This window comes from Nicotiana tomentosiformis, chromosome 5, assembly GCF_000390325.3.
Source record: "Nicotiana tomentosiformis chromosome 5, ASM39032v3, whole genome shotgun sequence".
In the NCBI taxonomy this organism is placed as follows: Eukaryota; Viridiplantae; Streptophyta; class Magnoliopsida; order Solanales; family Solanaceae; genus Nicotiana; species Nicotiana tomentosiformis.
In genome coordinates, this window is record NC_090816.1 from 33,076,222 (window position 1) to 33,148,310 (window position 72,089).

The 72,089-nt window shown below is 39.3% G+C and overlaps 4 protein-coding genes and 1 non-coding gene across 7 annotated transcripts; 3 read left to right on the top strand and 2 right to left on the bottom strand.

The window, feature by feature from the left end:
- The first annotated feature begins 18,191 nt into the window (after positions 1-18,191).
- On the top strand, positions 18,192-20,406 carry LOC104103002 (protein VASCULATURE COMPLEXITY AND CONNECTIVITY-like). The gene is made up of 3 exons (XM_009610870.4): positions 18,192-18,567; positions 19,394-19,599; positions 19,669-20,406. The coding sequence occupies exons 1-3, from the start codon at positions 18,469-18,471 to the stop codon at positions 19,844-19,846; spliced, it is 483 nt and encodes a 160-aa protein (XP_009609165.1). The 5' UTR covers positions 18,192-18,468; the 3' UTR covers positions 19,847-20,406.
- A 4,935-nt stretch (positions 20,407-25,341) lies between these two features.
- Positions 25,342-26,139, top strand: LOC138892131 (uncharacterized). The gene is made up of 2 exons (XM_070175827.1): positions 25,342-25,612; positions 25,676-26,139. The coding sequence occupies exons 1-2, from the start codon at positions 25,342-25,344 to the stop codon at positions 26,137-26,139; spliced, it is 735 nt and encodes a 244-aa protein (XP_070031928.1).
- Positions 26,140-30,321: 4,182 nt separating this feature from the next.
- On the bottom strand, positions 30,322-37,407 carry LOC104103003 (formin-like protein 3). 3 transcript variants are annotated; one of them, XM_070174807.1, is made up of 7 exons: positions 36,833-37,407; positions 34,665-35,499; positions 34,124-34,577; positions 33,837-34,039; positions 32,542-32,777; positions 30,932-31,810; positions 30,322-30,816 (listed from the first exon to the last, which is right to left on the bottom strand). In XM_070174807.1, the coding sequence occupies exons 1-6, from the start codon at positions 36,941-36,943 to the stop codon at positions 30,944-30,946; spliced, it is 2,706 nt and encodes a 901-aa protein (XP_070030908.1). In that variant the 5' UTR covers positions 36,944-37,407; the 3' UTR covers positions 30,322-30,816; positions 30,932-30,943. The 3 variants fall into 3 exon arrangements, with proteins under 3 accessions (XP_070030908.1, XP_070030907.1, XP_070030909.1); XM_070174806.1 differs by having other exon boundaries at positions 30,322-31,810; XM_070174808.1 differs by having other exon boundaries at positions 30,322-31,810; positions 34,680-35,499; positions 36,833-37,403.
- Positions 37,408-41,492: 4,085 nt separating this feature from the next.
- Positions 41,493-43,205, bottom strand: LOC138892132 (uncharacterized). Its single transcript, XM_070175828.1, has 2 exons — positions 43,082-43,205; positions 41,493-41,827 (listed from the first exon to the last, which is right to left on the bottom strand). The coding sequence occupies exons 1-2, from the start codon at positions 43,203-43,205 to the stop codon at positions 41,493-41,495; spliced, it is 459 nt and encodes a 152-aa protein (XP_070031929.1).
- A 9,289-nt stretch (positions 43,206-52,494) lies between these two features.
- Positions 52,495-52,567, top strand: TRNAA-AGC (transfer RNA alanine (anticodon AGC)). The gene has a single exon. It is a non-coding gene; the product is annotated as a tRNA-Ala (tRNA).
- The last annotated feature ends 19,522 nt before the right edge of the window (positions 52,568-72,089 follow it).

Consider the following 72,089-nt stretch of genomic DNA (forward strand, 5'->3'; position numbering starts at 1 on the left):
AGGTCAATCGGACATGAATTGATAGGTTCCAGAGTCGTTTGTAGAAGCTAGAAATTTCAAAGTTCATTAGGCTTGAATTGGGGTGTAATTCTTGGTTTTAGCTTTGTTTGAGGTGATTTGAGGGTTCGACTAAGTCCGTATGATGTTTTAGAACTTGTTGGTATATTTGGTTGAGGTCCCGAGGGGCTCGGGGTGAGATTTGGATGGTTAACGGATCATTTTTGGCCTTGGTGAGATTGCTAATATTTGCTGCTATATTTTTCTTATTTTCTCTTTCGCGTTTGCGAGTGGACCCTCGCGTTCGCGAATAGGGTTTTCTGAGTTGGTTTTTTTCTTCGCGTCCGCGAAGGGGAGGACGCGAAGGTATGGTCTGTGTGTGCATCGCGAATGCGTGATAGGTGTCGCGTTCGCGAAAAGGAGTGGGCTATTAGGGACCTATGGAGTGTTATTTATACTAGTCCAGGAGCATGAGAATCTTATTTCATTATCATATACAAGTGTACTTGTTTAATTTCTCATGTATGATAAGCTGGGACTGGAGGCCTGTGACCATGCCGGGTGATTCATATTATTGGCACGTGAGTTGTTCGTGTCATGTGTGGGAATTTTATTTCTATGATAATTTATCTGATTAATTAATTTTCTTCCTCTACAATTGTGCACACGCGCCTACGGATATCCTCTTCACAAAATTTGAGGAGTTGGTTGTGCTTGTTGAACTTGTAATATGGTTATGTTCCTTAAGACATCTCCCATATTTGGGTACACAGATTGCGCAGTGGTGGCTGGAGTTATATTGATGTGGCATGTCTGTGGGATAGTTGTGTTTAATAATATAAGGTCATTGGTCCTAGAATGAGTACTATGAGGTTTGAAACGGTATTTTCGGGAGGATAATATTGAAATTCGGTTTAGAAAGTGATTATGGTTTTGGTTGGGGCAAGAGAGCTCCATTACTTGTTGATCTGATAAGGGGTCTTGATATTTCTGCGTGTTTCTTTCAATATCAGCATTGTGCGGAAGTGTTAGAACGAGGTTTTGTTTGATATGAGGTTTAATACTATTACCGGGTTACTTTGGAGTATTTAATGTGATAGAAAATGGTGCTGCGAGCATGTGAGTTATGTAGTATGTTAAGTGATTATATCTGGGTTATGGTTATGACTCAATACAGCTTGTTCAGACTCATACAACATGTTGATATGAGATTCAGGTCTTGAAAAGAAATTCTGAATGTTGGAAATTGAATTCCAAGGTTTATGGGCTAAGGTTGAAGTAATGATTTTTTTTTTAATTTATTTATGTTGTGTTGTCAGGCCTATACAATTTACACGGAATAGGGTGGCGTGAGATCACCCCGGGTATGTGCGTGGTAAGGTGGAATAGAGATTTGAAGGTTAAGAACAACTCTTGGCATATTCGAGGACGAACATATGATTAAGTGTGGGAGATTGTAACAACCCGACCGGTTGTTTTGAGCATTTATGCTCCTTTCAACTATTTGAAGTCTTGAATAACTTCCTACGAGGTATTATGACTTGTGTGAATTGTCAGTTTTGATTTTAAGGTATTTCAGAGTTAGCTTGAAAGAATGAATTATTTTTTGTTGGAGGCTTTAATTGAAATAGTTGACCGGATATTGACTTATGTGTAAACGAACTCGGAATTTAATTTTGATGACTCCAATAGCTCTGTATGATGATTTTGGGCTTAGGAGCATGTCCAGAATATTATTGGTGGTCCGTAGAGGAATAAGGCTTGAAATGCCGAAAGTTGAATTTTTGGGAAGTTTGACCGGGGGGTTGACTTTTTTATATCGGGGTCGGAATTCGATTCTGAAAATTTGAATACCTCAGTTATGTCATTTATGACTTGTGTGCAAAATTTGAGGTCAATCGATCGTGAATTGATAGGTTCCGGAGTCGGTTGTAGAAGCTAGAAATTTCAAAGTGCATTAGGCTTGAATTGGGGTGTAATTCATGGTTTTAGCATTGTTTGAGGTGATTTGAGGATTCGACTAACTTTGTATGATGTTTTAGGACTTGTTGGTATATTTGGTTGAGGTCCCGAGGGGCTCGGGTGAGTTTTGGATGGTTAACGGATCATTTTTGGCCTTGGTTAGATTGTTGATATTTGCTGCTGCATTTTTCTGATTTTCTCTTTCGCGTTCCCGAGTGGGCCCTCGCATTCGCGAAGAGTGTTTTCTGAGTGTGAGGTTTTGTTCTTCGTGTCCGCGAAGGGGAGGACGCGAATGCGAAGGTATGGTCTGTGTGTGCATCGTGAACGCGTGAGAGGTGTCGCGTGAGAGAAGAGGAGTGAGGCTATTGGGGACCCCCGGGTCCTTGTTCTATGCGTTCGCGAGGTGGCGGTCATGTTCGCGAAGGTCTAAGATGGTAAAGCTTCGCGTTCGTGAAGCCATGGTCGCATTCGCGAAGGGTTAAATTTGTGGGCAGTCGAGTTGTGCTTCGCGAAAGCGAGGGACCTATCGCGTTATGAAAATGGGACTTTGCGAAATCAGTTTTTGACGGATTTGAGCTCGGGAAGAGGCAATTTTCGGGAGTTTTTCATGAAAAATAACGGGGTAAGTGTTCTTAACTCAATATTGGTTAAATTACCTGAATCCATGGTTGTTTTTATTATTTAATTGGTGAATTAAGTTGGAAAAGTTTGAAAATCCTCTTAGTTTAAATTGAAGATTTGAGGGCCGAGTTGGGGTCGGATTTTGATAAAATTGGTATGGTTAGACTCGTGGTTGAATGGACTTTCGGATTTTATAACTTTTGTCGAGTTCTGAGACGTGGGCCCCACAGGCGATTTTTGAACTAAAATTCGGATTTTTATAGAAAATTAGCATTTTCTTATGGAGTTGCTTCCAATAAATTTTATTGACTGAAACGAATTATTTGTGACTAGATTCGAGGCATTCGGAGGCCGATTTGCGAGGCAAAGGCATAGCAGAGTAAAGAATTTCACGCTCTGAAGTAAGTAACAGTTTTAAATCTGGTCCTGAGGGTATGAAACCCCGGAATTTTATGTCATGTGATTATTTTGGAGGTGACGCACATGCTAGGTGACGGGCGTGTGGGCATGCAAATTGAACTGTATAAAAAATTAATTTGACTTAAACTGCCGGATTTGAAAGCATGTCTATTCTTTGCTGGAAATACTGAAAGTGAACTGTCACTGTGTAGCTCGTCATTATCTTCAGTTCCTTAGTTATTATTGTTACTTGCTGAGTTGATTGTACTCATAGTACATCCTGCACTTCGTGTGCAGATCCAGGTGTTCCCAGACATAGCGGGTGTCGATCACTTCTCACAGTTGATTTTCAGCAGATTCAGAGGTAGCTACCGTATTTCGCAGACCTTGTCTCTCTTTCCCTATCTCCTTATTTAATGTATTTTGGTCTTAGACTATTATAGACCTTATTTTCTAGATTTGTATCCATATTAGATGCTCATGTACTCAGTGACATAAGGTTTTGGGAGTGTTCGTGTCAGTATTTATGGGATTTTGTATTGTATTAAATTATTGTATTTTCAAACTTAAGAGAAATTGTGGTTTATCGAGATTATCGGCTTGCCTAGTATCGAGATAGGCGCCATCACGACAGGTTGGGATTTTGGGTCGTGACATTTTAGTTGTGTGCTTTCTTTCAAACAACTTTATTTCATTTAGATCCTTGTTTGTATTATTCTAGAGCTCATGCACTTGTGACTCCAGTTCTGGGATAGTATTTAGACATCGCTATTATTATGGATTATTCACTTTATTTCAGACTTTGTTTTCCGCATTTGTTCCTTTTTTATTAATTAACTTAAAATAGTTTTAAAATGGCTAATATTATTCTAACGTTGGCTTGCCTAGCAAGTGAAATATTAGGCGCCATCACGGTCCCGAAGGTGGGAATTGCGGGTCGTGACACATGTACAGAATATGAAGGTGGTTGAAATGAGGATGTTGAGATGAATGTGCGGGCATACCAGGTTGGATAGAATTAGAAATGAAGTTATTCGGGATAAAGTTTGTGTGGCCACTGTGGAGGATACGATACGAGAGGCGAGACTTAGATGGTTTGGGCATGTAAATAAGAGAGGCAATGATGCTTCGGTGAAGAGGTGTGAGAGGCTGGCATTGGAGGTCCAACAGAGAGGTAGAGGCAGGCCGAAGAAGTATTGGGGTGAGGTGATTATGTGAGATATGGCATTGCTCCAGTTGACTGAGGACATGACCATAGATAGGAAGGCGTGGAGGTTGAAAATAAAGGTAGAAGGTTAGGTAGACCAGTGTTGTCCTTGTTTGTCATAGTAGCTTTGATACATCTCTTAGTGTCCTTCGAGTACTTCCCCTAGATTGTTGTTATTACTTATTGTTGCATTGTTTCGGTTTCCCGTTTGCTTTACTTGCTTTGGTTGTCAAATTGATTTGCTTGTTATTGCCCCTTCCCTTTTTCCTCCCTGAGCTGAGGGTCTTTCAAAAACAGTCTCTCTGTATTTTTAAAGGCAGGGGCAAGGTGTGCGTACACTCTACCCTCCCCATACCCCACTTGTAGGACTACACTGGGTTTGTTGTTGTTGTTGTTGTTGTTGTTGTTGTTGTTATTATGTTTGTTTGTCAAAATGCAATTACAGTGTAATTACAAGTGTACTATTTGGTGGCACACGTGTTATTACACAGTTAGATTAAATTTTAAATTTAAAGTTAATTATCAAAAATTAAAAGTTAAGATTTAACAAATATATTAATATTGTAACTAATCGTATATTTGTAACTACTATTGTAAAAAGAATTAATATAATTTCAAATTAATAATATTTTACTCTAATCAAATATAAAAACTAAAAGTACATATTTTGTAAGAACACCATGGACTGCATGCTTGATAATATGATTAATATTTATAAATAAAATGTCATAACATTACTCAAATATTTTACGAAAAAATAATTACTAATTCTAACTGAAAAAATAAAAGGTATGCAATCTCAATTATTAAGTGAATACTACTAAAGTAAATAAAATAGAAGTGAAAACATAACATAAATTCAAAATTCAAAAAGAAATAATATAATACTCTTATGTAAAATTATAACACAACATAAAATAAGTTTCAACATGATTTAAGTAAATATAATTCAAAAACAAAAATGAAAACATAAGTCTATAACCTCATTCAACAACGAGATTCTACTTTAATGACATCACTCATGATATGCTAAATTTATGTCACGACCCGAAATTTTCCACCAACGGGACCGTGATGGCGCCTAACATTTCACTTGCCAGGCAAGCCAACGTTAGAGAATCATTAAACCAATTCCTTATTTCCATTCAGTAAATAACAATAATTAACAAAAATAAAATATAATAAGTACGGAATATCAAAAACTGTATTAATTACTACCACTCGGATCTGGAGTCACAATTCACGAGCATTCTAGAATTTTTACTACAAGTAATAGTCTGAAAGAAATATAACTGTCTGAATGAAAGAAAATAGTAGGACATAAAAAGATAGACGGGGACTTCAAGGTCTGTGAATGCCGACAGATCTACCTTGAGTCTCCGGACAGCGGACCAATAGCAAATCACGATAAACCTGAGCCGATATCAAAATCTGCACAGAAAGTGCAGAGTACAGCATCAGTACAACCGACCCCATGTACTGGTAAGTGTCGAGCCTAACCTCGACGAAGTAGTGAGGAGGCTAAAGCAAGGCACCTACAAATTAACCTGAACAATTTAACAGTGTATACGCAAATAATAGGAATGAAGAACTAAATAGGAAATGTCGGGAGGGGAAAACAAGATAAAGAACTACAACAGAATGATCACCGGAGAAGTCAATATACCATGAATCAACAAGAATAGTGAATACAGTAAGGAAAAATGCACGGTATCACCCTTCGTGCTTTTACTCTTAATCTCACCATAAAATTAATAGAAACGGCACGGCATCGCCCTTCGTGCTTTTACTCTCATATCATGGCACGACATCACTCTTCATGCATTAACACTCACATTATGGCACAGCATCACCTTTCGTGCATTAACACTCACATATGGCACGGCATCACCCTTCATGCACTAACACTCACAATATGGCACGACATCATCTTTCGTGCATTAACACTCTCCCTCACCACAATGCAATGCATAAATAATAACAAGGAGATAGAATAACAAGTACAAACCTTACTTCAACATTTGGTTCCATAATATCAATCTCAACTTTGAAATAAAAACTCAGTTATCACCAGAAAAATCCGTAAACATGATAAGAACGATAATTTGGACAACATTAGTATAACACGTAGCAATTTGGCATAGGAATGAGACAATATCAGAAAAAATAGAGAAAACATGAAAAAACAGGTAAATTGGCGGCGCATAGGTACTCGTCACCTCACATATACGCCGTTCACATGAATTTCACTTAGTAAATAATCTAAGGTTCCTAATTCCCTCAAGTCAGGGTTAGACACAACAATTACCTCACTCCGTAGGCCACTTAATTCTCAATCACAGTTTTTCCTTTGGAATTCACCTCCAAACCACTCGTATCTATTCACAAATGACTCAATAATATCAAATATTACTAAAGGAATCAATTATATTGCATAAATTAAAATTTCCAATTTTTCCTCCAAAAAGTCAAAAAATCGACCCCGGGCCCACTTGATCAAAACCCGAGGTTCGCACCAAAATCTTTTTACCCATTCACCCCCTAGCCCGAATATGTAGTTAGTTTTGGAATCCGACCTCAAATTGAGGTCTAAATTCCCAAATTCCCGAAATCCCTATTTTCTACCCTAACCCCTAATTCTACCATGAAAACTCTAGATTTTAGGTTGAAATTTCAAGAAATATAATGGGTAATTGAAAGAAAATGGTTTAGAATCACTTACTAACAATTTGGGGAAGGAATGACTCTTGAAAAATCGCCCCTCATCGTTTGGTTTTTGAGAAAAATGAGTATTTTGGCAAAAATCCCATTTTGGATTCTGTTAAGTGCTGGGCGACAGTGTTCTTCGCGTTCGCGAGAGCACTGTCGTGTTCGCGAAGTGTATGGGCTGCCAAGACTTCGCGTTCGCGAAGCAGTGCTCGCGTTCGCGTAGGCTACCCTTCCCTGGTCTTCGGGTTCGCGAGACATTGCTCGCGTTTGCGATGAATAAAAGGCCGACTCCCCTCCCCCTCCCCCCCAGTGCCTAACGCTATGCGTTCACGATGGGCTTGTCGCGTTCGCGAAGGATAACGCCCCCATCGCTTCGCATTCGCGAAGAAGAAATCCTTAGCTGCCCAGTTTACTCTTCGCGTTCGCGAGAGTACCTTCGCGAACGCGAAGAAGGAAATGCCAGAACACATATTCTGCAGAAAAACCAGATTTTCAAAGTCCAAAACATCCCGTGGCCTATCCGAAACTCACCCGAGCCCTCGGGTCTCCAAACCAAACATTCACACAAGTCTAAAAATATCATACGAACTTGCTCGAGCGATCAAATCACCAAAATAACACCTAGAACTCTAAATTTAGCACTAATTCAAATGAAATTCTCAAGAACACTTTAAAACTTCTAATTTCTCAACTGGACGTCTGAATCACATCAAATCAACTCCATTTCTCACCAAATTTTATAGATATGTCTTAAATATCATAATGAACCTGTACTGGGCTCCGGAACAAAAAATACGGACCTGATACTAACAATGCCAAATATCAATCAATTCTTAAAAATAAATAATTTCCAAACTTTTAATGTTCATCAAAAATTCATAACTCACGGTAGGGACCTCCAAATTCGATTTCGGGCATACGCCCAGATCCCATAATTCAATATGGACCTACTGGGACCGTCAAAGTACGGATCCGGGCCCGTTTACCAAAAATTTGACCGAAGTCAACTAAAATTAACTTTTAAGGAAAAAATTCTTATTTTCATTAGTTTTCAACATAAAAGCTTTCCGGAAACCTTCCGGGACTGCGCACGCAAATCGAGGAGAATAAAAATGAGATTTTTAAGGCTTAAGAGCGCAGATTCGAGTTCTAAAACATAAGATGACCTTTTGGGTCATCACATTCTCCACCTCTAAAACAACTATTCGTCCTCGAACGGACATAGAAAATACCTAGGATGGTGAAAAGGTGGGGATATTTACTTCGCATATCGGACTCGGACTCCCAAGTAGCTGCCTCAATAGGCTGACTTCTCCACTGCACTCGAACTGAAGGGTAACTCTTTGACCTCAACTGACGAACCTACCAGTCTAGAATGGCCACCGGCTCCTCCTCGTAAGTCAAATCCTTGTCTAACTGGACAGAGCTGAAATCTAACACGTGGGACGGGTCACCATGATATTTTCGGAGCATAGACACATGGAATACCGGATGAACTGAGGATAACCCTGGAGGCAACGCAAGTCTATTAGCTACCTCCCCCACTCTCTCGAGGATCTCAAATGGCCCGATATACCTAGGGCTCAACTTGCCCTTCTTCCCGAATCTCATAACACCCATCATGGGAGATACCCGAAGCAATATTCTTTCTCCAACCATGAATGCAATATCATGAACTCTACGGTCAGCATAACTCTTTTGCCTGGATTGAGCTGTGCGAAGTCGATCCTGTATAATCTTGACCTTGTCCAAGGCCTCCTGAATTAAATTTGTACCCAATAACCGAGCCTCCCCCGGCTCAAACCACCCAACTGGCAACCTATACCATGTACCATATAATGCCTCATAGGGAGCCATCTGAATGCTCTATTGGTAGCTGTTATTATAGGCAAACTCCGCTAACGGCAAAAACTGATCCCAAGAACCTCCAAAGTCAATAACACAGGCACAGAGCATATCCTCCAAGATCTGAATAGTACGCTCGGACTGCCCGACCCTCTGAGGATGAAATGTTGTGCTCAACTCAACCCGCGTACCCAACTCACGCTGAACTGCCCTCCAAAAGTGCAAGGTAAATTGCGTACCTCAATTAGAAATGATAGACACGGGCACACCGTGAAGACGGACGATCTCACGAATATAAATCTCTGCCAACCGCTCCGAGGAATAGGTAACTGCCACAAGAATGAAATGCGCTGACTTAGTCAGCCTGTCCACAATGACCCAAACTGCATCGAACTTCCTCTGAGTCCGTGGGAGTCCAACAACAAAGTCCATAGTGATACGGTCCCACTTCCACTCAAGAATATCTAACCTCTGAAGTAAACCACCAGGTCTCTGATGCTCACACTTTACCTAATGGCAATTTAGGCACTGAGCTACATAGGCAACTATGTCCTTCTTCATTCGCCTCTAGCGATAATGCTGCCTCAAGTCCTGGTACATCTTGGCGGCGCCCGGATGAATAGAATACCGGGAATTATGGGACTCCTCAAGGATCAACTCACGAAGTCCATCCACATTAGGCACACAAATACGACCCTGCATCCTCAAAACTCTGTCATCTCCAACAGTAACCTGCTTGGCACCACCGTGCCGCACTGTGTCTCTAAGGACAAGTAAATGAGGATCGTCATCCTGCCGATCTCTGATACGCTCAAATAAAGAAGACCGAGCAACTGTACAAGCTAGAACACAGCTGGGCTAAGAAATATCTAACCTCACGAACTGGTTGGCCAAGGCCTGAACATCCAATGCAAGCGGTCTCTCACCAACTGGAATATATGCAAGGCTACCCATACTGACTGACTTTCTACTCAAAGCATTGGCCACCACATTGGCCTTCCTGGGATGATACAATATGGTGATATCATAGTCTTTCAATAGCTCCAGTCACCTCCTCTGCCTCAAATTGAGTTCCTTCTACTTGAAAAAATACTACAAGCTCCGATGATCAGCAAATACCTCACATGGCACGCCGTAAAGATAGTGCCTCCAAATCTTTAGCGCGTGAACAATGGCTGCCAGCTCTAGATCATGAACATGATAATTCTTATCGTGAACCTTTATCTGTCGTGAAGCATATGCAATAACCTGGCCACCCTGCATCAATACCGCACCCAGACCAATACGAGATGCGTCACAATATACTGTATAAGATCCTAAACCTGTGGGTAACACCAATATTGGTGCCGTAGTCAAAGCTGTCTTGAGATTATGAAAGTTCGCTTCACACTCGTCTGACCACCTGAATGGAGCACCCTTCTGGGTTAATCTGGTCAACGGGGCTGCCATGGATGAAAACCCCTCCACAAATCGACGGTAATAGCCCGCCAAACCCAGGAAACTACGGAACTCTGTAGCTGATGTGGGTCTAGGCCAAGTTTGGACTGCCTTAATCTTCTTAGGATCCACCTGAATACCCTCTGCTGATATAACGTGACCCAAGAAAGCAACTGAACTCAACCAAAACTCGCATTTTGAGAACTTAGCATATAACTGGCTGTCTTTCAGAGTCTGAAGAACGATCTGAAGATATTGCTCATGCTTCTCTCGACTGTGGAGTAGATCAAGATATCATCAATAAACACAACCACAAAGGAATCCAAGTAGGGTTTGAACACCTAGTTCATCAAATCCATGAATGCTGCTGGGGAATTTGTCAGCCCAAATGACATCACTAGAAACTCATAATGCCCAAACCGAGTCTGAAAAGTTATCTTAGGAACATCGGATGCCCTAATCCTCATATGATGTTAGCCAGATCTCAAATCAATCTTTGAAAACACCTTGGCACCCTGAAGCTGATCAAATAAATCACCAATCCTCGGCAATGGATATTTATTCTTGATGGTGACTTTGTTCAAATGCCGATAATATATACACATCCTCATCGATCCATCTTTCTTCTTCACAAACAACACAGGTGCACCCCAGGGAGAGACACTAGGTCTAATGAAGCCCTTATCAAGCAAATCTTGCAACTTCTCCTTCAATTCTTTCAACTCTGGTGGGGCCATGCGATATGGCGTAATGGGAATAGGCTGAGTGCCCGGAGCCAAATCAATGCAGAAATCAATATCCCTGTCGGGTGGCATCCCCGGCAGGTCTGCAGGAAATACTTCTGGAAACTCACAAACAACTTGCACTGAATCCATGGAAGGAACCTCCGCACTAGAATCGCGAATATAAGCCAAATAAGCTAGACACCCCTTCTCGACCATATGCCGAGCCTTCACACAAGAGATAACCCTGCTGGCAGAATGGCCAAGATTCCCTCTCCACTCTAATCGAGGCAACCCATGCAAGGTTGAGGTCACCATCTTGGCGTGACAATCTAATATAGCATGATAAGGCAACAGCCAATCCATACCCAGTATGACATCAAAATCAACTATGTCGAGAAGTAGAAGATCTACACGAGTCTCAAGACTACCGATGGTGACCACACACGAACGATAAACATGATCTACAATAATAGCATCTCCCACTGGTGTGGACACATACACAGGAGCACTCAAAGAATCACGGGGCACAACCAAATAGGGAGCAAAATAGGATGACACATAGGAGTAAGTAGATCCCGGATCAAATTAAACTGAAGTATCTCTACTACAAACTGAAACAGTACCTGTGATAACAACGTCAGATGACTCAGCCTCAGTCCTGGCTGGGAAAGCATAACACCGGGGCTGGGCCCCACCACCCTGAACTACGTCCCTGGGACGACCTCTAGCTGGCTAGTCTCCACCTCTAACGGCCTGACATCCACCTCTAACTGTCTGGCCCCTACCTCTGGCTGCCTGACCCCTGCCTCTGGCTGGCTGAGCATGTGGTGCAGCAACTGGTGCCGGAACCATGGCACGAGAACTCTAATTTTGTGAGTTGCCTGTTGCCCGAGGGCAAAATCTGGCAAAGTGCCTCGGATCACCACAAGTATAATATAACCTCGACTACTGTGATTGATGACCCTGAAACTGACCCTGTCGACCTGAATAACCACCCTGATAACTCTGGAGTGGAGGTGCACTAATAGGAACTAGTGGTGCACTGTAGGCTAGCTGATCAAAATAATGCATCTGAGGGCCATGACCACCTGAGGCATCGTGGGATTCCTGGAGCGCTGAATGAAACGTCCTGGGAGGATGGCCTCTACCAAAAGAACTCCTGCCTCTAGATGAGGTACTGCTGAACTCACCGGAATGACGAGGCCTCTTGTCAGACCCCTGACCTCCCTGAGTAAGAACCATCTCGACTCGTCTGGCGACATTAGCAGCCGCCTGGAAAAAAATCTCACTCCTAGTCTTCTTAGCCATCTGCAATCTGATAGGCTGAGCAAGTCCAATAATAAACCTCCTCACCCTCTCTCTCTCTCTCTCTCTCTCTCGGTGGGAAGTAGAAGAATGTCATGATGGGCCAAATCCATAAAACGGGTCTCATACTGAGTAACAGTCATACTTCCCTACTAGAGACGCTCAAACTGACGGCGACGCTCCTCTCTCAATGTGATAGGCAGAAATTTCTCCATGAAGAGCTGAGAGAACTGGTCCCACGTAAGAGCAGGCGACCTAGCTGGTCTGGTCAACAAGTAATCTCTCCACCGTTTTTTGGCGGAACCAATCATCTGAAATACAGTAAAATCGACCCCATTGGTCTCTACTATACCCATGTTCCGTAGAACCTCGTGACAGCTATCAAGATACTCCTGGAGGGCCTCTGAAAGAGCACCACTGAAGTGAACAGGAAAGAGCTTGGTAAACCTGTCCAATCTCCATAATGCCTCAGAAGACATAGTTGTGCCATCTCCGACCTGTGCCGCAATAACCGGCTGAACTAATCCAATTGGCTAAGCTGCTGGAGCCTGATACTGAGGAACTATCTGCTCCGGAGCGGGAGTGGTAGGAGTCTGGGCTCCTCCTCCAGACTGAGAAACTGCTGGTGCCATGGGAAATGCGTCAGTCTGGGCCACACTCTCCATAAGGCCCACCAAACGGACCAAAGCGTCCTGAAGTACTAGGGTAGCAATGAACCCCTCCGGAACCCGAGCTGGTCCGACAGGAACAGTCTGGGCTGGAACCTCCTCGTCAATCTCTATCTGAGGCTCCACTGTTGGGGCTGCTGCTCGGGCCCTAGGCTAAGCCCTGCCCCTGCCTCGGCCTCTGGCACGGCCTCGGCCTCGACCTCTGCCTCGCATAGGAGCTGTCACTGGAGGCTCTGGCTGCTGCTCAGCTGAGGAAGCGGTACGTGTTCTCGCCATCTGCGAGAGAATAAGAGTAGAAGAGTTCAATCAGTATTGAGAAAGCAAAATCGCACGACAGAGAAGAATAAAAGTGAAACTTGTTCCTAAACTTCATAGCCTTTGGAAGATAAGCACAGACGTCTCTGTACCGATCCTCCAGACTCTACTAAGCTTGCTCGTGAATCATGAGACCTAGACAACCTAATGCTCTGATACCAACTGTCACGACTCGAAATTTCCTACCGATGGGACCATGATGGCGCCTAACATTTTACTTGCCAGGCAAGCCAACATTAGAGAATCATTAAACCAATTCCTTATTTTCATTCAGTAAATAACAATAATTAACTAAAATGAAATATAATAAGTGCGCAATATCAAAAATTGTATTAATTACTACCACCCGGATCTGGAGTCACAATTCACGAGCATTCTAGAATTTTTACTACAAGTAATAGTCTGAAAGAAATATAACTATCTGAATGAAAGAAAATAGTAGGACATAAAAAGATAGATGGGGACTTCAAGGTCTGTGAACGCCGACAGATATAACTTGAGTCTCCGGACAGCGGACCAATAGCAAATCTCGATCAACCTGAGCCGGTATCAAAATCTGCACAGAAAGTACAGAGTGCAGCATCAGTACAACTGACCCCATGTACTGGTAAGTGTCGATCCTAACCTCGACGAAATAGTGACGAGGCTAAGGCAAGGCATCTACAAATCAACCTGTACAATTTAACAGTGTATACGCAAATAACAGGAATGAAGAACTAAACAGGAAATGTCGGGAGGGAAAACATACTGAGGGGAATACAAGATAAAGAACTACAACAGAATGATCACCGGAGCAGTAAATATACCATGAATCAACAGGAATAGTGAATACAATAAGAAAAAATGTATGACATCACCCTTCATGCTTTTACTCTCAATCTCACCATAAAATTAATAGAAACGGCATGGAATCACCCTTCGTGCTTTTACTCTCATATCATGGCACAGCATCACCCTTCGTGCATTAACACTCACAATATGGCATGACATCACCCTTCGTGCATTAACATTCACAATATGTCACGGCATCACCCTTCGTGAATTAACACTCACAATATGGCACGGCATCACCCTTCGTGCATTAACACTCTCCCTTACCATAATGCAATGCATAAATAATAACAGGGAGATAGAATAACAAGTACAAACCTTACTTCAACATTTGGTTCCATAATATCAATCTCAACTTTGAAATAAAAACTCAGTTATCACCAGAAAATTCCGTAAACATGATAAGAACAATAATTTGGACAACACTAGTATAACATGTAGCAATTTGGCATAGGAATGAGACAATATCAGAAAAATAGAGAAAACATGAAAAAATAGGTAAATTGGCGGCGCATAGGTACTCGTTACCTCACATATACGCCTCTCACATGAATTTCACTTAGCAAATAATCTAAGCTTCCTAATTCCCTCAAGTCAGGGTTAGACACAATACTTACCACGCTCTGAAGGCCACTTAATTCTCAATCACAGCTTTTTCTTTGGAATTCACCTCCAAACCACTCGTATCTATTCAAAAATGACACAATAATATCAAATATTGCTAAAGGAATCAATTATATTGCATAAATTAAATTTTTCAATTTTTCCTCCAAAAAGTCAAAAAATCGACCCCGAGCCCGCATGGTCAAAACCCGAGGTTCGGACCAAAATATTTTTATCCATTCACCCCCGAGCCCGAATATGTAGTTAGTTTTGGAATCCGACCTCAAATTGAGGTCTAAATCCCCAAATTTCCGAAATTCCTATTTTCTACGCTAACCCCTAATTCTACCATGAAAATTCTAGATTTTAGGTTAAAAATTCAAGAAATGTAATGGGTAATTGAAAGAAAATATTTTAGAATCACTTACCAATAATTTGGGGAAGGAATAACTCTTGAAAAATCGCCCCTCACCGTTTGGTTTTTGAGAAAAATGAGTATTTTGGCAAAAATCCCGTTTGGATTCTGTCAAGTGCTGGGCTACAGTGTTCATCGCGTTCGCGAGAGCAATGTCGCGTTCGCGAAGTGTATGGGCTGCCAAGCCTTCGCATTCGCGAAGCAGTGCTTGCGTTCGCGTAGGCTACCCTTCCCTGGTCTTCGCGTTCATGAGACATTGCTCGCATTCGCGATGAAGAAAAGGCTGACTCCCCCCCCCCCCCCCAAGTGCCTAACGCTACGCGATGGGCTTGTCGCGTTCGCGAAGGGTAACGCCCCCATCGCTTCGCGTTCGCGAAGAAGAAATCTTCAGCTGCCCAGTTTACTCTTCGCGTTCGCGAGAGTACCTTCGCGAACGCGAAGAAGGACACCGGAACACAGATTCTGCAAAAAAAACCAGATTTTCAAAATCCAAAACATCCCGTGGCCTATCCGAAACTCACCCGAGCCCTCGGGGCTCCAAACCAAACATGCACACAAGTCTAAAAATATCATACGAACTTGCTCGCATGATCAAATCGCTAAAATAACACCTAGAACTCTAGATTTAGCACTAATTCAAATGAAATTCTCAAGAACACTTTAAAACTTTAATTTCTCAACTGGACGTCTGAATCATGTCAAAACAACTCCATTTCTCACCAAATTTCACAGACATATCTTAAATATCATAATGAACCTGTACCGGGCTCCGAAACCAAAAATACGGACCCGATACTAACAATGCCAAATATCAATCAATTCTTAAAAATAAATAATTTCTAAACTTTTAATTTTCATCAAAAATTCATAACTCAAGATAGGGACCTCCAAATTCGATTCTGGGCATACGCCTAGGTCCCATAATTCGATACGGACTTACTGGGACCGTCAAAGTACGGATCCGGGCCCGTTTATCAAAAATATTGACCGAAATCAACTAAAATTAACTTTTAAGGCAAAATTCTTATTTTCATTAGTTTTCAACATAAAAGCTTTCTGAAAACCTGCCCAGACTGTGCACGTAAATCGAGGATGGTAAAAATTAGATTTTTATGGCTTAAGAGCGCAGATTCGAGTTCTAAAATATAAGATGATATTTTGGGTCATCACAATTTATTAATGATTTATTATTTCTAATATTAGGAGGAGTATTTTCAAAACTAGAATAATAGCACAATTATGCTAAATAAAAAAGTTAAAAATTTTAAAAATATGAGCAACTATATGGAATCACAAAAAATAAAGGTTAAGAAATGAGAATATTATTTAAATATAAAAAAGTAATCTATCATTTTAACATAGTTAAGTTAGCATATAATCTCATCTAATAACAAAGTTCAACTTTAATGACATCACACACTATAAATCAAGTTTGTGGGTGACTTATTCTTTTTAAGATTACGAGGTATAAATGTTTTAGAAAAATTAGAATAATAATATAGCTAAGTGGAATAAAATAATTAAGAATGAAAAAAATATGAGAAATTATGTAAAAAAAACATGTGAAGTAAAGGTTGGGAAATGAGAAATAAGAAAGAAAAAATAATGTAAAAAAAAAAGAATTTTAAAAGTTAGAAAAAATAAAAAGAAAAAAAGAACAAAAATAAAAAGTAAATTAAAAAGAAAAGAAAAGAAATTCAAAAAATAACCTGGTAATTACACCATATAATTACCCATAATTCTCGACCCCCTTGAGAATTGCATAGTGTAATTATGCACCCTCAATTACATTCAATTAGATGCGGACCAAGTAATTACTTGGTGTCATACAAATATGTCAAAATTGTGTAATTACACACACCAAATCTAGTTATAGGGTGACTTTCCGGACATGCTCTAAGGAAATATCAAAGGACTTGATCATAACTCTGCATTTTTGCAAAGGAAAGTGGATTGAGATCTGGACCCAAAAAAAAACAAGATTGTGTCGCTTCTTTTCTTTAGAGGTGCAATATCCTAAAATTTCGGGTCTGTTCCTATAAGGTATGTAAACAAGGGCATAAATTAGGTAGGAAATAAAGATGTTTAATCATGTACTTAAATGGATATAAATACAATTCAACATCATAGATCAATGAGTTGTAGATTGTCTAGCCAATTGTGTCATTCAGTTATCACCTATAATCCTATATAGGAAAAATCCATTGGTCGATTAAGATTGTCATCTTTTTGAAATTAAAAACTAATAAACCTCAATTTCAAGACCCAATAAATATATTTTCTATCGAGATATCTTTATATATATATATATATATATATATATATATATATATATATATATATATATATATATATATATATATAGAATATTACTTTTTCTTAGATAATTATTGAGATATTTACCGAAGAAATAGAAGCCCTCTTGAAACAAGCTATTCAAGAATAAATGAATTGTTTTATACTTCAAGAACAAGCATAAAAAATATTAATTAATTTTGTTTTAATTTATTAAAGAAGGAATCAATCGTCTTGGGTTCAAATATTCAAACTGTATTTCTTGCTATCGAAATCTAAAAAATTACATTCAAGCAGATTCCAAGAGAATGAAGTGAATCTTGGAATGCCTTGAGAAAGCAAGCAAATAACTAGCATGAGGAATGCTTACTACATTTGAAAGAAAGACAAAATCCAGATATATATATATATATAATCATGAGAAATTAAGAATGTTGGGTTGGTATCAAAATATATATTATCATGAGAATGTTGGTTTTTTTTAATTTATAAGAATGTTGGGTTGGTACTGGAGAATGTGCTATAAAAGTTTTGTACCGTATTAGAACGTCCTTTGGTTTTATGAATAGCAATAACCGAAGAGTCGGATAAATATAATTCACTACCTACTTCAAAGTTCAAAAGGCAATGGACACTCAACGATTTAAAATTAAATTAATTTTAAATATAAGATATATTACTCCTTTCGAAACAAATAAAAAAAGGTAAGAAATCACATAATAGAAGGAATACCTTTTTTCTCCGCGACAGATGCCTAAGCCATACCACTCATTTGCTGGTTTATGAATTATGCCTTACTTTCCTTTACTTCCATATTCAAAAAGAAGATAAAAAGTAAGACAAAAGAAAGCTAAAATAAGCAAGCTTTTGTACTGAAAAAATAAGCCTATCTTTAGTGACATCCAACTCTTATCTCCTTTTAAAGTTGCAAATATTGCATAATATTCGGGTATTAATTTTATGCCATTATTCAACCTAATCTCATTCAAGATTATATACTATTTATTTCTTGGTACAAGATTATATAAATATTTCTGCTTTGCTCGTAATCACATCATATAGAGAGGGGGACAGAGAGTGGTAACCTTCAATCATTCTTTTTTCCTTTGGAAGATATTTGAACTTCATGAAAATATGGCCAAATTGGTTAAAATCTTGGCTGGTTTGGTAATAGTGGCATTCGATGTCGTTGCTGGGATTCTTGGATATAAAGCAGAAGCATCTGAAAACCAGGTATATCAATCGATTAATTTAACAAAACCTTAACTTCAAATTAATTTGTTGAAATCCATTATTTAATCTTCTCTATTCATAATCGAGTCTAATTCATACAACTTCTAATGGTATCCGGTGAAGATTTTCGCTTCTTTTTTCAAAACTTGCCACTGGTTCTAAATTCCAAAGGTATGATATAATGGAAAATATCAGTGTAATAGACATTTTCCTAAAGATCAGGAAAAGGAAAGAGTGTCAGCATTTCAAACTCCTCCAGAAAGGTTTTCTTATGAGTTTAATAGCCTATTTGGCCCGACTTCTAAGATCCAGAGAAGTATTTTTTTTTCTTAAAAGTGTACTTCTTGTAAGAAGTAGTTTGTGTGTTTATTTAATTAATTTAAAAATTATTTTTAAGCATTTATTAGTGTTTGACCAAGTTTTTAAAAAGTGTTTTTACTATATTTTTCTCAAAATTGCTTTTCGAAAAAATGTTTTTGGTGAAAAACTATTTTTTTTTTGTTTCTCCCAAATTGGTTCTGTTTCTACTCAAAAATATTTTTGTTTCTTTTAAAAACTTGGTCAAACACTTAACATTGAAAAAAATTCTTTTTGAAAAAATGTTTTTTTCATTTGGAGAAGCTTGACCAACAGACTATAAATCTATAAATTGATGGTATAAACATATTCACATAATCATATCATTTATAGGTAAATCTTTTAATAAGTAGTAGTAGTAATCGATAATATGATAAAAATGGAAGATGTGTGTCGGAAATTACACTTTGTCATTTTTTTAAATTATGTATATATACCATAAAGTATTTGATTGGTTGAATTGGAGCAGGAAAAGCAGCAGACGCAGTGGTTGTTCGAGTCATGTAACAAGCCAAGCCATGAGGCATTTGTTTTTGGGTTAGCTGCAGCAACTCTGCTTGGAATAGCTCATGTTCTTGCCAACCTTCTCGGAGGCTGCAGTGTTTGTACTACTGACGATATTAGGAAAGCCACCCCTATCAAGCAATTATCAATTGCTTGTCTCGTTTTTACATGGTATGGTATCAAAAGAAATAGTTGGAGACCCGTTGGGCAAGTCTATAAATTTTGTCTTTTGATTTTCAGGATCATATTTGCAGTAGGATTGGGAATGCTGGTGGTAGGGACAAAAGCAAACCACAAGTCAAGAACTTCGTGTGGTTTTATACATCATAATTACCTATCCATTGGTGGAATTCTGTGTTTTGTTCATGCCCTCTTTTCTGTTGCATATTATGTCGCAGCTAGTCAAAATCTGGCCTAACTTATGAAGATAAGAGATTTTGAGCAGATGAAAGTTTTTGAGATGTTCTAGACCAATGGCATTTGCATATTATGTTGAACACCTAATTGTAACTGTGTTTTGCATCACACAAGGTTGACTAGTTTTGACTAAAATAAATTTAGGATAAAGGGTTAGTGTGGAACAGACAAGACAAGGAAGAGGCAGCACTGAGATCACAGAGCAAAGAGGAAGAGAAGTCTATAGAGCCAACACAAATCAGAGAGCATAACTCCAAATGGAAGCAACATGTGTAAGAGCTCATTTCACATGAGATAATTTACCTATAAACCAGAACAACTGAAGAACGCTAATGTCTGAAATTTCGCCCCCCATTCCTGTTCCCACTTGTTGTGAATCACACTGGACAATATAGGTTCTAGAAATTATGATTTTGGCTCTAATTGCACATGTTTTTTTTAGAATGGTGTTACAAATTTCATTGCACACCCAACTCTTGACCTTGTTGTACAGTTTGTATCATGGAATTGGCAATAGTAAGGTGTTTTATTCTCAAAATAATGCGAGAATTTGCATTAAAACAGAGCAAGAGTTGAGTCTTCAAAGTGTTTCGTGCACCCGCTTCCCATTTAAAACAGTTCTCCATCATTTGTGATAATTGGAAATTGATTTTCATATATCATAGATGGACTTGGCTTCCCCACATGTAAAAGTAAAATGCTCCTTATTTAATGAAGTTATCTTTTTTGAGAAATTTACTTTGGACTTTGAGTAGCAGAGAAAGGCATATCTGTCTTGAAAGTTAACATCTGTTTAAAATAGTCAAACATCCAAAATCTATTTAAGAATTGTTGTTTAACTTTAAAATTATTCTACTCAAGATAACTGGTGAGAGGTTCGTTGTATCTTAAATTAAGTTGTATGCACTAACCGTAAAAAAAAAAAAAAAATATTATGCAATTAAGTAACTCAAGATAAATGTAGGTAAATGTTACATCCCAACCTTGGGGGTGTAGCCGGAACCCGGTGCCCGAGCGAATCACATCTGAAGTAATACTCTGAACATACAGAAGATTGAGCCAACAAGGCCGTGACATATCTAATCCATAGACAAAATGATAATAACCGTATAAGGCCCACAAAGCCACAGAATGACCAAAGAAGGCTATCTGATACTGACCAATAGAGAGGCCGGCAAGGCCAAACATGATAATAGGACATACAACCCAAGTCTATAAGTCTCTAAGATCATCATATAGGACAAGAAAGTCGGGACAGCCCCCCGCCCAATATACCCAAAATGCATATATACATGGATCTCATAGCATACCAACACACTACAGTAACTCCAAGAAGAATGGACTGCATCACACCACCGCTGATCTGGATATCCTACTGGAGAGGTTCGTCAACTTGTCTTCCGGGATCTGCGGGCATGAAATATAGCCCCGACAAAGAGACATAGTACGAAATAATATACTGATATACAAGGCAGATAAAAGCATAAATAAAGATATGAATGTAAGCAAGAGACAATAAGGATCAACCAAAAACACTGAATTGCCACTAACAAAAAGGAGATAGCTAAATAAAATCTAAAACCACCATAAAATTACCACCAAAGTACCTGTAACTTTCTGCAAAGGAAAAACATAAGCATCAATTATTGTCCCAACCACCAAATTTTAACGTTCCTAGTCCAATCTAAAAATAAATATATCTAACATAATCTAAAAGCTCCACGAAAATGACTTTAGTAAGTGCCCGAAACTTTTTGCACAAAAGAAGAAACATGTATAAGCCCTCAACTTCTACTTACCTCTCGTAACCTCAGCCACCAATTTACAACAACAACAATTCAGTATAATCTCACTAGTGGGATCTGAGGAGGGTAGTGTGTACGCAAACCTTACTCTTACCCTGAGGTAGAGAGGTTATTTTTGATATACTCTCGGCTCCCTTCCTCCAAGAACTCCTTATCTTGCTCTTGGGTGACTCGAACTCACAAACTCATGGTTGTGAGCGGAGAATGGAGCAACCCACCCTTGGAAGTGGGGTCTGGGTAGGATGCTCAGCCACCAATTTACAGTTCTCCCTAATGAAATCTAACCTCTTTATCTTCAAATCAGTTTCTTCCTCCTCCAGTTTGTTCAACTTTTCCTCCAAATCCCTCATCTTGTCACTACCAATCAAACTCATATTCTTCTTCATCACATTAAAAGTTGCAGCCAAATGCGGATATTCTTCATCTATTTTACCATTAGCCGCCACCTCTTCTACAACAATCGCTTTCTCAACTTCCTTTAGTTTGGCAAAGGTATTAATTATTAACTTGATTCCTCTCGTTGTTCACATTCTTAACAAGCTTATTAACACTCCCACTACTAACCTTGCCACCATATATTTTCTTTGAATATTCATAGATCCCATAGTTTCTTAGAAAGCTCAAATATTAAATAATCATGAGGATTAGTGAAAACAGGGTCCTGCCCTTTCTTCTCCAAATTAGCAAACAACTTCCTTTTCAACCTCCTAACCTTATCATTCATCCGAAACCTATCAACTTTGACTTGCAATTTTTCAGCGATAAAGTAGTAGAATGAGTACATGTCCACATAAGGCCGGCGTTTCTCATATTGGGAGGACTTGAACTCAATCAAACCTTTAAGTAGAGTTATCAGGTCTTCATCACCCACCAGGAAAAATCCCATGACGATTTGAGCTTCTTACTCTGCTCATTATCAGTTTGAGTCTCTTCTTGAGGTCTCTTTAATGGGGGTGTTGGTCCAAGTGAAAGGTTTGTTTGGAAGATTGACAAAGTAAGTTCAGGCATGAACCAGGTCCGTCCATCCCTTGTGTGTATAGACACGGGCAGAATCGAGCATGTGGGATACACGTGAAGGAGATAAGCTTAACTTGATATAATTGATATCTCGATCGAAAATATTGCATAATTGATAAGTAGAAGGACTCCTTACTCAAAGAGAACACTATGCAAGATAAGGAAACTATATATATTGCAGGATGTTCTCATTCTACAGGTACACACAAAAGCAGAAGCTAACCGTGAATTTAGAGCAAAATAGCAAGATATTTTGCAAGCAATTCGTGTGTGATTCAAGTGTGCAAACCTGAAGCTACATAAACCAGATAGAAGAATCAGCTCCAAGTGTCTGTCATTTATTCTAGTTCAATTGTAGTAGGTGTTTTCATATTGTACCTTTCAGCTTTATCTAGAGGCAATTGTAATAGGTACTCAGAGTATTCAAGTTAGAGTTAATTTGAAGTTGTCGCAACAGTTAGAACTTGTTTGCTACAACGGGATTAAAGTTAGTCCTAGGTTTACAAAAGTATTTTGTAAATGCAGATTTGGCTCAGTGATTTAGTGGAGAGTTTGGAAAAATCCTACTGAAAGTAGGTCGTGGCTTTTTTTACCTTTTGAACCAGGTGTTTTTCACGTAAAATACTTGTGTTCTTTACTTTCCGCATTTACCATTTCAGCAATAGTAGGTTAAGGAACACTTAGAGAAACCAGGTCCTTCCATAATCAGTTTAAGCAAAAAATTGGACATCACACAAATCACCCCCTCTTGTGTGGTATTGAAGTTAAAACATTAGGGGGGCAGTGGGCAGCACTGGGATTTATGGGGATATGGGATTGGTCTAAGTTGGAATCAGAGACGGAAGAAGATAGACGCCAGCGTAAGTGGTCTGAATCTGAAGAACTGGAAGAGAGTAGAGGGCGAGGCTTAGGCTTTTGACTGTTAAGGGTACTGAGTTTTTTTTCCATTTGGGCTTGTCAGACTACCATCTTCTTCTTGTTTTGTCAAAATGGCATGGCATAGCCATTTTTACGGCTGGCTATCCAAAAATAGCCATCATCGCTAATGTAATCGATTTCTAGCCATTTTAACTTAAAATATATTAGTAAATAACATAATTGCCCCTGTCCTTTTTAACAGCCTGTTTTAGTTACTTTTCATTTTTAATCGCTCTTTCTCTTTATTTTTACATCATTGTACGGATTTCGCTTTCGTGAGAGCAGTTTCTTCGAATTTAGTATGGGTTTAGGTTTAATTTTCTTCAAATTTGTCTCGGTAAATGTTGTTTTTATAATAATATGTTTGAATTTTCATTGTTATTATTGTTTCGTTAGTTTTAAGTTTGATTTCCGTACTGTTAGTTTTAAATATTTGTGGTATTTTAACATTTACGATTTTTTTTATCTGTTTAATAGTTCGTCTTATTTCTGAAAATTTTGTCACTTTGTTATTAGTTTTATGTTGTAATGTTGTAATCGTTGCGTAATTTATTTTGATAAGTATATTATATGTTGTATGAGCTTTATTATATACTGGAGTTCTTCTATTTTGAAAATACTGCTTTTGACTGATAATTTTTAGCTTTTTTTTTGTTTTTTATTTTTTGCATGCTGTATTTGATTATGTTTTAATGATAAACAAAAAAAGTATTTGCTTATGGAGTTTTATTTTTGTAATAAATTTGGTTTAGTATATTTATACGGGAAATCTGTCTTCTGAAGGCTTGTTTTCCATTATTTATACTGGATGGTTTTTTATTATGTTTTTTATTTATGGAGTTTTGTAATAATATTTGTCCAGTATATTATACGGGAAGTCTGTCATCTGAATGATTGTCCTTCAGTATGTTATACTGGATGATTATTATAATATATTTGAGTTTTATTTGATTTCAGTATATTTTACGGGAAGTCTGTCTTCTGAAGGCTTGTTTCCTAGTATTTTATATTGGATGATTTTTGATTATGTTTTTTGTTTATGGAGTTTTGTAATAATTTTTTACCAGTATATTATACGGAAAGTCTGTCATTTGAATGTTTGTCTTCCAGTATGTTATACTAGATGATTATTATAATATACTTGAGTTTTGTTTGATTCTAATATATTATACGAAAATTCTGTCGTCTGTAAGCTTGTTGTCCAGTATGTTATACTGGATAAGTTCTGTTAAGACTAGAGTTTTGTTTTATTTGTGATTACTTTTTTTGAATGATTATTTGTATTTTTATTTTTTTATTGTATTATGCTCTTTGATTATGTTTCTTCTTTATACCCCAGTATTTGTTTCTAGAATTTCATTGTTTCTAATTAAGTTTGTTCAGTATATTATACTGGAAGACTGTCATATGTAGGCTTTGTTGTCCAGTACTTTATACTGGATGAGTTCTGTTTATACTTTAGTTCTGTTTTATATACTGGATTTTGATTGTGTTTAGTAATCTAATTTGTAATATGCTTTGTTTTCATGATTTTATAGAAATGGAATCTTCAAGTAGTATATTGAAGGTACGTATTCCTGAAATGTTCAAGTTTTTATCTTAAAATTATATGAAATGTTGCTTATATGTGTTGTGTTTTAATTTTAGGAGAGAGATAGATTTTATGAATTTTAAGGAATGGTTTCCGGCTGATTGTTATTGAAAATGCAATCGAAATTTTAAACAAATTATATCATCCTTTTTGTCCGGATCTCAAATGGATGTGTTGAAGAATAGTATTTTTGGTAAGTTTTTAGAGTTGAATGAAGTGAGTCACTCTGGGAAGTTGACTCATTGTATGCTGCTGTCTCAACTTTTCTACAAGGATAGAAGCAAAATGGTTTTTAAAGTTTTTGGGCATGATGTAGCATTTACAGAAGAAGATTTCCACACTATTACCGGACATAAGATTGAGTCATCTGATTATAGTTTCGTGGACTCTAGAATGAACCATTTAAAGGAACGGTGTTTTTCTGAAGTGAAAAAGGGTTTGAAGATAAAGACCTTGTATAAATTTATGCAAAAGTGGTCTTGATTGCGTGGTGGTACAGGAGATGATGTATGTGTTGATGTCGAGGTTTGCGATGAAGATGCAGTAAAGCTTGCTAAGATTTATTTATTAGAAGCAGTTCTATTGGGTAAATTTGAAGGTAGAAATATAAGTGATCGTTGTATGAAAGTCATAGACGATGAAGATCTTTCCGTTTCTTTTCCATGGAGCAATTTCATTTTTGATGAGTTTATTTATAATTTGTCTCATCTTCTAACAACTGACTCAGTGAAAAAGAAACCAATTGGTAGGATCCCATCTTATACGTCACTTGGATTCCCATTTTTGTTCAACGTATGGATAATGGAAGTCTTTAATGATTTCCGTCAATTTTCAAAATATGAGGATCGGGGGCCAATTAGGATGTTGTCTTACTTAAGCATTGGATATCCAAAATATGACACTTTTGCATTATTTCTTTACATGAGTTTGTTCTGGTTTCTATCACAGATACTTTCAGTATAATCTACTGGATTTTCTGAGTTTTTCATATTAAATGAAGAAAAATGTAGTATTTTATACTGGTGTTTTGTTCTATACCATTTTATTCATAATTTTTTGTAGTAGTTTGAATGAAAGGTACTTCCAGTATAATACATTGGAATTTTATGAGTTTTACATATTAATTCAAAAAGCTCCAGCGTATTATACTTGTGTTTTGTTCAGGTTTTGAATCAAACACTGTAACACCATTTTATGTAGTATTTTTTAATACTTTGAATTAAAGATACCTCCAGTACTATATGCTGGAGACTTTATAGTTTTGACATAGGTAATCAAAAAAGTCCAGCATTTTATTCAAGATCTTATGGGAACCTTAAAAACTTAGATGTGTTATTCTTATTTGAATCACAGATACTTCCAGTATAATCAGCTGGGTTTCTGAGTTTTAGATATTAATTAACAAATGTCCAGCATATTATACTGATGTTTTGTTCTGCACCATTTTATATTATTTTTTGCGGTTTTGAATTAAAGATATCTCCAATACTATAGCATATGTTATTTTTTAAAGAACAACATAAATTACTTGAAATTAAATTACATTTATATATTATTCAATTAAGAACAAAATAAAAGTTTCTTACATAAAATTTATAATAATATCAGAACAATGCAGATTAACGTATTGAGAAAATTCTAGATTATCACAGATGAAAGCATTGAGATGAAACTAGAAAATTAGAAGAATCAGAAAAATAATTGAAAGCTTACTTCAATCTGTAGATTACGCCGCAAGATTCTACTGAAAACAGAGTGTGAGGTCGTGTTGCGCAAATTTATAAATAGAGTAGGGGTAATTTAGTCAATAACACATTTTCGTACTAATTTAATGGCTAAATAAGGTTGACTTTTGTTTATGTGGCTAAATTTGATTGACCATAAATATCGCTAGTTGTGAATTTTCCGCTCTTGTTTTTCATCCTTTCTCGAGAGAATGTATTGCTGGGCTTTCCTTGCTTTAGTAATTCGAACTGTTTCTTTTCCTTCGCCGGCTTCGCTTCATGCATTTGACTTTTGCCTCTTTCCTTTAGAGAAAATTTCTGACATTCTTTAATTAAATATAATTAACTTTAAAAATTTATAAATTGAAGTAAAAATATATATATAACCATAATTAAGTTTGTGTTGATTTGGTGTAAAATTTGATGCCAGTAATTTACCGTATTTAATATCTCCATTTATAACATCTTTTCTAGTCTTATATAAAATTATTTTGCAATTGTAGACATCAAAATTATATGAGAAATATATATGTTTAGCTGCTCCTAAAAATAATATGCGATTATATATATATGCAATTAGTTTCGGTCAACTAGTCATTTCGTATTTTGCCCAAATTATATTGGTGAACAATTACATACAAAATTTGAGCTTCAAGACGCATCGACTAAAATTAATATTTTGAGTCAATAAAGTTGAATTAGTTATTTAAGTTAAAATTAGTGAAATCCAATCTCGTTTTGGGTTTCACCATTATTATTACCCATGTTCCTGAACTCCAAATGTCCAAAGGATTTTTTCGAGGCTTATTCATCCGAAAAACCTTAGCTTACACTCATGGCAAGGGATCACATATCTCCTTTTGAAGACACCTTTATTAGTGGAAGAATAGAGCAAAGATATTTGCATAATCTAGAGATACACAACTGCAATTACTGCTTTTAAGTAGGCAATTGGGCAGGTGTTTGAACTAATTTCACTACATTTTACATTTCAAAATATTTACTTTATACCATTTCCATATAACTTACTAAAGTTACCTAAAACTTTGGCATGGAATATGGATCGAAGTAGGTCAAGTATTTTAAAACTGACAAATAAGCAAAATGAAATCTGTAGGCTAAAAAGGGAAAATGAAAATAGTTCTTTAGGTGGTTTGGCAAGACATGGGGTTATACATCAGGAGAGTAATTTGCTAACCTTATAAGCTAGTTAAAATAGTTTATAAATACCTTTTAGTTTATTTATTTATTTGGTAAGCACTTCATAAGCCAAAATCAACCAAATTTTTTTGGTTTGATCAAGTATTTTACTATTTTATCCTTAATATTTTTTCTATTCCGCAATATATCTTTCCCAGAACAAAACCTAGTTTACTCTTCACCCCATATCCATCATTTCTCCTTAATTTTCTCTTCAAAAGACTTTCCGATTTTATTTTTTTTTGGTAATAATTTTAATGATATTTTAGTCATTTTAACAAAAAAACAACTTATGAACATGTCTTTATCAAACATATTTTTAACACTTAAAAGCTTATCAACTATGTACCATAAGCTAACTCAAAAAGGTTTGAAGTCTCGCTACAAGAAAAAAGGTCTTCAACGGCAATTAATGAGTATGTAAATGTCACATAATTGTATTCTTCACTGTTGATGAATTTGGGTATGTAAAGACAAGGTGGGTTGCTCTGATGGTAAGCACCCTCCACTTCCAACCAAGAGGTTGTGAGTTCGAGTCACCCCAAGAGCAAGATGGGGAGTTCTTGGAGGGAAGGATGCTGAGTTTCTATTGGAAACAATCTCTCTACCCCAGGGTAGTGGTAAGGTCTGCCTACACACTACCCTCCCCAGACCGTGGTAAGGTCTGCCTACACACTACCCTCCCCAGACCCCACTAGTGGGATTATACTGGGTTGTTGTATATTTGATATTCATTTTATTTTATCATTTGAAGTCAAATATTATGATATTCAGGAATTTGACATGTGGCAAGCTTCATTGTGATTAAGAGTTGGAGAATTTCGTGGTGCTTAGTTTCTAGTTTATACCTATTTGATAACCATTTGGTAACACAAGTTATCAAAGCTGACAACATTAGATTCAAATAGTTTAGGTTCTTTATTGTATCATCGACATTTTGAAATTGTGAATTAGTAGATGCTTTTGTTTGATGTTGATTTAATGAAGTGCATTAAGCATTTTAAAATGAATTATTATTATTTACTTTTAACTGCAATAAGAAAAGTTGTTAAAAGGTTTTCATGCATGGTAATAATATAAATTTACATTGGCCATGGAAAAGTCGTTAAATATATAAAAGGAGATGAATGCAGATAGTTTAGTGGCCATCAATAATTAAATGGGTCTTTAGCAACAATAATAAAAACCGCAAAATGTGTTATTTATGGAATTTTTGGGAAGGTTTAGTCGCAATTGTAATTGTCGGTAAATAATTATTGTAAAAACTAGTAGACATTTACCAGCCATAATAGGGGTCTTTACCGGCACTTGATCCAATGGCAGCTAAAGGCATTTTGCCGACGCCGTCTACAACGGCCAATAATTAATTGCCGGTAAAGGTTTTTGCGGCCATCTGTACGCTGAAAGCAATTTTTATTTCCACTAAAGGGCTTTTTTGTTGTAGTGTCTCCTATAATTTTGGTGTTGATCTTTTCGGTGGTGAATACCATTTTTTAGCAGCTTATTTAGAAGGAAAATAAATTGGCTTAGTTGTTTAACAGATAGTATGTTATAGTATCCATAACACTTCGGTGTCACTTTTGATATTTTGACCCAGCTTGCCCCATGGGCAGCACTTTAGACTTTTGACCTTAAAATTTGTCAATGGGGCAAGTAAGAGAGAAAAGATCAAGACCATTCATTTTCAAGGTCGTTGGGTATAAATTCATGGAATGAACCATCCACTGTTTTAAGGACATTTTTTCATCTTATAGCACTTGTTAATCAGAGAAATAATAACAATAACAATAACAACAACACCCTAGTCCCAAACAAGTTGGAGTTAACTATACGAATCCTTGCAACCAACTTTGCCGGTGTGAGTTTACTCCCCCCAGATATAGAGGACTGCAGTATGTTGGCTGCCAACGAAAAACTAGCCAATTATGATGAATACTCACAATATAGATTTCATTGGAGATAACACAAAATTGTTATAACTTGTAAAGGCTCCAATATTTTACATGGTATTAAGCAAAAGTAGGAGATAATGCAAGATTAGATTGTTTAAAAAAAGACAACACATGCAACTTCACGGCTCAAACCCATGAAAAAATGTATTTTACAAACTTGAAGATTGTTGCTTGGACCATACACAGGATCCACCATTGCATAATTTGAAGAGAACTCATTGACAGCAAAACCATTAGATCTAGAAGAGATAGCTTAATGATCACAGATATTGGCCAGGAAAAAGAAGTTGGAACTGAAATAAAAACTAAAAATCACAAGCTGTACAAAACTGGTCCATCTTCCTTATGTCTCTCAACATCATATTAGAAGAATTTATATTTATAGTAATGTAGAAGAGACTTTTACCATCTCACAGGACAGAATGATATAGTTGGATTTATATGGCAAAAAAAGTGACTACAAAATGTTGAGAAGTCTATGGATGTTTCTTGAAGAGCATGGCGACAAATGAGGCATCTTAGTTCATCTATTCTTTCTCCCTCAAGGGATCTAAGAGAGAGCATCAGAGCAATTATCTTAGTTCATCTATTCTTTCTCCCTCAAGGGATCTAAGAGAGAGCATCAGAGCAAATGCCAACTCCCTTTTCTTCAAAAAGCAAGTCTTCAGTTACAGAATGTTAAGACATAGACCATTCTGCTTCATATAGTTGTTAAATACGAGATTCTGCAGATTATTATCCAGCCATATTAGCTCCAAATTGTTCTGCCCCAGTGTATCAAAGCAAAAGTTAGAAGCCGTGTACTCTCTCCCACAGTTCAATGGAATGTCATTTGCGTACTATTAGAGGGGTTTACAAGTATTCTAATCACAAATATACCTGAAATGATAGCTATGGGGATGATTTCTCATCATCTGAACTAAAATCATCGTCCATCCGTCTCTCCTGGATTGCTGGAAATAGTCGTTGACGAACATCTGGCAAAGAATCTGGATGGGATTCCTGGGAAGGCGATACCGTGAGTGCCCCTTTTCTAGGAGTGTTTGCCGGCAACTTAGTTGATTTTCTCACCACTGTACATGCCTTGTCCACCATTAACAAGAAATCACGAACAACTGTGAACAGACGCAAGCCTTCATCCTTTCCTGCATTTCCATGGAAGTAGTCTCCTGCACTCTTTACCAAAGCCATTATCTTTTTCTCTTCTTCTAGTATCCAATTGATCTCCTCTTCCGCATGTTGCATAAAATTTGTGAGTGTATCGCGAAACTTACCGCCTTCCTCCAAACTTTTCATTTCAGTGTCTAGAAACCCTTTAATTTTCACTAGTGAGTTACCAAGTTTGGAGACAGATGCACTTAAGTTGTCACCATCTATAAGTGCTGCTTTTCTTACATTCTCGAGCTCATTGCTTAGACCAGAAACCACCTGGATACCAAGGTTGCGGTGGTACTCGACCGAGTCCTGAGAAGCATCCTCGACAAGATCTTCTGTTGTCACACTCGATAAGCTTTCGCTCTCCCTTAACTTGCGTGCTGCTTTTAATCCTTCTGATCGGATAATTTCTTGAACAACAAAGTTGAGGAGTGTGGTCTTACCATCAGTTCCTTTAACATCTGAGAGTTTCAACAGCGTATCGAGCTTGAATGCTTGTGCACCACCACGGTAGGTGCCATCATTCATGCGGTTCCCAGTTTTGAGAACTGCTTCTAGAAGTTTCAGGAAGAGTCTGCTGTTTCTCAGCTCCTGGCATGCCACCTGCAAGTCTTTATTTAATCAATAAAAGCCATCTACCATGTGAATATGTGATGGTTAGAAACACCTATCAGAGAACAATGTACTGAAAGTTTTTCTATTTAACCATTACCGGGAGTAAGAGACCCAAATTTCATGACTTTCCTTTAATGTAAAGAAGAGGCAGTACCCATCTTCATTCAGTTATATAGGGTGGTAGAGATCAAATAACCTTTGACACTGTATTACGGGTGACTGGTCTAAATTGTTCGTCAACTTTTTATTTTACGCACTGAATTTCACAATTAATCAAAATGACCCCTTTTTCAATAGAAAAATAAAAAAACTTTTGCCTGTTCTTATAGATAATGGGACACTCATAATCTAACAAGAAAAAGTCTGGCAAGTCAAACTAACCGGATTTAATTTCAGTCCATCAGGATTAGACAGGGAAATGATACCTTCCAATTAGAAAAATCTTGAGCTCTTATATATTGTTCAGCACTAGTTATCTAAGAAGAAAGCCAGCTCCTTATTTTTTTAACCATGATCTTGGAAAATCCAAAAACAAACTTTTACTGATGAATATACAAGATCAGTCTCATGAAATGTGACACACAAATGATGCTCATTTGATTCTTCTTTCTTAACTCTTCCTAGAATTTATGTGATGGTGTGTGGTATAGTTGGATGCAGGAAACCACATACAAATTATGGCGGCAGCAGAACAACAGGAAATTTTCCACACAATTTACCTCTAAAGTTGCGAAGGACTCTTTAATGGCAGAAACATCTTCCGGAAGAGAACTCATGAGCAATAACGCTTCCATCCGTTTGAAGGCAAAGGGAATTTCAACCAGGGATTTGAGAAATCTTTCAGAAGGACCAAGCTGAGAAATTTCCCCACAATATAATCGAAGTTTGAGTTCTTCATCTGCCGTTGGTGCCATCTTTGATATAGTTTGAATAAGTTCAGGAGGCAGTTTCTTACCTGATAAGATAAGCAAGCATTTGCAGTTAAAAGGCAGAGACCTACTTGATAAAATGAAAATAAAAACTATGAAAATGCACAAAGATAAAAAAAAAAAAGTAAGTTGGAGTGTCTCTCAACAATCTTTTTCCACAAGTTAATACAATAGAGCAATTCAAGTCTGCTTATGTTGGGACATGAAAAAAGATTCTCATATAATGAAACTTCAATTTTTTTCGATGGGAAACCGTTTAGTACTCTATAAGAAGAATATCAAACAAGAACCAGACACAACCATAGACAAATATGTAATTCTATAGTTTTTCAATTTACTTATGACCCATCAGCAGTGCTTGGTGGGGACTTGTACTTAATCTTCACTTTTTGGTGAAACGTATCAGAATGAGCAATGTAAAATATTTTATTATCACCAGAGTAATACTTAAATAACTGATAAGCTATTCTTTTCTCTTGCATTCTTTTTCTTTCTTTAGGGAGGAGGGCCGGGGAGGAATTAGTGGGGACGGTTGAAGAAAATTATAAGGTTTGTTCTATAAAATCATCATAAAGGTTTATTTTCCATTTAGAAATGGGATGTTGTTTTCAACTTAATCGAATTAGATGGCAACATTGAAAACATACCTTTTCTTCTTGAAATTGACCCTGGGCTTTTCATACTTCAAAATACTTTTTGATTAATCTCAATGCGCTTGTAGGCATTTCCCAACACCATGTATTAAGCAGAATTAGTAGAATGAAACTTCTTTATTTCTCGAAACATTTAAGTAAATAACATAGAGTTTCCTAATGGACTGACAAGAAGTTCTATGTGCAGACTATGTTGTTTTTGCTCTTCCGTTCCTAATACTTTTATCTCTTTTTAAGGCTGTCAATAACTTTCATGCAAAAGCGTAAAATGAAATGAGAACACTAAAGTAAAATCCCTCCTAGGATTAAACATACTCTTCTCAATGGTGATAAATTTACTATATTCATTGCCCATTAGCTATTAATTCAGAAAAGCAAGATTCACTCTCACGGAACTCATGGCGGAGACACAGAGAAAGAGAGAACATTTACCCTCCTTGAGAGCATCACAAACTTCTTCTGTTGTTACATTTAAGGCTTTAAGAATAATTGCTAGATTTTGTGATTTCTTAGCGTCAATTATCTGAATATACTGTGGGGTAGCTTCAAAAGATGCTGAAGCTTTTGTGCCCTCATTTTTGCCTGGATTAGCTTGGGCATATCCGAATAACGACTCCATCATCTCCTCATTAAACCTGTAGTAACATCATTATAAAAAGTGAGAAAGTCAGACATTTTGCATAAAATAAAGTGCATAGGAAGATTGACGAAAAGCTTACTGGAATGAGCCAGCTTTGATGTCATGCCAAACCATTGAGTGATCAGGATTAGCAAGAACTTTGTCCCAGAAAAATGGCTTTAGTTTTGCCTTTGGAGCATCAGATTCATCAGACGATTCAGTTCCCTTACCATCCGAAGAACTTCGTCTCTTATGCGCTCCAAGAGGTGAAGGCTTTAGCAGATTACCAGGCTTTGGTGGATTAGGAGGAGGAGGGCGAACAGCTTTTGGAGGCGGAGGTGGCTTTGGAGCGGGTGGTTTAGGAGGAGGAGGAGGTGGTGCAGGGGATGGAGGTACAGATTTTCCTGGAGGAAGTGGTAATGCATTTACAAGTGCATCTGTTTTAGCTTCAGCATCTGAAGAATTATCTGGCACCGAAAGACGATTTACAGTAGATGATGCCTTGAAATCTTTCTGGGTTGAACTTCCTATGCTCGAAGACTTCTGAGAAGAATCTGATCACATGAATTGTAGAAATTATGCGGCATAACAAAAAAAAAAAAAGACATGCAATGAGATAATTTGACCTTCATGATTAATACCTGCAGAAAGATTACCTGAACAAAAGTTAAGAAGAGGCTTCTCATCTCTTTGCCCATATTGTGGACCTGCTTCTTTCTTTTTACTTTTTTTAAGACACAATATTAAGAACAGAACCAAAAGGGCAATTCCTGCCACAGCACCTACAGAAACAGCAGCGATAATATAAGTAGTGTCCTTCCGGTTATTTTCTGAAGAATTAGTTCCAGTATTTTGTGGTTTAGCAGGAGGAGGAATGACAGGCAAAGGTTTAGAAGCGTTGGCACGAGTCTGAGGTGTTGGAGCCTTTGCAGGAGGGTTGACACGAGTCTGAGGTGCCGGTGCCGGTGCTTTTGCAGGAGGACTGACACGAGTCTGAGGTGTTGGAGCCTTTGCAGGAGGTTTAATTGGTGAGCTCGTGGGCCCTCTAAAAGAAGGCACTGGAGCATTAATTGGTGATACTGCCCTGTCGCCTGGAGATGGAGCGATGATTGGAACTGCAACATCATGTGTTAGCTTATCTTGAAGCTTTCTTTCTCTTAGGTACCTTCTGGGAACACTGGACCATTGTAAGAAAAGCTCTTGGTACTTGCTTAACCAAGCAATGGATGTAGCCTTACTACCCGAACAATGAAGAGGAAGACTTTTCCTTCTTAAGCACTCCAGAAGGATCTGCTTATTTTCAGGAGTCAGATCACTAATAGCCTTTTGTAAGATTCTTTTTCTCAACAATGCTATATCAGATTTTAAGTAGATATAAGTTCCCGTTGCTGCCTGATGAAGAGACAAATCCAGAAAACTTGCAGCCTCTGTATTCTTTTGTGATCGTTGTATGCAATGACTCCATATTTGCTCGGCCTGCATACAGAACAATTCATCAACTTATGGCCAGAAATATAATTTTGACAGTACAAGAATTTTACTATGAACTTTGATTTCTAAAAGACCATTATAACTTCGTTTTCTTCTCACATGTAAACAGCATATGCATTTCCACTCAGATCTTCATTTTCTGAAGCTTGAGAAGTGATGGCTGCATTTAGAACAACCGATACCACATTCAAAAACTAAATTGGAGCGCACAACTTGTCATCCTACAATTCACTGCCTAAATCCAGAATGCATACTTCTGGGATATGTAAATTGTAACACAAGTTTACTTTTAATAGTTATAAGCACAACATAAAAAAAATCTGAAATAATTAAATCTCTAGCTTGGAAACATATAAGCTAGTTTTGAAGAAGCATAAAGTTAGAACTAGCAATAGATCTTCTCAACCTAGTAACTTTTTTGTTGCACAAAAATCTTCAAAATACATGTGCTTGTTTTGACACAAATAAATTTAAAGAAATTAGTTCAGATAATCACACTGGTTTTTCTCATACCATGAGAAATATTTCCACTAGTCTGAGGTGCAAGCTTAGATATTTTTCTTTTTGTCTTTGTTATTAAATACAACTCTATCTCTTGTTTCTTTTGTCCGCATTACAGAAAATGATACAACTTATGTAGTTACATCGCTAGCCTTTCGCATAGTGAAATAACTTCAAAAACGATGGCATATGACTCCTAGCCCTGACTGTCCTTTAATTGCTTTCTCCCTTTTTTTTTTTACAACTGTGGTGTCCAAGCCAACTTACACGCATCTCGACGAATTCCACAGGATACCTGTCACCTCCCACCAGCACCAGGTAGTTCCATCTATCAAGGCTTGGACACATGGGAAGAAATCACATAGTATTTTTACAAATTGTCTCCTCCTTAATTGCATTGATTTATCCTAAAGGTTCATTTCCTATTTGAATTTGGTTATTCACATTGTACGTGGAGCCCCCCCCCCCCCCCCCAACCCACACAAAAATGTGTCCATGACAGAATGGTTAAAGTGCCCAACTCATAATTGGTAAATTAGTCGCTTTAACTCCTGCTAGATACACGCCAATGCGACCCTCCACTAAGTAATCGTTTGATTGTGGGCAAATACTATGAATATGTTGCATCCCTTCTTCTAATCAACTACAAAAACTCCATTAAATAATGAATAAATTTCTCATTAGCCAGGGAATACTACTGAGTATTAATACATATTTCTACATGCATATATGTTCGCCTTATGCATATATAAACCAATGTTGTTTCTGCACATATCAAAAGAGAATGTAAGAGAAATGGAAAACTTATTTTTCATACCGTATCTTCACCCAAATGAAGCTTCTGATTCCCTTCTGAGCTAGTGGCTGCCCAAACACAAAGAAACACAATAAACACAAATACAGAACTAACCCTTATTCCCACGCCCATTGATTGTAAAATCAATCTTCCAATCCCATATTTTGGCCTTTTTCATCTCATCTGATATCTAGACATACACCTTTTGATCTCAATGCATTCAAGAATATGCCAAAAAAAAGCCCTGTGTTTTTTTCTTCAATGTTTCAGAGCTAAAAACACATAATTGAAACGTATACAAAAAAGTGTATACATATAACTACACAAAAATTCTATCTTCACACATAAAAATTGGATATTATGTATATATAGAGAAACATAAATATATTGTATATAATCTTTTAGGCTGCAAATAGGCAATGCAGAAGCGGAACCCACCACCCTTTGGTCCCTTTGCAACAAAAAATAAAGGGAAAGACAAGAAATTTGCAAAGGTTTCAAGAAGGAGAGTTTTTCCTTAGAAATTTAGAGTGAAGGGTCCGCTGAAATTTTTTGGAAAAGCTCAGTGCTTTTTCGATTTTTTTTTTTTTTGTTGGGTCAGATTATCGCATGGAATTTTTGTTCATTGGAATGTTCTCATGTTTTTCGGAGACAAATGAAACGTGCAGAGAACTACGTTGAGCGAGTGCGAGCGAGAGAGAGAGTTGAATTTCGGCCGTTTTTATTTCTATGCTTTATTTTCCATTAAACCAATTTACTAATTATTCTTCCTAGATAAAAAATAAATAGATGTTTCTTTTTCCTTCAAAGGTAGATATTATATTAATGCATCGAATAAATAAGTTGAACAAAGGTGCTTATCTCATCCTTTGCAATTCAACTTGGGAAAAAATTCTCCCAAGATACTTCCTTCAATAAAGTAATAGAAAACTTAGCTAAATAATATGCTAGTTTGTTTAGACTTCTAGAAATATAAACAAAGTTTACATGATCAAACAAAGCTTATAGCTTCCAAATGTCTTCACAAATCACTTCTATCTCTCATGAAGTAATAATTTTTTTGTGAATCATATCAACAACACTCTTTGCATATGGTAAGATCTTCACTTTTTTCCATCCATTCATGATTGCACGTTGAGCCAATGTTATTATCACGCCCCGAGCCTGGGGGCGAGACCGGCACCCGGTGCCTCATCTATCCTTGCGTACCAACTTGCGACTATGGGGCTCTGAACATATAATGCCATACTTTGGCCATGGGCCACATTGCAAGACGATTTGCGAAGCAAAATATAAAATTGAATGGAAACCAACGCGGACTAAACATCAATATAAAGATGGGCCGGCAAGGCCGTCATAACCACAACAGCAGACAAACCAACAAAATATACATACAAGGCCTACAAGCCCAACATACTGCACTAACTGACAAGTTATGTCTACAAGCCTCTACTGCTGGATGTACTGTGATCGGAATAGTTCCCCGACCTACCCATAACCTATATACGTATATACACAAGATGTACACAAAACTTCTAGACCCGGCAACTCCGAAGGACGTGAAGCTTACCGATAAAGCTGAACTCGGGCAACACCTACCGAGGAGGTCTACACGTCTGTCTGTCTGAACCTGCACGCATGAAATGCAGCGCCCCCAAAAAAGGGACGTCAGTACGAAATAATGTACCGAGTATGTAAGGCAACAGAATAATTGAAAGCTAAAACTGAACTGATAATATAATAACTGAAAGTAACTGGGAGTCAAAGATAATCTGAAGATATGCTTACCTGGTGATACTGACTCAGCTCTCTCAATATAGTAAGTAAAATAGTTGTCCGAATAGTTGTCCGGCCCTATAAGGCTCGGTATATATATACAACTGCTCTGTCGTAGTAGGCTCGCTCATAGGTGCTCGGCCATACTAATACTAGGCTCTGTATATCGGCCATACTAGGCTCTGTATCTCAACCATTCTAGGCTCGCTCAAAGGTGCTCGGCCACAGTAGGCTCGGTATATAATTTACCATCTGATCAGAGGTTGCCCAATAGGGGCCTGCCCATCAATTATAGCTCGATGGTAATGGAAATACTGTAATACTGCATATATATGATCTCTACTCTCTTGACTAGAACAAGACAATACTCAATTAAATATAAAGTCCCGATAAGGAGAATATTGTAACTTACGAGACTATAAAAATATACATAAATTTAGGAGTATGAACTTCTCTTTATGCCTCATTATCAAATACATGTAATTACGAGATTATGCCAAAATGAAGAAAGGGCTTAGCCTTACATACCTGGAGTAGTGAAAAATCCGTATGATATTCTTGGAAAAGGTTGCACCGTACTTCTTTAGAATCGTAAAAATCTCATGTTGCTAATGTGCTAGTAATTCTTGTTGGAATTATTTGGTTGCAAGAACTTTTGATGAAAATTTGTAGGAATTGACAAATTGCTAACGTTCTAATTGAAGTATTCTTAGTATTGAAATGTTTTGGCAGCTAACACATTAATTTGCTTGTAGTGTTCTTGGTATTGAATATCTTGGAAATGAAGTGTTATGAAAATAAAATTAGTTGAAAACTTATAAGAATGGCTAACGTCCCCCGCTTCTGATTGTAGTATTATTTTTGTATTGAAATTCCTAGAATTGAAATGTCTTGTACTTAGCATATTAGGTTGCCACCTAATCAAAATGACTAAGAGTCATTTCTCCAAGAAGTGGCTTGCTGCCATGTGGGGGTGGGGGTGGAAATTTTTAATCTTTATCCACTTATTAGATAATTAGGTAATGTCCCATTATCCGGTAATTAACCAATTACCCGCATAATTAAGAATTATCTCAAATTACTTAAAATTCTACTTATTTTTTTTTATACACTTTATACATCATACTATCATGGTCATATGGTACCTTGTATGGTACTAGTCCATAAATATCGGGTATTATCGCTCGGCCCGTATTTTATCCCAAATCGACAACCTTCAACGAAACTCATTTTATTTAATTCGTGTACCATTTATCCTTCATGGCACTTACTTATTGCTTGTTATAAATAGCATAAATATGTTAACCTCAAGATAATCTCATCCTCGAGTCTATGTCAATTAACTAAAGACGAAACTTTAACGTACGAGAAACGTGAGATGTAACATCCTTCCCTCCTTAGAAACATTCATCCTCGAATGTTTACTCTTAGATACCTTGGAAACATTTTGCCAGAGTCTCCTCCGTATACTAGACTAAAACCACCCTGCACGCGGCCAGAAAACATACTATACATGCCACACTTGGCCTCACAAAGCTGTCTATTATAAATTCGGAAAGTCAAAAATAGGAGCTTACTTGAGGACCTACTGGCCTAAATAGGGTTGTACTGAGGTATCCTATCTTGAGCCATATCTCCAGTTTGAAATAGGGGTTTTTTTTAGACTTTATTTCTTCCTCCGCTTCCCACGTCATCTCTTCCACATTCTTGATTTTCCATAAGACCTTCACGGAGGCTACCTCCTTATTCCGTAGCTTGCGAATTTGTCGGTCTAGGATGGCAACCAAAATTTCCTCGTATGACAAGTCCTCGGTAATCTGTACATCATCCGTGGGCACCACTCGGGTAGGATCGCCAATGCACTTCCGTAACATAGATACGTGAAATTCTAGATGGACAGACTCCAATTCCGAGGGCAATTCTAACTCATAAGCTACTTGGCCCACTCTCTGAATAATCCTATAAGGACCAATATACTATGGGCTAAGTTTGCCTTTCTTGCCGAACCTCATCACACCCTTCATAGGTGACAGCTTTAAGAATACCAGTCATTAACCCCGAACTCTAAGTCTCATTGCCGCACGTCAGAATATGACTTCTAATGACTCTGAGTTGTCAACAGTCGCTCCCGGATGAGCTTTACTTTTTCTATGGCCTACTGAACCAGGTCTGGCCCATGTAACCCAGATTCTCCAACATCAAACCACCCTATAAGAGATCTGCACTTACGCCCATACAAAGCCTCGTACGGAGCCATCTGGATACTGGAGTGGTAACTGTTATTATATACAAACTCGATAAGAGGTAGATGTTCATCCCAACTTCTTTTAAAATCCAAAACACATGCTCGTAGCATATCCTCGAGCGTCTGAATTGTGCATTCGGCTTGTCCATCAGTCTGTGGATGAAAAGTTGTGCTGAGATTCACCTGAGTCCCTAGACCTTTCTGAAATGACCTCCAAAAATATGGTATAAATTGGGCCCCACGGTCAGATATAATAGATATTGGTACTCCGTGTAGTCGCACTATCTCCTTAATATATAATTTTGCATAATCTTCTGTTGTATATGTAGATCTGACCGGTAGGAAATGAGCTGATTTCGTGAGCCTATCGACTATCACCCATATGGAATCGAACTTACGATGAGAACAAGGTAAACCCGTGATAAAGTCCATGTTTATCGCCTCCCATTTCCATGTCGGGATCTCTATAGTCTGCATTAGCCCTCCGGGCTTCTGGTGCTCTATCTTCACCTGCTGGCAACTAGGGCACTGAGCGACATACTCAGCAATGTTCTTCTTCATATCGCTCCACCAATACACATCCTTAATGTCATGATACATCTTCGTCGACCCAGGGTGAATGGAGTACCACGAATAATGTGCCTCTGACATAATCCTGTCTCATAGCCCTGCTACATCTGGAACACACAAACGACCCATGTATCTGAGAACCCCATCTCCCTTGAGTTCTAACAATGACTTCTTCTGCTGCGGAACTCGCTCTCTCAACTCGACCAACTCTGGGTCCTCGTACTGCCTCTCATTTACTTCAGCTATGAGAGATAATTTTGCAGTATTTTGGAGTACAACTCCACCATTGCCAGAGTCTACCAACCGAACCACCAAACAAGCCAATTGATGAATCTCTCTAGTTAATTGTCTTTTTTCGGCCTCTACATGTGCTAAGCTACCTATAGATCGGCGACTTAAGGTGTCTGCTACAACATTAGCTTTCCCTGGATAGTAGATAATGTTAACATCGTAATCTTTCAATAACTCAAGCCATCGCCCCTGTCGCAAATTCAACTATTTTTGCTTGAAGATGTATTGCAGGCTTTTATGATATGTGAATACATCAACATGAACACCATATAAATAATACCGCCATATCTTAAGTGCATGGACAACTGCAGCTAATTCGAGGTCGTGGGTCGGATAATTCCGCTCATGCTTCCTTAACTGCCTTGAAGCATACGTAATTATTTTCCCATGTTGCATCAGGACACATCCTAACCCGACACCTGAGGCATCACAATACATGGCATAACCATCTGGACCTTCTGGAAGTGCTAGAACTGGCGCTGAAGTCAACCTGTTTTCAATCTCCTGGAAACTCCGCTCGCAAGCCTCCGTCCACTGAAACTTAGTTGCTTTCTGCGTCAACTTCGTTAATGGTGCTGAAAGAGAAGAAAAACCCTTTACGAACCTCTGGTAGTATCCTGTTAAGCCTAGAAAGCTATGAATCTATGTCGGAGTGGTAGGTCTAGGCCATGATTTCACAGCGTCAATCTTCTGAGTGTCTACCTTTATACCTCCATCGGATACAATGTGCCCCAAGAATGCTACAGACTTCAACCAGAACTCACATTTAGAAAACTTAGCATACAATTTATTATTACGGAGGGTTTGGAGTACCACTCGCAGGTGGTCCACATGCTCATCCATTGAACGTGAATAAACCATAATATCATCAATAAAGACTATCACGAAAAGATCTAAATATGGTCGGAATAGGCTATTCATCAAGTCCATAAATATGGCAGGTGCATTCGTCAACTCGAAGGACATGACAAGGAACTCGAAGTGGCCATATCGGGTCCTGAAAGCTGTCTTGGGAATATCTCTCTCCCGAACTCTAACCTAGTGGTACCCCGACCTCAAATCTATCTTTGAAAAGCATCTAGCTCCCTGCAACTGATCAAACAAGTCGTCTATCCTTGGAAGTGGATACTTATTCTTAATAGTTACCTTGTTCAGTTGCCTATAATCTATACACATCCTCAGTGAGCCGTCTTTCTTCCGTACAAATAGTATCGGTGCACCCCAAGGTGAGGTACTGGGTCTGATGAAACCTTTTTCCAGTAAATCTTTTAACTCCTCCTTCAACTCCTTCAATTAGACAGGTGCCATTCTATACGGAGGGATGGATATTGGTTGAGTTCCCGGAAGCAAATCGATGCCAAAATCAATCTCTCGCTCTGGAGGAATACCTGGAAGTTCATCTGGGAATACATCTGCGTACTTTTTTACTACTGGAATAGACTGAAGTGTAGGTATCTCTGCATCCACATCTCTAACTCGCACAATATGATAAATGCACCCTTTTGTGATCATTTTCCTCGCCTTCAGATAGGAAATAAACCTACCTCTGGGAGACGCTGTATTACCTACCCATTCAAGGACTGGCTCAACCAGAAAATGAAATCTAGCTATCTTTGCTCGACAATCAACTGTGGCATAGCAAGCTGCCAACCAGTCCATGCCCATGATAGAATCAAAATCTAACATCTCTAGCTCAACTAGGTAAGCTGAGGTCTGACGACCACAAACTGACACTGCACAACCTCGGTAAACCCATCTAGCGATAATCGATTCTATGACCGATGTAGATACCGCAAAAGGATCACTTAGTATTTCAGGCACTATACCAAACTTCCCCGCAACAAATGGGGTAATACATGATAAAGTAGATCCTGGGTCTATCAAGGCATAAGCATCGTGAGAGAAAATGGTCAACATACCTGTCACAACGTCTGGTGAAGACTCCTGGTCCTGTCGACCCGCTAAAGCATAACTATGATTCTCGTTACCACCTGAACTGGAACCTCTACCTCTGCCTCGACCTCTACCTACCGAAGACTAAGACTCGCGCCCCTGAAGGATGCACAGACATAGATAATCTTATTGTTGAATTTGCCGGTTGTGCCATACCCCCAGGATCTCTATTTGGGAAATCTTGCATCTTATGCCCCGGACGTCCACATGTATAACAAGCATTGGAACTGGCTCGGCATTGGCCCAAGTGTCCTCTACCACAGATGTCACACCGTGGCGGAAATGGCCATGTCTGCCTTGAACCTCGATGTCGCTGCAAACTCGATGCTCGTGAGCTCTCACATGGTCCTGACTGAGTATAACGATCATATCTGTAACCCTGTAACTGAGGTGGCAGAGGCCTAGGTGGCCGTTAGAAGTACTGGAGCCTATAACGACCCTGAGACTGCTCCTGCGACCTGGCAAATCTCATCCTCTTACGTTGTCCTGACTCAGTCCTCTCTGTACCCTGTTGCCGATGCCTACCCCTTTCTATATTCTGGGCGAATGCCTGAATCCGGGAGATATCCATACTATCCTGCAATGCAGCGGTGGCACATGCCTCTGTCAACTCTGGGCGATCCCTGCTATAAACCTATTAATTGTGTCCCGCATAGTAGCAACTATGGATGGTACATATCTAGCCAATAAGTTAAAATGGAGACTATACTCTCGAACACTCATATTGCCCTACTTGAGGGCTAGAAACTGATCGACTCGAACCTGTTGTATCTCCCGCGGTAATTACTGGTCAAGGAAAGCATCCGAAAAATTCTCCCAAATAGCTGGAGGTGCATCACTTCCCCTGGACCTCTCCCATCCCTCGTACCAAAGGATGGCTATATCACGGAGTCGAAAAACTGCTAGCTCAACTGCTTCTTTCTCCGTGGCATGCATAACCCGAAAGATCCTGTGAAGCTGATCTATAAAATCCTGCGGGTCCCCTCTCTGATCTGTCCCCGTGAACTCTAGGGGACTCAAAACAATAAAATCTCAGACCCTTGAACTCCCAGACCCCTCAGGAGATCCTGCACTAGTGGGTGCCCTAGCCTGTTGCTGGGTAGCTACCAACTGTGTCAATAAATGCACCACACTCCTCAAGTCCTGATCTGATGAAATCGGAGGGGGAACTGGATGTGCGGTCTCCTAGGAATCTCCTTAGGTGGCGGAGGAGCCGGTAATGGATGAGTAGGGGTCTCTCCCTAGGCCTCCGATTGGGCCCCATCTACTGGGGGTACCCTGCTAGTCCCCTCACCTACTGATGTATCTCTCCTCTGGCTAGCCGTAGTCTTCCTAGTCATCGTCATCTGTGCATGCAAACGCCAACACGTAAGTTTAACTCAAATTTCCTATAACTCAGTTCTATAACAAGATTTAGATTTGAAAGAAGGGTAACCAACTCCTAAATGCCCTGTAGTCTCCTGCTTATATAATGTGGTGCACGACACATCTATAAACTTACGTGTTGGCGTTTGCATGCACAAATGACGATGACTAGGAAGACTATGGTTAGCCAGAGGAGAGATACATCAGCACGATTTAGATTTGAAAGAAGGGTAACCAACTCCTAAATGCCCTGTAGTCCCTTGCTTATATAATGTGGTGCACGACACATCTATAAACAAGACCCTACTAGACACGACTTTTAGACTCCATAGGAAAGAATTACTCTAATACCAATTTTGTCACACCTCGACCCTGGGGACGAGACCGGCACCCGGTGCCTCATCTATCCTTACGTACCAACTTGCGACTATGGGACTCTGAACATATAATGTCATGCTTTGGCCATGGGCCACATTGCAAGACGATTTGCGAAGCAAAATATAAAACTGAATAGAAACCAACGCGGACTAAACATCAATATAAAGCTGGGCCGGCAAGGCCGTCATAACTACAACAGCTGACAAACCAACAAAATATACATACAAGGCCTACAAGCCCAACATACTGCACTAACTGACAAGTTATGTCTACAAGCCTCTACTGCTGGATGTATTGTGATCGGAATAGTTCCCCGACCTACCCATAACCTATATACGTATATACACAAGATGTACATAAAACTTCTAGATACTGCAACTCCGAAGGACGTGAAGCTTGCTGAACTCGGGCAACACCTACTGAGGAGGTCTACCCGTCTGTCTGTCTGAACCTGCACGCATGAAATGCAGCGCCCCCAGAAAAAGGACATCAGTACGAAATAATGTACTGAGTATGTAAGGCAATAGAATAACTGAAAGCTGAAACTGAACTAATAATATAATAACTGAAAGTAACTGGGAGTCAAAGATAATATGAAGATATGCTTATCTGCTGATACTGACTCAACTCTCTCAATATAGTAAGTAAAATAGTTGTCCGGCCCTATAAGGCTCGGTATATATATAAAACTGCTCTGCCGTAGTAGGCTCGCTCATAGGCGCTCGGCCATACTAGGCTCTGTATCTCGGCCATTCTGGGCTCGCTCAAAGGTGCTCGGCAACAATAGGCTCGGTATATAATTTATCATCTGATCAAAGATTGCCCAATAGGGGCCTGCCCATCGATTATAGCTCGATGGTAATGGAAATACTGTAATACTGCATATATATGCTCTTTGCTCTAGCCCCATGCGCACGCCACCTTGCAGCACTACTTGCACGAGGCCTCGCCGTTCCGTTGCCAAAAGCCATCAGCCACCACGAGCGATGTCGCCTCCCGATGTTGCCCTCAACAACTGATGGCATTCAGAACGTACTGAGCTTAGCTCTATGCGCACGGCACCTTGCGGTGCTACTTGCATGACGCTCCGTCGTTCCGTTGCCAAATGCCATCAGCCGCCACGAGCAATGTCTCCTCCCGATGTTGCCCCCAACAACCGATGGCAATCGGTATGTACTGAGCTTAGCCCCATGCGCACGGCACCTTGCGACGCTACTTGCACGAGGCCTCATCGTTCCGTTGCCAAAAACCATCAGCCTCCACGAGCGATGTCGCCTCCCGATATTGCCCGCAACAACCGATGGCATTCGGAATGTACTGAGTTTAGCCCCATGTGCACGGCACCTTGCGGCGCTACTTGCACGAGGCCTCGCTATTCTGTTGCCAAAAGCCATCAACCGCCACGAGCGATGTCGCCTCCCGATGTTGCCCCCAACAACCGATGGCAATTGGAATGTACTGAGATTAGCCCCATGCGCACGGCACCTTGCAGCGCTACTTGCACGAGGCCACGCCGTTCCGTTGCCAAAATCCATCAGCCGCCACGAGCGGTGCCAGACACAACTCATAACAACCGATGGCAATCGGCACGTACTGAGCTTAGCGCCATGCAAATGGCACCTTACGGCGTTACTTGCATGAGGCCTCGCCGTTCCGTTGCCAAAAGCCATCAGCCGCCACGAGCGATGTCGCCTTCCGATGTTGCCCTCAACAACCGATGGCATTCGGAACGTACTAAGCTTAGCCTCATGCGCACGACACCTTGCGGCGCTGCTTGCATGATGCTCCACCGTTCCGTTGCCAAAAGCCATCAGCCGCCACGAGCGATGCCCACCACCAGACGTACTACGAGCACACACGAGTACTTGCCGACACGCTTTGCGAACATCGGGGATGTAGCACGGACAAGCCGTGCATGCCCTCAATGCCCACGCCGCATGCCAGCGTCCCCTATGCATGCCCCGCCTCGGCCTGGCAGCAAGCACCTTGAGGTGCCTTTCAACACCTCTACCCCCTTATATATGTCTTAAAAAAAAACAAGTGACAGGAGTAGACATGTTTTGACCAGAGAATCATAATAGACATGTACAACACCAAAATGCACAAACCAAAGTACAACTTAGCTAATACATTCACAAATAATTTTTAAACATTGTAAATGATATTTTTTACAAAAAATAATATTTTTTTAATAAGTATTTATTATAAAACGAAAAAATATATAATAAAATACAAAAAAATAAGAAAATTATTATAAATATAGAAAAAATAATGGAGAAAATTTCCAATACATCTAGTAATAATATAACACATAAAATAATAAATATTTTATAAAAAAGTACCATAAAAACTATTTAAAATTATAAAAAATGCATAAAATTTAAATAACAAATATGTAAAAAATAGGTAAAATATATAATATTATTATAAAAATATTTAGATGACCAACCACCAATAACCATGACGCACCTCCATTGTGACAACCACCATAAGTGATTCCGATATCAAACCACCGCCGGCAACCACCAAGTGTCGCACCAACCGTCGCCGGTCACTACCGCTCGAACCACCGTAATTTTCCACCATCGCCAACCGCGACCACCAACCACCAATATCATTGCGCATGACATGTTGTTAAACATTGGCTAGAACTAGACTCGGTGCGACGTGGTGCAACGTCGGGCCATGGCCATGCCCTTCAATGTCCTGCCATGTCCTACGTCGTGCCATGGCCATGTCCTATCACATCCGACGTCGGGCCATGGCCACGTCCGAACATGACCTTCCATGTCCTGGTCCTGCCACGATCATGTCCTGCAATGTCCGACGCCGGGCCATGGCCACGCCCTGCCATGTCCTGCGTCCTGCCATGTCCTATCATGTCCTGCGTCATGCCATGTCCTGCCACATCCGATGTCGGGCCATGGACACGTATGACCACGCCCTCCCATGTCCCGTCATGTCCTACATCGTGCAATAGACATGTACTGCCACGTCCGACGTCATGCCATGGCCACGCCCTGCTATGGCCATGTCCTACGTCCTGCCATGGCCATGTCCTGCCACGTCCGATGTCCTGCCATGGCCACGTCCTGCCATGTCCTGCATCCTGCCATGTCCTGCGTCCTGCCATGTCCTGCGTCCTGCCATGGCCATGTCCTGCCACGTCCGAAGTCGGTCCATGGCCACGTACGATATCGCTCTGCCATGTCCTGTCATGTCCTGCGTCGTGCCATGGCCATCTCCTGGCACGTCCGACGCCGTACCATGGCAACATCCTTCCATGTCCTGCGTCCTGCCATGGCCATGTCATGCCACGTCCGACGTCGTGCCATGGCCACGCCCTGCCATAGCCATGTCCTACGTCCTGCCAGGGCCATGTCCTGCCACGTCCAATGTCCTGCCATGGCCACGTCCTGCCATGTCCTGCGTCCTGCCATGGCCATGTCCTGCCACGTCCAATGTCGGTCCATGGCCACGTACGACATCGCTCTGCCATGTCCTGTCATGTCCTGCGTCGTGCCATGGCCATGTCCTGGCACGTCCGATGCTGTACCATGGCCACGTACTTCCATGTCCTGCATCCTGCCATGGCCATGTCATGCCACGTCCGACGTCGTGCCATGTCCACGCCCTGCCATGTCCTGCGTCTTGCCATGGCCATGTCCCGCGTCCTGCCATGGCCATGTCCTGCCACGTCCGATGTCCTGCCATGGCCACGTCCTGCCAAGTCCTGCATCCTACCATGTCCTGCGTCCTACCATGGCCATGTTCTACCATGTCCGACGTCGGGCTATGGCCACGTACGACATCGCCCTGCCATGTCCTGCCATGTCCTTCGTCGTGCCATGGCCATGTCCTGGCACGTCCGACGCCGTGCCATGGCCACGTCCTTCCATGTCCTGCGTCCTGTGTCCTTCCATGGCCATGTCATGCCACGTCCGACGTCGTGCCATGGCCATGTACTGCGTCTTGCCATGGCCATGTCCTGCGTCCTGCCACGTCCGATGTCCTGCCATAGCCACGTCCTGCCAAGTCTTGCATCCTGCCATGTCCTGCGTCCTGCCATGGCTATGTCCTGCCACGTCCGACGTTGGGCCATGGCCACGTACGACATCGCTCTGCCATGTCCTGTCATGTCCTGCGCCGTGCCATGGCCATGTCCTGGCACGTCCGACGCCGTGCCATGGCCACGTCCTTCGATGTCCTGCATCCTGCGTCCTGTCATGGCCATATCATGCCACGTCCGACGTCGTGCCATGGCCATGCCCTGCCATGTCCTGCGTCCTGCCATGGCCAAGTCCTGCGACCTGCCATGTCCATGCCCTGCCATGTCCTGCGTCCTGCCATGGCCATGTCCTGCATCCTGCCATGGCCATGTCCTGCCACGTCCGACGTCCTGCCATGGCCACCTCCTGTCATGTCCTGCGTGAAGTCCCGATAAGGAGAATATTGTAACTTACGAGACTAGGAAAATATATGTAAATTCGGGATTATGAACTTCTCTTTATGGCTCGTTATCAAATACATGTAATTACGAGATCATGCCCAAACGAAGAAAGGGCTTAGCCTTAACATACCTGGAGTAGAAAAAAATCCGTATGATATTCTTGGAAAAGGTTGCACCGTACTCCCTTAAAATCGTAAAAATCTCACGTTGCTAATGTGCTAGTAATTCATGTTGGAATTATTTGGTTGCAAGAACTTTTGTTGAAAATTTGTAGGAATTGACAAATTGCTAACGTTCTGATTGAAGTGTTCTTGGTATTGAAATGTTTTGGCAGCTAACACATTAATTTGCTTGTAGTGTTCTTGGTATTGAATATCTTGAAAATGAAGTGTTATGAAAATAAAATTTGTTGAAAACTTATAAGAATGGCTAACGTCCCCCACTTCTGATTGTAGTATTGTTTTTGTATTGAAATTCCTAGAATTGAAATGTCTTGTACTTAGCATATTAGGTTGCCACCTAATCAAAATGACTAAGAGTCATTTCTCCAAGAAGTGGCTTGCTGCCACGTTGGGGTGGGGGTGGGGGTGAAAAATTTTAATCTTTATCCACTTATTCGGTAATTAGGTAATGTTCCGTTACCCAATAATTAACTAATTATCCGCATAATTAAGAATTGTCTCAAATTACTTAAAATTTTACTTATTTTTTTTAATACACTTTATACATCATACTATCATGGTCATATGGTATCTTGTATGGTACTAGTCCATAAATATCGGGTATTATCGCTCGACCCATATTTTATCCCAAATCGACATCCTTCAACGAAACTCATTTTCTTTAATTCGTGTACCTTTTATCCTTCATGGCACTTGCTTATTGCTTATTATAAACAGCATAAATATGCTAGCCTCAAGATAATCTCATCCCCGAGTCTATGTCAATTAACTAAAGACGAAACTTTAACGTACGAGAAACGTGATATGTAACAGTTATAGCAAGTGTTTCAGCTATCATGGCTTTTTCTACAAATTGAATTGGAGATCCATGGGCATGAAGCAATTTTCCAAGGCTATCCATAGTCGCAACACCAGTACTTGCATGTGTAGCATCTACCTGCAAACCTGCGTCAATAAATAATAGTAATATACCATCTTGGTGGTTTATTAATTTGAGCCACAAAACAAATCCTATTTTGAGAAGTAGATGAGCAAGTAGTCAAAATATCCTTATGATAATCAAATAATGGCTTAGAAATAAATATCAATCATGATAGGTTTGAACAGATGAAAATTATTTACATCCTTCAAGTTTTTTTAGAAATCAAACTCATCCTCCAACGGTTGAACAATTATTGTTTTCCTCCTTATATCAAAGTTGACTTTTTTAAAATACCTATTTTACCCTCTAAAATTTCATCTCTTTTTCTTTAATATAATTATTTTTTTTGTTCTAATCTATTTCATAATAAATTCATAAAAGTTATCTATTTATATTTACATGAATTTTATATTATAATTTAGAAAAAAAGTTCTACTATATAACAACCAAAAGTCAAAAATCTATATGCACAATGAAGAATAAATGAAATGTAAAACTTATAAAAAGAATTATTATCCGAACGATCGATTCCTCGGTTCACAAACACAAAGACATTCATTATACTAAATGCACACAATATTAAAATAATAATCATAAAAGATGTATTTTTTAAGTTTCAAAAAATGGTTTAGATTAGTTTTTCAAGTTTTCTACTTACAAAACTTTAACTTCTTATCAAGTAAAATGTATGTCCAAATACAATTTTAACTTCCAAAAATCATTTTCATCTCTTCGTCAATTGTTTTTTTTCAAGTTTCAACTAAATTTATGTCCAAACGTTTAGATTTTCAAAAATTTCACATAAGATAAAAGGCAAGCTTGAGCAGCAGCATATCCAGGGGCGAAGGTACATAGCCCTAAGGGTGGTCAACTGACCAATTACACGGTATATATAGGTAAAATATTAAAATTTAATGGTATATAATATATATTGAACACCTTTTATCACAAATTTTGTTTTTACTTATTTCATGTTTGAACACCCTAAATGAAATTTCTGATTTCGCCACCGAGCATTCAGGAATTGGGGACATCCAAATGCATTCTTGGCATTAAAGTAGCACATTCATCAACTCAGATTATTCTCACCTAGTACAAGTATTTCAGGAGAGCCATGTTGCCTCTGAATGTACTTCTCTTGGTCTGGCTAGCTTTCAATATTTTTTAATTTCCCTTCTATTTTTTTCTATTTTTTCATAATGGCTTTTGGAGATGCACCTCTACTTGTTTAAATATATCGAGAAGAGTAGCTTCAATTCAATTACCTCAATGTGAGTGAAGAAAATGTGGTGTCTTAGACTCTTAGGGATGTTTATGCTTTGTTTCTAATGAATATAAAGCACTTCCTCCAGAATGTACATAGCTACATTTTTCGAATTGCACACGCAACAAGCGTTAAGCATTTTATGTATATACTTGTTAATAACTTATCGTTACTGAGTGTTTACTTCAAAGGTCTGAGCGTTAGGAAGGGCACTAGAGCGGGATACCTGGTGCAAATCCTACAATTAGTAAAATATTATAAAATATCGAAGAGAAAGAATGTTAACAGGGGATGTAGCTCAGATGGTAGAGCGCTCGCTTAGCATGCGAGAGGTACGGGGATCGATACCCCGCATCTCCATTTTTACTCCTCTACTTTTCCTTCAAAACTTGTTTATTTACACAGTTTTGAATGAATTTAAAACCACAGTTTTGCAAAACATATTACTAAATCATGGGTAAACATTGGTGAATTTTTTTTAAATATCATAAGACAAAAAACAATAGGTATATAGAGGGGAGATTGATAACTAAAGTACAAAATAGGCGTTGCATGAGATATGAGGGATAAAATGACAGTCAGCCTAAAGTTAGATCGCGAAACGATTAATTACTTCGGCAAAGTTTGAAGGGAAAAGGATTCACTGCTTTCCTCAAAAAAATTAGATTTTTGAAGAGAAAATCAAACTGAAACATATTTTTACCTTAGATTGATAAGTGAAATCCTTAAAACGATTGGTAAGTACTCGTTCGAGCCCTGGGTATGAAGTCATAGGTAGCGCTTTACCTCCAATATGGGACTTTCTGACGCGAATCCAGATTTAATCGGGCTCTAATATGAGTACCGGACACCGGGTGAGAAACTAAAAAAAAAAAAAAAGAAATCCTTGGTCATCATCTAATATTCATGGGATCAGATATAAACCGGAAAATAGACAAAATGTGAGGCTAAAAATCCAATTTACGCAAGTCATTCTATTTGATTTGAGAGTTTAGAGAGTCAAAGTACCATAATTATTAAAAAATGAGGATGTGATTTATCGCTGAGAAGCATTTGATGGCATTTCCTGTTACTCTATGGAGGGATTTAAAACGATTTCTTCTTCGTAAATATATATATACTCTCTTAAAATTATCAAGATCCTTGGACTTATGATGTCATAATCTAACAAAAAATTCTATTTATAGGTGTGAAAGAAAAATAATTAAGTTATAAGCAAAATTTTTGTTTGATTTGAGTAATTCGCTTGACTCACCGTCAAAATGGATGTTTTTATTTACTGTTACTGAACCACATTTAATTGCCAAAGCATGTTCTTATCACTTGAATGACTTTGATTGGCCTTTAATTGGCGCTAAATCAAAAGTTAAAACATATACACTGTTTACCCGAAAAATCGGATAACGTTAAATTTATGTATGGTTCTAAGGGTACGTAATATCCTTCGATACAAAAATAACAATACAAGTATTTTGGTTGTGAGGATAGAAAATGATGAACAGAGAAATTGAATGAGACGAAATAAAACAAGCACAAAGAGATGTCTTTTTTGTATGAGAGAAGATCTGTCTATTGCAATCTTATCTTCCTTTATAACTTACAAGGATCCTCCCTTTTATAATAGTGGGTCATTGCTTTGTCTGTAACAAAATAATAAAATAATGCATGTAATGGAAGACCCATGATGATTTATCTCTTCCTTGATTTCTGCCAAGATTCTCTCTAGTGGGATTGCAACGGTTTTTGTTTGCGAGTTCGATCTTGCTTAGAACCCTCGATTTTGGTTTGAGCTCGATTTCGACTCGAGCTCGTGAGCTTGGTTCGAGCCCGATCCTATCTCGAGCCCTCGAATTGATTCGAGGTCAATGTTGGTAGGTCTCTGGATTATCAGCATGATAGATCTACTCTGCATCATGGTTCGAGTTCGATTCGAACTTGATAACGATATCGAACTCGACACGGATCGGCCTTCCCAAATTCGAGGTTAGTTTGTTCCACCTTCGGGATCTTACTTCGATAGATCATCATTCGAACTCGATCGGACGTGCTAAGACCGAAATCTATTTCGACCGTATACATATAGTTCCCTCTTTTCTCAGGAAGAATGTGACGAGACGATATGATTTTTTAACGGCTCGATCGGATTATAACCTGACATTTCCATCGGGTTCGACCATGACGCATCTGGTAGCTGCCCCGTCAGTTTAGTCTTTCAAGGCATTTAATGCATGTCAGGCGGTGGTCGACCACCGCTGATACTGAACCGTCATCGTTTGAACCTATAAATAACCCTTTCTTTTATCTTTTACCACTTTTACATCTTCTATCTTCCAAATTTCCCAAGTTCTTCATCGTACTCTCCAACTCACCAGTAAATCTGTGATTTCTTTCTGCAAAAGCCCCTCTTCAATTCTACTAAATCTTTGTCACTGTCTTCTATTCCTAACCTTTGAATTCGAAAATGGCGAAAACATCACAAACCATTCCTCAAAAAGAGAAGGCTTTGTCTTCACAGTGTGCCGCCGATGAGACCGGCAGAACCACGACCTGACGAGTGTGTTCCCGGGGCGTGTGTTCTTACTTCAGATTTTAAGGTCGATAAAGGTTCATCGGTCCCTGGCCGGTGTGAGCCGTTATCAAGGTACATGTGTTCGATAATCGAGAAGTACCTCAAACAGCTAAAGAAGGATTGCAATTGGGGTGAAAAAGAAATAATAATCCTTACCCCTGACGAAGATATCACTTCTAACGTGAAAGGGTTTTTGAATGTGTATACTTACCCTTTCACTTTAGGTCCCCTCGATTCCGTTATTATTAACTTCTATCGTCATACCAGGTAACCCTAGGCCAGGTCCATCCTTCTTTGTGGCGGATCGTTATCCTGATCTGATATTTTGTGAGCAAAATCGAGGGGATGCCATTCACCCTCGACCATCTTATCCGATTGTACCGTCCTCGACTTTTTCGAGGAGGGTTAATAAAACTTCAGCGTCGGGCTACCAAAGCTCCGTTCTCGAGTATTGACGAGGACAGGGACCGGGGTTGGATGGGCAAGTTCGTTCGAGTAAGGATTTCGAACCTGATTCAGACTGAAAAGATGCCCTTTCCCTAGGAGTGGAATATGAAACATAAGTGTGACCTTGTTGTTACTTCTACTTTATTCTTTCATTTATTCTCTCATCGACGCTCCTCTTTTTGTGATGTAGTGATTCCCTGGATGCCCGGAGCAGTTCCCGATCTCAAAAATTGGGTACGAGCCCTTGTTTCGACCTCCACATACGCCGAGCATTCATGGCGTGATTTGTCAAAGGTCGGTGGGAGGCCAAAAATCACGGTAAGCTCATTTCTCGTGCTCTTTGATGACCCGAACGAGGTTGTTTTCAAAATATTTTATTAAGGTTTTCCATATGCAGGTTTGGGTAAAGACTCGGTTTTGAGGCCCTTGTCCAATGAGGAGGAAATTTCGGCCTCTGTCCCAAAGCCGGTGAAGGAAAATAAAAGGAAAAGAACCTTCGTTCCCGAAGATCCAAAACCAAAGAAGAGGATGGCTCGTAAGTCGAACAAGAATGTCATTCCTTTGACCGTGGAATCCGTTCTGCATCTAAGGGATGAAGATGATGAAGAAGAAGAAGAAAACGATGAGTCCGCGCTGGCGGTCCGAATGAAGAGAACCACCGATGCCTCATCGGCGGCTGGATCGATGATGCTCTATGAGGCCCCGCCTCGAACTGAGGATATACCGGAGAAAGATTCGGGTAGAGTCCCCGAACTATCAGATATCGAAGATGCATCTCATCGGAGTCAACCGGTAAGGGATACGACCGAAGAGGCCCTCGAACCCCTTCGAACCGAGGAGAATGCTCCATGCGATTCATTTGGGGCAGCAGCAGTCGAGGATTCACCTACCTTTCCCGCTTTTTTCGCAGGGGTGATTCGGGAAGCTCAAGCTCTGGGAGCCCTCAATCTAGATAGGCCTCACGATGAAGAAGATCCCTTTCGTGACCTGTTTACCGGCATTGAGGACGTTGCCGGTGCTGGTGATGAATCAGATCTTTTTCACGGATTGCGGCAGGCTTTGAATCATGTGAGCTTTTAAAATTATTTTGTCGGTACTATCTTTATGTTTATTTTTCGTTAACTTCGCTTCTTTGTAGGCAGCGGCAGTTCATCGAGAACAATTTTGTCGATCCCAAAATGAGTTGCATCGATACGAGGCTGACCTACAACGGGCTACTGACGAGAGGAACTCCCTTAGACTTTCCTTGGGGCAGAGAGAAGAGGAAATAAAAAACCTCCGAGCTGAGATGGCCAAGGCTTATCCAGATCAGACCGATTTGTCTGAGCAGGTAATGACGCTTTTGAAAGCCTATGGGCTTGATACCGGAACGATAGCTAACATTTCGGTCTCACAGCTATAGCAAAAATTCGAGATGATCGGGAAGCTTCGTGAGGTGGTCGACGTGATAAGAATGGAGTCTTTGTGGTGGAAATAAGGTATGGACCGCTTTGCTGCAGAAAAAGAGACTGCTCGAGCCCAGTTATCATCGTCCAAAACCCAACTTCAGAAAATGAAGCAAAAAGGCCTGGTTCAAGCAAGAAGAATTGAGGGGCTTGAGGCTCGGTTGGCCTCCGTACTTGCCAAGGCCGAATCTGATGCCGAAAAGGCAAAGGCCAATGCGGATACACTGGTGGCCGTCTATCGGGCCGATGCTGAAGCTGCCCAAGTCCAGGCAAGAGAGGCAGCCGAGAGCGCCGATACTCGAGCACATTGGGTTGCTGAACTTGCTAAGTGCCGATCCCGAAGGGAAATGCTCGAAGAGATCCATGCTCGTGGTTTCGATCTCGCTGAAGAGATAAAAAGGGCCAAAGAACTCGAAGCCGATGCTGAAGCTCTGGTTTTTAATGGCGATGATGATGACGATGATGATGATGATGGGAGCAGGAGCGGATCCGAAAATAGGGGGAGCCTGATAAAGAAGAGGCCACTCCCGACCGAGAAGTTTAGTTCTTAGTTTTTACGTTGTAATCACCCATGCAGATAAATTTGTATATAGATATATCTCTTTTTTGCCGACTTGCCTCTATTTCTGTCTTGTGAAGATTCACGCCTTATGAATGTTTTCATAATGATTTAAACTACTTAATCAAATTTGGATTTCGTAGCCTCGGTAACCGAGCGAGCGCTTACTCAAACTTGGAGCGATGTAGCCCTTAGGCTTATTTGTTGAGTCAATGATTCGATCTTGAAGAAATATAGCCCGTAGGCGTAATGGTCGAGTGAGTGCTTGCTCGAACTCTAAGCAAAAGTAGCCCGTAGACTTAGTCGAGTGAATGATTCGAACTCGAAGTAATGTAGCCCGTAGGTGTAATGGTCGAGTGAGTGTTTGTTTCAAACTCAAAATAAAAGTAGCCCGTAGGCTTAGTCGAGTGAATAATTCGAACTCGAAGTAATGTAGCCCATAGGCGTAATAGTCGAGTGTGTTTGCTCGAACTCGAAATAAAAGTAGCCCCGTAGGCTTAGTTGAGTGAATGATTCGAACTCGAAGCAATGTAGCCCGTAGGCGTAATAGTTGAATTAGCCCGTGGGCTTTAATGGTCGAGTGAGTGATTGCTCGAACTCGAAATAAAGGTAGCCCGTAGGCTTGATAGTCGAGCGAATAATTCGAACTCGATGCAATATAGCCCGTAGGCGTAATAGTTGAATTAGCCTGTGGGCTTTAATGGTCGAGTGAGTGATTGCTCAAACTCGAAATAAAGGTAGCCCACAGGCTCGGTAGTCGAGCGAATGATTCAAACTCGATGCAATGTAGCCCGTAGGCGTAATAGTCGAATTAGCCCGTGGGCTTTAATAGTCGAGTGAGTGATTGCTCGAACTTGAAATAAACGTAGCCCGTAGGCTCGGCAGTCGAGCAAATGATTCGAACTCGATGCAATGTAGCTCATAGGCGTAATAGTTGAATTAGCCCTTGGGCTTTAATGGTCGAGTGAGTGATTGCTCGAACTCAAAATAAAGGTAGCCCGTAGGCTCGGCAGTCGAGCGAATGATTCAAACTCGGTGCAATGTAGCCCGCAGGCATAATAGTTGAATTAGCCCATGGGCTTTAATGGTCGAGTGAGTGATTGCTCGAACTCGAAATAAAGGTAGCCCGTAGGCTCGGCAGTCGAGCGAATGATTCGAACTCGATCCTGTTTGCATAATAAATCTTGAACATAGAATATCGGTAAAGAAGAGAGCTTTCTTTGCAAGTCATTATACATGGGTTCATGTTTTGCGTCTAGGCTCGGGCCAACTACATAAGAATGGTTCGTTTTGATCATTTGGCCCTTACAACGTTTCCCGTTGAGACACTGTTTGTCATGAAATAACCGAGTAACTTCCTTTGCACCGAACTTGATAATCATCACAGGTGCATTCCATGAGGCCTAGGATACTCAGTAGTAGTATCGCTTCCGCTATATGGATGGTATCGATCCCTGGTTGACTTTTGCTTTTTCGTAATGGACCTAGAAATCAACTGGTCATCTTCGACTCTTATCTTGGATTGATATCGATTCTGCACATCGGTCCAAGTAATAGCTGGGTACTCGATCAGATTTTGCTTCAGCCGCCGTGAAGCCATCGAGCTCCGCTCGTTTAGACCTTGAATGAAAGCTTGAACAGCCCAATCGTCTGTGACTGGTGGCAGATCCATTCGTTCTATTTGAAAGCGAGCTAAGAACTTCCTTAGCATCTCGTTATCCTTTTGTATTACCCTAAACAGGTCCGACTTTCTGGTTTTGACCTTTAAGGCACTGGCATGTGCTTTTACGAAGCAATCTGCAAGCATAGCAAAAGAATCAATAGAGTTAGATGGTAAATTATGATACCATACCATTGCCCCCTTTGACAGGGTTTCACCGAATTTTTTCAATAATACGGATTCGATCTCATCATCTTCCAAATCATTGCCCTTGATGGCACACGTGTAAGAAGTGACGTGCTCATTGGGGTCGGTCGTTCCGTTATATTTGGGTATTTCGGGCATACGGAATTTTTTGGGGATTGGTTTTGGGGCTGCACTCGAGGGAAAAGGCCTTTGAATGAATTTCTTCGAATCTAGCCCTTTTATCATTGGTGGAGCTCCCGGGATCTGATCGACCCTGGAGTTATACGTTTCTACTTTTTTATCGTTGGCTTCGACTCGTTTTGGAAGTTCCTCGAGCAATTTTGTAATTTCGGGAGTAGTCCCCGATTCCGGCTCATTTAACTTCACTATGGTTGGTTCCGTTCTGTGGGTCATTTCTCGAATCGGATTGGGCTCCGGCCTACTTTGTTCCTGAGTTTGGCTCTAAAACTGAGCTATCGCTGCTTGTTGAGCTTGTAGCATTTCGAAGATCATACGCAAGCTGACCCCGATTTCCCCCGTGTTGTGGGTGTCTCGGGCTGTGGGTCGAGCACCGCCCTAAATGCTTCTTTCCGGTTCGGAACGCTAATTCGCCTCCAGAGCTATTTGTGAATTGATATCCAATGGTACTTCGACTTGAATTTCGTGTTCTTCGACTCGAGCCTCGTTGCCATCGTCAGATAGCCTTCCGGCCCCGGGTGCCAAGTTGTTGGTTTCATCTTGGAGTGTACTGTAGATTTATATCAAACAATCACTGTTACCCTTAGCCCCACGGTGGGTGCCAAACTGTTTACCCAAAAAATCGGATAACGTTAAATTTATGTATGGTTCTAAGGGTGTGTAATATCCTTCGATACAAAAATAACAATACAAGTATTTTGGTTGTGAGGATATAAAATGATGAACAGAGAAATTGAATAAGACGAAATAAAACAAGCACAAAGAGATGTCTTTTTTGTATGAGAGAAGATGTGTCTATTGCAATCTTATCCTCCTTTATAGCTTACAAGGATCCTCCCTTTTATAATAGAGGATCATTGCTTTGTCTATAACAAAATAATAAAATAATGCATGTAGTGGAGGACCCATGATGATTTGTCTCTTTCTTGATTTCTGCCAAGATGCTCTCTAGTGGAATTGCAACGGTTTTTGTCTGCGAGTTCGATCTTGCGTAGAACCCTCGATTTTGGTTTGAGCTCGATTTCGACTTGAGCTCGTGATCTTGATTCTAGCCTGATCCTATCTTGAGCCCTCGAATTGATTCGAGGTCAATGTTGATAGGTCTCTGGATTATCAGCATGATAGATCTACTCTGCATCATGGTTCGAGTTTGATTCGAGCTTGATAACAATATCGAACTCGACATGGATCGGCCTTTCCGGATTCGACGTTAGTTTGTTCTACCTTCGGGATCTTACTTCGATAGATCATCGTTCGCACTCGATCGGACGTGCTAAGGCCGAAATCTATTTCGACCGTATACATACACTGAACTTGGTATACATCATTTTCTTATTGTTTTGGGATTGTGGTTTTGGCATGGTATAACAACATACCCATATAATTGGCAGAAAATAGCCCTAGTTATAGATATTGGCATCAAATAGCCAATACATATATATCACAATAATAATATGCATATCATAACTTTTTTTTTTCTTCTTTGTCTATATCAACATGTATTTTAAAATTTTATTTTCATTCTTTGTATATAAATAATATTATTCTTTGTATATCGATAATATAAAATTATATATATAGTTATTGCTACCTTTATATCAATGTATATCACAATAAAAATATTATATTATTTGTATATCACAGTGTATAGCACATCAGACATGTGTATACCAAAATAGATATCATAAATTTATTTTTCTTCTTTGTGTATATCAAAAATTAATTTTCTTTGTATACCAAAATATTATTTACTCCCGCAATTATAGTTATTATTTTTATATTTTAGAACTTGCTTAAATATGCTATATCAAAAAAAAATCCTTTTTTTGATCAATAATTAATAATTATATTATTTGTATATCACAGTGTATAACATAATAATAATGTGTATATAAAAAAATATTATAAAATTTTTATTTTTCTTCTTTGTATAATACATTTCAGATTGAAAACTCAAGTTCAAGACGACTCCACATATGTAACCCCTATTGTAACTCGTGGATATCTCTATGTACATCAGTGATATCTCATGTATATTATATGTATCTTTGTATATCCATGAAAATTTTTGTTATATATACGATATACAATATGATATACACGGGCGTCCGTAAATAAATTGTGTTGTATACACGATATACAAAGTGATATTCACAGACGTCCTTAAAAACTTGTGTGTGATATACACCGATGTACACGATATACAATGTGATATACACATGTCGCAGTTGGATTTTTAGGTCTGAGTTTTTACCTGAAACCAATCGAAATCACTTCTAATCTTGCTCAAATTTTGTATATAGCCTTGTTTAGGCATTTTTTAACCAATTTCAATCACACCCACTCATTCAATCCAAACAAAAAAAGGAAGAGAGAAGAAAAACAAAGTTGAAATATATTTTTTCTCTCTTAGGTTTTGCTAATCTTGCTCAAATTTTGTATATAGCCTCGTTTAGGTATTTTCAACTAATTTCAATCACACCCACTCATTCAATCCAACCAAAAAAAGAAGAGAGAAGAAAAATGAAGTTGTAATATATTTTTTCTCTCTTAGTTTTTGCTTCTGATTTTCTCTGATGTGAGATCAACCTTACCTTTTCATCCCACTGATTTTTTTTGTATAACTTGCAAGAATTTTTGCTACACTATGAGAGAAAAGAGAAGAGATAGAAGAAGAAATACAAGGAGAGAAAATGAGTGGGAAGCCAAAATAAGCGTGTAGTTTTTTTTTAGAGAGAATATAAGAGAGTAGTTTTTTTTAAGATTTGGCTATATAATGCCAATTGTTTGGGGCTATCTTTGCCAAACCTAATATAAGGCTAAAATATTGCCAATTCCTGTTATGTGTTGTTATAGGATGCTAATTTTTCTTTTGGATTTGATTTGGTAGACCACATCATTTGATGGGTTATGATTTAAGAATGAGATAAATCCAAGTGAAGTTGAGTTTGAAACCAATGAAGTAAACTGATTTTGTGAAGCCCATTTTGTATTACCCAGCCCAAAATGATTCTGCAATTTAATTTTCACTGGGATGGATACAAGGCGGATATCACTATGCTCGAAAGTCAAGGTAGGCGCATAAAGGGCATTTACCAATGCCAACTATTTCCATCGGAAATGAGTAAAGTAACTCATTATGCATTAAAGAAATTTTAGCAATGTCTTGGCTACGTTGTCCCGACAACACTTGAGCTCCACAATTTGTAGCTTTGATATTGATGGTCCATAATAACTATTTAGACTTAATTAGGGATACCAAACTACCATGTTAAAGATTATATGGTTTTTTTTTGGAAGAAATGGGAACTAAACGGTTATTTGTATGGTGGCCTTGTCTATAAGAGAATTACCGTGACACTGACATACAGATTAAGGTGGATTTAAAATTTAAACCCAAACATCTACCAATTATTCATTACTTTTATATGTATAAAAAATGAATCTGAAAGGGTCAAAATTAGCTGATTAAATAAATGTGTAGGTCATTAAATTGCTAGAGGTTATGTGGTTGGGTGAAGATGAACCAAACAATGAATATATTAGTCTCATTTTTTCATGGGCTAATTTTACTACCTACGTGGCTTAGGAAAATGAAAGCAGTAAATCATTAATATATGTCCGGATTCTCAACATTCATGTTTATGCATTTTAGTACTAGTTTTTAGATTTTCTCCATCAAGACAAAATTTAAAATTCGTATCATAATTGCAATTATGTAAGATTTAAAAAATTTAAGCTCAAATTAAAGGAAAAAAAAGCTTGTTTATTTACACAGTTTGAATGAATTTAAAACCACAATTTAGCATAACATATTACTAAATCATGGGTAAAATATTGGTGAAGTTTTTTAAATATCATAAGCAGGAGCGAATATATAGCCTAATGTATAGGGCACGTGAACACATGGTCTCTCCGCCAAATTAGGCATTTTATGTACATATTTTTCAGAATTGATTTAATATTACTTATTGGCACTCATGCTCTATCAAGACTAAATGATGCATTTTGTTGAATGTTGAGTTATTTACCTAAAGAAGTATAGATCAATTCTCACTTAATACTTTTATTTCTTCTCTTTTTTAGCGATGCAATCATACTATAAAAATTCTAGATTCGTCTCCAATCATAAGACAAAAAACAGTACGTATATAGAGGGGAGAATGATAATTAAAGGAAAAAATAGGCGTCGCATGAGATATGAGAGATAAGATGACAATCAGCCTAAAGTTAGACCGCGCGAATCGATTAATTATTTAGGCAAAGTTTGAGGGGGGGAAAGATTCACTGCTTTCCTCAATACATTTTTTTTCTTAAAAACAGAACAATTTGCATAAAGTCACCCAGAATTAAAAGAACATGATCTTGCTACTGAAGCACGTTTCCAGCGAGCTAATTCTCAGCTACAAGTCATTTAACGAACTCAAAATGTAGTTTATTATATTCTCTTCTTCCTGTTTCCTTTTTGTTTTAAATATCGCAGCCGTTAATTTCTTCTACATGTTAGTGTTTCCTTGTTCTTTTCCTTAACTTCTGACATGTCTTAAGAAGTCGTATGGTTTAGAGATAAGTGTCACACCCCTTTTATGCCCCCACAAAATGATAAATATTTGTTATGGATGATGGGTTAAAGAGTTTCTCCAATTAAAGTGACAAACTTGAATAAGGATTATTTTTTATTTACAAAGCCGCCACTTGGAATTGATTTTTTGGGTGTTCCAAGTCACCTTTTGTTTGAATCCCTAGTCATAGGAAGATTTGACTCTTTTATTATTGGTCTGCAAAACAAAGTCCGGGTAAGGAATTCTGTTGATCGAGTAGAAGGTGTAAGGCATTCCCCGAGTCCCGTGGTTCTAGCACGGTTGCTTTATTGACTTAAACTTGACTTGAATATCTGAATTATTACATGTTTTAGAACCTTTTATACATTACCGCTTTTATTATTTATGGAATTTGTTTGAACAAGTCGCGATGTCGCGCACTCGTTTGTTTTTGTGCACATTGCGAATAGCGCCACGTGAAACGCACCCGCGATTTACAACATATTTATTTTATTATTATTCGAAGTTATGGTCGGGTCACATGAAATGCACACCCGAATTTAAATTTATGTATCGCTATTATGCCACGGGAACCGTACCCATAATCGCGAGAATTTATTATTAACCGCGCCTAAAGCAAACTAAGGCATTCAAAGTTGTTTAATATAAACTAATTTGAGGTTATTGTGAATGGGTCAACATTAAATATTTTTGAGATGCATAACACTCCAACACAGAAGAGATGCAAAATAACTAAAAAGAAATATTCATTGAACTAACAGACACAAAGTAAATAAAAACACCTAGAAATGGACCTAAATACTCAAATGATCTAAACAACAAACTATAACCAACGAAACATACAAGATTTGGAAAGTATTTCCTTTACAAAAAAAAGGTAAAACTAACATATTCAAATTATGCTTTCATTTTTACTTAAGCAAAAGAAACTACGTATTTCTATAGTGCTTTGGAAATGAACAAGAAAGATCTAGAGAGTTTTTCAGCTTAAGATACTATATGACAAGTGTGCGACACATGAGAGTTTAAAGCTCCCATACCATCTTTTTAATACACTCACTACCATTCATATGAAATAATCGGGCTTGCTATAAACAATTTACAATTACTAAAAGACATTCATTTGATGGAAGAGACCAATAAAATATTTAATCAAAGCATAAAAAAAAGATACATGCTAACAGAGATGCCAAGAATTAAGCAAAAAATATTAAACCTCCACCAACACAATAAAGCTATGGAATAAACTAAAGGTGAGAAAAGGACCTTTCTGCTTTGGATTAAAGAAGAAAACTCAGGAAGAGTACATTGAAGAAGAGAGAACCGATATAACTCGAACGCTAACAAAGCCGTCAACCAAAGACCACAGACGGAAACCTCGAACCGGCGACCTCGAAACTCGCCGGAGAACTCGAACTAAACCAGGAGAACGAAATCGACAAACTCCATGGCAGGGAATGGCGATTTGGAGTTTGTTTCCGGTTGGTGATAACTAAGGATGAAATTCAGATTTGAGCTTGCTTATCATATTTTCCCTTTTATGGCAGAGTCTATTTGGAAAAAATAATGAGAAAACAAAGCAAAATCAATCACTACTCTCGTCTCTTACCCTCTCCTCTGCTTTTTTGGTTTGTTCCCCTTTTCTTTGTTTCTATTTTATTTTGTATTTTTCTCTGTTCTTGTAACTTTCCCCCATCCCTACTCGTTGCTGCTCCCCCTCTCTTTTCTAAAGTGTTGTCTCTATTTGTTTCGTTCTTCTCCCCTATTCCTCCCCTGTTTTTGCCTCTTTTTTCTTTTGCAGGTTGTGGCTGTCAGGAGTCTTTGTGGAGGGGGGGAGGGGGTGCGTCTGCTGGTTTTCAAAACGGGGGAGGGTTCTGTGATGCTCTCTCTTTCTTTGTGTGTTATGTGTATGTTTTATAGCTGAAAATAGGGTATTGGGTTTGTGATAGGAGACAAATATGGGAGACAAGGAGTGGGAAACAATGGAGAGTGGAGTGGGGAGCAAAGTGTGGGGTGTCACACCCCTTTTTTATCCCCAAAAGATAAATGTGTTATTGATTGTGGATGGTGGGTTAAAGAGTTTCTCCAATTAAAGTGACAAACTTGAATAGAGATTATTTTATTTACAGAGTCGCCACTTGGAATTGATTTTTTGGGTATTCCAAATCACCTTTTATTTGAATCCCTAGTCAAAGAAAGATTTGACTCTTTTATTATTGGTCTGCAAAACAAAGTCCGGGTAAGGAATTTCGTTGACCGGAGAGAAGGTGTAAGGCATTCCCCGAGTCCCGTGGTTCTAGCACGGTCGCTTTATTGATTAAAATTGGCTTGAATTAATTTTGGACAAACTGTGATTTATTGGTTTCCATGTTTTATCTATGTACGCTTTTATTTCTTGATTAGATTTATGACAATTATCTTGAAATGAATCACGTGTGTGAATGCGTTTTGTTTATTGTGCCAAAATCATGTCACGCGTATGTGTACACAATTAATAGCATTTTATTATATTGAGATTATTTCGTCAAAGTTGCACAGACGCATACCTTGTCTTTATTTTTGAAAATTGTAACTATGTCACGCGAACGTATACATAATCACGATGGTTTGATTAAGATCGCGCCTAGAGCAAACTAACGTATTTATGAGTATTTGAGTATTAATCGATGTAAAAGAAACTATGCCAACTTATTCTAATTCTTCATGACCCAACGACTAAGACCAAACTCCCCATGGCACAACTTATATCTTAGCTAATGACCCACTTCAATTTGCACAGTGGCTTATTTCTTATTAAAATAACCTCTATTTTCCAAATTACTTATTTTTGTAATAATATGATCTTATCTCTTCACATCTCAATAAAGTATAAGATATGCAAGCAACAAAATAATTGAAGCCGCCAACATTTACCCTATTTAAGAACAAATAAGCAGATACTTAAGACTTAAAATTTGAAGATGCCAAAATTTTAAAGTACTACGCATTTCACTTCTTACTCACTTGAATTTCAATTATCACGCTAGCCATCAATTAGTTAATTATATCAAATGGATAATTAATTACACTAAAACGAAGCCAACATGCTAATATTCTTCAAGGAACGATTCAAAGCCAACTAAAATAGGATGCTCAAAACTTAAAATATATAAAGATCATTCATGGTGTATATATTAAAAATAGTGATGCAATTAAGAGATGAACCTTAAGAAGAATCTGACTTTGAGAGGTTTACAGCAGGGGAGTCCAAAAGTAAATAATAACTCCAAACAGGACCTTGACGAACTAGAAACTTCATCGGACAAGGCGCAGACCTCGACCTCACAACAAACTTTGAACCCAACCTCTTCGAACTCAGCCAACAATGAACGGACGAGGTCAACACCTGCCGGGTTTTAAACGGTGGTTCAAGGTGATTCCAATGGAGGTTTCAGAACTGTTTAGTGCTGATTTCGAGGGTCAAAACGGGCAGCAATTTTGGTGGTTTCTCGCTACTATTACTGTTGCGGTTTTTTGTGTGAAAAGGAGCTATTTTGGGGTCATTTTTGCAGCTGTTTTGGGGGTGATTTCGGGCTGGAATTTGAACTGGTTTTACAGCCGAACTGCTCCTGCATTTTTGCACATGTTGCAACTGATTTTCAATTGATTAAAGGAGCTTTATGGACTGACTTTCATGGCTGAAATATGGGCTCTTTGGAGGGTGTTGAGGGTGGTTTAATAGAGGTAATGTTTAGGGAGAAGATGAATATGTGCTGAGGAAGAAGAAGAAGTGGAAGGTAGCTGGTTTTTCTCCTACTCTTAGAGCTTTTTGGGTTCCTCTTTGCAGATGTCTCTCTTGCTGGAATTAATAGAGGGAAGAAGATGGTGTATCTTGTCATCTTTTTCCCCCTTCACGTGAAGAAAGAAAATGGGGATATGTGGGTGGTTGTGTGTGGGGGACAAGCATGGGGGACAAAGCATGTGGGACAATGGAGAGTAGAGTAGGGAGCAAAGTGTGAGGGGGACAAGCATGGGGGACAAATGATAGTGGAGTGGGGACACGCCTCGGAAGATGGGAGAAAGAAATATTCAAGCACGGTAAAAAATTAGGTGCTCACAGCATGCCCCTCTTTGCTTGGAAACATTAAAAGTTTTCAGGCAAAGATAAAGTGAGCCGTGTTACTAAATTTTGACCATATCGTTACTCAAAACAGGAAGAAAAATAAAAGAAAAGGGTGCAACCGAGTCCTGGTTTTGGACAGCCTACATATCCTCGGGTTATAAGGGAATCAGGACGCGTGAAGTTCAAGGAAAGTGATGGAATGATGAGTTGGAGAGTCGAGTGAGGTTCCGTCGAGGCTCTGGTCTGTGGTCTTGCTATTACATCAAAATTGAAAGAAACTAAACGAGCCTATCAACTATGAGTTACAAGATTCCTATCTATAAGTCTTTTGAAGCTTGATCTTGAATCTTGACTTGTTGTTCATGCAAACTCTGATCTGAACCTTGATGCTTGCTAGTTGTAAGTGCTAGTTTATTCTTCTACGATTTCTTCTGAGCAAAACGGGAAATGGGAAGCTCGTAACTTCAGTCATGTCTTGAATAGTCCGTATCCTTTCCATCTGCTTCTGTATTTGGATTCACTTTCTTTTCCTTTTCTTTTCTTTATTTTGGATTGAGACTTTTTCTTTTGTTCATCTCGAACACTGTGCCCCGAGGTAAAACCTGCTCAGACATCACAACAAACAAAAGAACGAAATTTTCTGCCCCAGTTTTCACTAGGAAAATTTCGTGAGTTATTGTAACAAAATTCTAAACTACTTTTTTATTGAAAGCAAATAAAAAAGGTAATGGTGTACCCTGAAAAGGTCATGATAGTTTTGTTTTTTTATTGTTCCAAAAGAATGTCTCAACTAAGGATTTGTGTACCTTATGTTGGAAAACTGTGGTTAGAGAATGGGATACCCTATATTGGCAATGATACCAGGGAGTGGTGTATCCTGCATTTAAAATCAAATCAACTAGGGAGTGGTGTACCCTATGTTGGAGAACACAACAAGGAATTGGTGTACCCTATATTGGTAAAGAGATCAGGGATTGGTGTACCCTATACTGGTAAGGAAATGTAATCAGGGGATGGCGCCCTGTATTACTGAAAAAGAAATATAACCAGGGGTTGGCGCCCTATATTACTGAAAAGGAAAGGTAATCAGGGGTTGGTGCCCTGTATTACTGAAAAGGATAATGTCACTAGGGGTTGGCGCCATGTATTACTGAAAAGGATAATGTAACCAGGGGTTGGCGCCCTGTATTACCGAAAAGGATAATATAATCAGGGGTTGGCGCCCTGTATTACTGAAAAAGAAATATAACCAGGGGTTGGCGCCCTGTATTACTGAAAAAGAAAGGTAATCAGGGGTTGGTGCCCTGTATTACTGAAAAGGAAATGTAACCAGGGGTTGGCGCCCTGTATTACTGAAAAGGATAATGTAACCAGGGGTTGGCGCCCTGTATTACTGAAAAGGATAATGTAACCAGGGGTTGGCGCCCTGTATTACTGAAAAGGATAATGTAACCAGGGGTTGACGCCCTGTATTACTGAAAAGGATAATGTAACCAGGGGTTGGCACCCTGTATTACTGAAAAGGATAATGTAACCAGGGGTTGGCGCCCTGTATTACTGAAAAGGAAAGGTAATCAGGGGTTGGTGCCCTGTATTACTGAAAAGGAAATGTAACCAGGGGTTGGCGCCCTGTATTACTGAAAAGGATAATGTAACCAGGGGTTGGCGCCCTGTATTACTGAAAAGGATAATGTAACCAGGGGTTGGCGCCCTGTATTACTGAAAAGGATAATGTAACCAGGGGTTGGCGCCCTGTATTACTGAAAAATAAATATAACCAGGGGTTGGCGCCCTGTATTACTGAAAAGGAAAGGTAATCAGGGGTTGGTGCCCTGTATTACTGAAAAAGATAATGTAACCAGGGGTTGGCGCCCTGTATTACTGAAAAGGATAATGTAACCAGGGGTTGGCGCCATGTATTACTGAAAAGGATAATGTAACCAGGGGTTGGCGCCCTGTATTACTGAAAGGGATAATGTAACCAGGGGTTGGCGCCCTATATTACTGGAAAAAAAATGTTGAATCCCCTTGGCGAAAAAGTTCTACCTGGGTTAAACTATGAAAAACAAGACTGGACAAAGAGTACTTCTACCCTAATTAAACCAAATTAAGCAAACCTGGGCGAAGAGTACTTCTACCTGGAAATATGAGCTGGATCCCCCAGGCGAAAAAGTTCTACCTGGGTTAAGCTACGTAAAATATCCAGAGCGAAGAGTACTTCTACCCGAAACTATAAACTGGATCCCCCTAGGTGAAAAGGTTCTACCTGGGTTAAGCTACGAAAAGCAACCTGAGCGAAGAGTACTTCTACATGGAACTATGAACTGGATCCCCCTAGGCGAAAAGGTTCTACCTGGGTTAAGCTACGAAAAGCAACCTGAGCGAAGAGTACTTCTACCCGGAACTATGAGCTGAATCCCCCTAGGCGAAATGGTTCTACCTGGGTTAAAAGCTATGAAAAACAACAGGAGCGAAGAGTACTTCTACCCCGAACTATAAGCTGGATCCCCCTAGGCGAAAAAGGTTCTACCTGGGTTAAACTATGTAAAACATCCTGAGCGAAGAGTACTTCTACCCGGAACTATGAGTTGGATCCCCCTAGGCTAAAATGTTCTACCTGGGTTAAGCTACGAAAGACAAGCCTGGGTAAAGAGTACTTCTACCCAGAACTATGAGCTAGATCCCCTAGGCGAAAAAGCTCTACCTGGGTTAAGCTACGAAAAATAACATGGGCGAAGAGTACTTCTACCCGAAAATATGAGGTGGATCCCCCTAAGCGAAAAGGTTCTACCTGCGTTAAGCTACATAAAACATCCTGAGCGAAAAGTACTTCTACCCGGAACTATGAGCTGCATCCCCCTAGGCGAAAAGGTTCTACCTGGGTTAAGCTACGTAAAACAACCTGAGCGAAGAGTACTTCTACCCGGAACCATGAGCTGGATCCCCCTAGGCGAAAAAGTTCTACCTGGGTTAAGCTACGTAAAACACCCTGAACGAAGAGTACTTCTACCCGGAACTATGAGCTGGATCCCCCTAGGCGAAAAGGTTCTACCTGGGTTAAGCTACGAAAAACAAACCTGAGCGAAGAGTACTTCTACCCAAACCTGAGCGAAGAGTACTTCTACTCGAAAACTATGAGCTGGATCCCCCTAGGCGAAAAGATTCTACCTGGGTTAAGCTACATAAAACAACCTGAGTGAAGAGTACTTCTACCCGGAATCATGAGCTGGATCCCCCTAGGCGAAAAAGTTCTACTGGGTTAAGCTACGTAAAACACCCTAAGCGAAGAGTACTTCTACCCGGAACTATGAGCTGTATCCCCCTAGGCAAAAATGTTCTACCTGGGTTAAGCTATGAAAGACAGCCTGGGCAAAACTACTTTTACCCGGAACTATGAGCTGGATCCCCCTAGGCGAAAAAGTTCTATCTGGGTTAACCTACATAAAACATCCTGAGTGAAGAGTACTTCTACCCGGAACTGTGAGCTGGATCCCCCTAGACAAAAAGGTTCTACCTGGGTTAAGCTATGTAAAACAACCTGAGCGAAGAGTACTTCTACCCGGAACCATGAGCTGGATCCCCCTAGGCGAAAAGGTTCTACCTGGGTTAAGCTACGAAAAAACAACCTGGGCGAAGAGTACTTCTACCCGAAACTGTTAGCTAGATCCCCCTAGGCGAAAATGTTTTACCTGGGTTAAGCTACGAAAAACAAGCCTGGGCGAAGAGTACTTCTACCCGGAACTATGAGCTGGATCCCCCTAAGCGAAAAGGTTCTACCTGGGTTAAGCTATGAAAAAAATAACCTGGGCGAAAAGTACTTCTACCCGGAACTGTGAGCTGGATCCCCCAAGGCGAAAAGGTTCTACCTGGGTTAAGCTACCAAAATGATCTGTATGAACAATAGTGATGCATGCTTAAAATAAAAGAAAATGGAGATTTTGCGAAAACTTACCTTTGGTAACATTCGTCCTTTAGGAATCGACATTCTGCACTGCTTTGTTCTTGCTACAAACAAAGAAAAAATGTGAGTTTTAAAAAGTGGTGGTCGATTTGTGGCCTTGATGTCTTTGGCAGCTTGGCTTTGTGCCCATCTTTATTATGATGACTTCCTGAATACCACGGTTGGCCGCGTGGGACTTAACCTTCTCAACTCT

What these genes read in the sequence shown, in the direction of transcription:
- LOC138892132 (XM_070175828.1), bottom strand. Translation starts at nt 43,205, where the DNA reads ATGATCACAAAAGGGTGCATTTATCATATTGTGCGAGTTAGAGATGTG. An exon ending in ATTCCCAGATGAACTTCCAG is followed by an intron (nt 41,828 to 43,081) that starts GTATTCCTCCAG and finishes TCTACTATCCAG; the next exon opens with GGAAAGCTAATGTTGTAGCA.
- LOC104103003 (XM_070174807.1), bottom strand. Translation starts at nt 36,943, where the DNA reads ATGGGCGTGGGAATAAGGGTTAGTTCTGTATTTGTGTTTATTGTGTTT. An exon ending in TTCATTTGGGTGAAGATACG is followed by an intron (nt 35,500 to 36,832) that starts GTATGAAAAATA and finishes TTCTGTATGCAG; the next exon opens with GCCGAGCAAATATGGAGTCA. An exon ending in TTCAGGTAATCTTTCTGCAG is followed by an intron (nt 34,578 to 34,664) that starts GTATTAATCATG and finishes TCATGTGATCAG; the next exon opens with ATTCTTCTCAGAAGTCTTCG.
- LOC104103002 (XM_009610870.4), top strand. Translation starts at nt 18,469, where the DNA reads ATGGCCAAATTGGTTAAAATCTTGGCTGGTTTGGTAATAGTGGCATTC. An exon ending in CAGAAGCATCTGAAAACCAG is followed by an intron (nt 18,568 to 19,393) that starts GTATATCAATCG and finishes GAATTGGAGCAG; the next exon opens with GAAAAGCAGCAGACGCAGTG. An exon ending in GCTTGTCTCGTTTTTACATG is followed by an intron (nt 19,600 to 19,668) that starts GTATGGTATCAA and finishes TTTGATTTTCAG; the next exon opens with GATCATATTTGCAGTAGGAT.
- LOC138892131 (XM_070175827.1), top strand. Translation starts at nt 25,342, where the DNA reads ATGGATGTGTTGAAGAATAGTATTTTTGGTAAGTTTTTAGAGTTGAAT. An exon ending in TTTTTCTGAAGTGAAAAAGG is followed by an intron (nt 25,613 to 25,675) that starts GTTTGAAGATAA and finishes GTGGTGGTACAG; the next exon opens with GAGATGATGTATGTGTTGAT.